A 72,089-nucleotide genomic window follows, 5' to 3' on the forward strand; every position below is an offset into this window, starting at 1 on the left:
AAAAGTGTTCAAGAAACATAGTGAGTTGTCCTGATTCTTACTCATTTTATGTTTATAGTAAATGTCAATTAAGATTAGTGTTGAAATAGTCAGCAAATGAGGCTTATACATACATGGTGTAGAACTCCTGACCAATTAGGTACACAGAGAAAAGGTTTGGGTCGTTGTTAGTACTACAAACAGTTAGAAGCAGGAATGATTCACATATGCTGGTGTTTAACTACTATAAAGGGTATTTGGAAATGTTGTGCTGAAAGAATTTATGGAAAAGAAGCAGATAAGCTGCAGAAATGGAAAGATGGCGGAAATACGTGAATTCTCTTTGTAGAGTGGTTAAGAACCTTATCACAAAAGGCTGGATGAAAAACATAATAGAGGAAATAACCTTGGAACCTGATGGAGGCTGCTGGTAGTACAAACTGACCACAGTTGAAAAATAAATTAAGAAGTAAATGACAGAAGAGATGGACTAAATATACAAGTTAATCTTTTCTTTAGTGGAATGGCCACACATATAAGTATGTGTGTGTTTGTTTGTGTGTGCACTTGTGCTTATGTGTGTGCATGCAAAACAAGTAAACATAAAACTAGAGTGGAAATATACTAGCTATGAGACTGATGGATTTTGACTCATATTACAGAGGATGGATATGTTTTTGGCAAAATATAATTATTTAATACAAAATGAGTGCTACATATACAATAAGTATTTTTTGCAGAGAGCAACCCCCCCCCCCGCAGTCCCCAAATTGGAGACTGTCTCCCCAGCATCCCTACATCTATATATGTGCTACCTCCCAGATCAGACAATAACAAAAAACCTCCCTTACCATATACCCTGTGCTATCACCTCTGTCTGTACTCTGCTTTATTAATTTACTGTTGATATGCATACTATTCAATTGTTCAATATGATTCAGCTAACATGCACTTGACTTGTTCAGTCACATATTGGGGTATAAAACGTTATATCAGAGCTTTTAAAAACTACTTAGAAACTTATAGAATGTACTCCATAAGTCTCAAAAGGGAAAGTTTTTGGAGCTTGATTCTGAGTATCAGAATTTACTTGCCTTTAGATGCATTAGAACATGAGCCATTAATTATCTATAAGTTAAGGTAAATCAGAGAACTTTAAGAGAGAGCTAAAGAAATAATCTTCAAATAGAGTAACAGATAAATGATAAGATTCAACTGATTGCTAATTTATTTTCAAAATTCTGTAAAATTTCAGAATACATAAATGACTAAATAATAATTATATAAAGAAGTAAAGCCTTGGTTCCCATTCCTGTAAATAATTCAATACATTTTTATTCTTTCTTGTTTAATTCCATAACTACATGTGTGAATTAAAGAACTATAAAACACTGAAATATCTTAATAAGACATTACCATTTAATGGTATCAGGATGTATGCAGTCAATGGTTATCCATCTGTAATCTTGCATATAACGTTAAAAATTAGGTAAATAGCATGGTGTCATGATAATTTATTAGGTTTTATTTTGTCAGAACCTGATGAAGTGTAAGGACACTGCTGAATTCCAAAAAACATTAAAATCTTCATCATTCAGATAACATAGATGGAATAGACAAGAAGGAGTAACATTGACTAACAAGGAATGGTCTAGAGTTTGGGAGGCTCCTGCTCAAAATATACATTCAAGTAGATGAAGCTACTTTTTGGATGGTATCTTACCCCAGATAGGCAGTTCCAGTCTGGCTCCAAATCTAATAATAAGTGTTGGAGATGTGCCACCCCTAATGCGGACAAGATTCATATGTTTTGGTAATGTCTCAGAGTCAGGATGTATTGGGAATATTTACAATTGTTGCTACAGGATGTACTTGAAATTCATATGCAGCAAGCTTGGAAATTTTATATTTCTGAACTAATAAACCATGGGCCACCACTACAGTCCCCTGCCCAAAAGTAGGTTGTTTTTTATCCAGCATTGTAAAACTGATTTTTGCTGAAGAATGGAAATCCAAGAAAGTGTTCCCTCAGGATAATGTTAACTACTTTATATAAAAGTATGCAAGCAATATCTTGTATTCCATTAAATATGCTGATCAGAATGCTAAACTGCCTTCATCTTGGAGTTACTTTTTCACTAGATACATATTTCATGATTATTAATCAGATATCTTAACTGGCATTAGTGAGCATGTTGGATGATTTCAAGAGAGGATGTAGAAGACAGCTGAGTCTGTAAATACTGTACACAGTTTATTGCTTCTGTTCTCTTTTGACAAACATTTCTTAATCATTTAAGACAGAATGTTGCTTATCAAATGTTGGTTTATATGTAATTATGCATACTTCTTATGCTTTTTTTCTATTACTTTTCTATCTGCTCATAACTGTTATCAACTTTTAACTTTATCTTTAATAAATAAAACACAGTTAAAAATTTTAACATTCAGACACTGAAATGTTCAACATAATTTTACAAATACAACAGTAAAAACAGGACTACTCACATGTGCATTTTTCTGAGATCTTAAACATGTCTTTGAAACTGTGGGCCACCAACTACCACTTCAACAGTTAGACAGAACTGGATTTGTTCAAGAAGGTCCGTGGTTCCAAAACTGCCTCTGCAAGAGGACCTTTGCAGTATAGCTTAACAATGCTATCTAAGAGACAGGCTTATAAGAAATGGAGTCCCATAGGGCTCATTGCTGGGACCTTTGCTAACCTCTTTCTATTTATTAAAAGTCAACCTTATGAGTTCCTGAATACCGAATGCACACTGTATGCAGATGAAATTTTGTTAACAAGAGGACAAAAGTCACTCAGTACATTAAATAGACAGTTATAACAGGATTCTCCTCGGATATGGAATTGGATGACTTCTAATAATCTAACTGTTAATCATAGGATCATAGAAGGTTACTAGAATATTGTCGCTAAGGCCTCTGCAAGCGTAGCCATGGAAGGATCTTGATTTGATTCATTCCAGCAAGGCTGAATGTGTGATTCATATAGGTGTTTATACAGGACATTTGTGTACACATCTGTATAGGGGTCATTGCTGTCAGTGCAGTCAGGGGGATCTGAAACTATTGATGCCATTGCTCAGGTGGCTTTAGTTTGCTTTGGAGAAAATTTTTAACCTTTTTACTTCTGAGGGTGGGTCAGGTACGACTATTACTTCAAACAAGACTGATTTATGATCGGACTTTACCAGGGAGGGACCCACAAATGGATGGTGCAGAGATCCCCCATGTTGGTGAGCACTCTGATGAGGATGTTAGATCCCCTGGTGGGGGTGCTGAGTTTCTTCTCCAGAGCATTTGTGTTAACAAAGTCCAAGATCCTCTGGGTGAGCACGTGTGCTCATATATGTTACCCAATCGATGGAAGGATAGTTAAAGTCACCCATGACCAGGGTATATGGCTGTACTGAAAGTGACTCAAGTAGGTTCAGGTTGGTTGTGTGGTTTTAGTGGTTCATGGTGGGGGACCTATAGCTACCAATGATGTGGAGCAGGGGTGTAGCTAGGATTTTCAAATTTGTACTCACAGCTTTCAAACTGCTACACCCCTCCCCAGCCAAGCTACAGCCATTCTCGTAATTCACGGTTCGCTCTTTTAGTGTTGATGAGGAGGCATTTGCTGTAATGCCTCTTCAGTAATATAATATAAATTCACTCAAACTCGGTTCCTTGAATTGAAAATTAACCTGAAATGTCAGTTCTTTGAAAAATGCAGCATGGTAGTTGGGGTAGAGAATTTATGCTTTTGTTTTCTGTAACTAAGGTACATGTTTTGAGCTTGAGTAAATTACTATCCACCTGCTACCCCTAACTAGGATGTTTCATTCACACACACACCCCTACCTACCTCTTAGTGCAAGAAATATGGACAAAGCCTAAAATAAACAGGGACAGATATTAAATAATGCTCTCGTGAACTTAGAAAGTTGCTAGAACAGGATTTGTGCTAGTATGAGAAAGTTGCTAGAATAACAAGATTTGTGCTAGTATGAATTTTTCTAAAGGACATGAAGTCTGAAACTCAAATGTCTGTCATTATTTAGTAACTTCAGCCTTCAATGATTTTCTAGAAAATCACAAAATTTATGAGGAACAGACAACAAATATGGGGCAAAAATCTGGACATTCTGCAAAATTTGGACAGTTGAGAGGTATGCTACCTACCTACCTAACACACACACACACACACACACACACACACACACACACACACACACACACACACACACACACACACACACACACACACACACACACACACACACACACACACACACACCTCTCAACCTCTTAGAGCAACAAACTCATAAATAAAACTGAGGCAAAGGCCCAAAAATAAGGACATTTTTTAAATATTGCTCTTATAAACTTAGAAAGATAATAGAATAGTAGTAGGTCTTGCATTAGTACGAATTTTCTGAAAGGTATGAAATCTGAAACTCAAATGTCTGCCATTATTTTCTAACTTCAGTCTTTAACAATTTGCCACTAATTTGCCAGAAAACCGCAATTTTATGAAAAACAGACCAAAAATGTGATGCAAAAATATAAAATTGCCAAACAATACAGCTGGGAACCTGTCAAAGAAGGGGCACCATTTTAATATGAGCACAGTTAACTTAGAGTAGCTGACAAAATTAGAGAATCTACATGCATTTCTGAAATAAAAGTAATGTATAACTCTGATCATTACAGTTATTTATAAAAGTAAACCCTCCACGTTTTCTTCCAAAATTGCTATTTTGCGGAGAGATTATTAGGGGGGGAGCAACATTTTGAGCCAAAATTGGGGACAGTTGAGAGGTTTGGATATTCCTAATTCTATAAAGCGATTTATTTGCACATACCTCTCAACCTTTTAATGCAGGAAATCTAGACAAGGCCAAATATATTGGGGGAACATACAAACAGTACTAAAAATTGACCTTGTATAAACTTAAGACAGTTGATAGAATATCAGGTCTTGCTTTAGCATGCATTTTTCTGAAGATTATGATGTCTGAAACTTAACGTCGGTCATTATTTAGTGACTTCATTCCTAAATGATTTGCCAGAAAAGTTTTATTTTGCATTTTACAGCACGAACACCAATAAATATCTGCTAAACAAAGCAATGCAGTCTCACAATGAAACTAGACTTAGCATTAAAACTTCTCTGCCCTTGAAACTCACATTCATTGAAACAGCATTGAAACCCACATTCAAAGAAAATACATTTTGCCAGTGGCAGATAAAGATTAACTTTGGGCTGTTTTCAAATCATAGGCCCCTTGCACATGAAGCATACATGTGCTCTTTGATACACCTTCCATCATAAAAGTCTACTCAAACTTCTACAGTCCACCAGGATCAGTAAATATGCACAATCTCTGAACTAGTAAAAGCCATCTACATAATTCCACATTAGAGAAATCTGTAACTAATGAAGAGGCTGCTGCTAGCAAACAACTTTATATTTCATGGTTTCATCTACAAATAATGTGCCTGTTGCCCTTGAGGAATAAATTGCCTATGTTGCATTAAAAACAATGATACGCTAGTAATATTGCAATAGGGAATGGATGGCAAACTGATAACAGGTTTATAGTTACTACTAGATATCTTCACCAAAATGGACTACAGTATCCACCCCCCTTTACAACACAGTACAGTATCAGCAATGCATCTACCTACTGTGGGAGAAGAACCCACAGCCTTCTGCATCAAAAGCAAGTACACTACCTGTTGTACTATTAATAGTACAAGCAGACTCAGCATAAGCAGCACTAAACTTAAGTTCCCCTACAGCTCTCAGCTCCTTGTAAAATGTCAACATTCAGCTGTATCTCGGAACTTTGCAGCACAAGAAATCTGGAAAAAGCCAACATTTATTGGGGGGGGGGGGACAAAAGCCCAAAAAACAGGGACACATTTTAAACATTGCTTGTATAATTTTGGAAAGTTGCTAGAATAAAATGCTGTGCTATCACCATGCATGTCTTGAACCCAGAACCATATGCACTATAGTCAGTGCAACATACCACTATGCTAAATCAGCAGTTTGAAAAGCAGGAGGACAAACTTAATGGCTATCATTTAGATAGCTCTCAACCTCTTAGCACAAAAAAAACTGGACAAACAAAGCCAATAATGAGGGAATACAAATTCAGTTCTCACTTCACACCTTAGCACAAAAAATCTGGACAAACAACAAAAACAATAATGGGAGAAATACAACTTCAGTTCTCACCATAGCTCACAACCATTAGAAAAGCAAATCTGAACAAAGTTCAGAAATGGTTGTGGTTAGGGAATTTAGGCTCTTCTTACCCTAAAGCAAAGGTACAGGGTTTGAGCCTGAACACCTCTAGCCAGCAGGTGTATTATGTGGTGGACATTCACACACACACACACACACACACACACACACATCTGTTCGTTCAAACCATTTGCGATTGTTACTACAATAATCACACACACACACAATAATCTGTTCGTTCAAACCATTTGTAATTGTTACTACAATAATCTGTTCATTCAAACTACATTGATTGCCTTCCAACTCAGTGATAATCCATTTGCGATTGTTTCCCGCTAGCCGGACACACACACAATTGCCTACAATAATCTGTTTGTTGCTTGCACACACTTACTTTAATCGTGGATTGATTGCCACACACCCCTCTTCCAACTACAATATCCATACAAGATTGCTTGCAGTGATAGTGATAATCCACACACTTACTTCAATTGTGGATTGATTGCCTTCCATTTGTGAACGCTCTTGCTTGCCTTCCAAACTACATTGATTGCCTTCCAACTCAATGATAATCCATTTGTGATTGTTTCCCACTCACAGCCAACCGGACATGATGTGAGCTCACTTCTGACTGGCTGGTATCCTCCTTAAAGGAGCCAACACCCTTTAAAAAGGAAGAAATATGTACGTACTTTTTTTTTTTTCAAAAAAGCTACCCCCCCTTCTAAAAAAGTTGTACTGAAATCAGTATAGTGCGTATGCCTCCCGACGTCCCTGATGTGGAGGGGGTCTTTCCTGCAGTTAGTTGGACTTGGAGTAACTCTAGGGAGTCGTGCTGTTTAAACAGTCTAGAGGTGTATATGTCTTCTGGCTGGGTACTCTCTAAGGCCTTGAACCATGTCTCTGTAACTGCACAAACATCATCATCTTCCAGGGTGAGAAATGCTTCAAGTGAGTGCCGTTTCTGATTCAGACTCCTAACATTAAGCAGCATAACCCTGAGTTTGTTTCTGCAGGACATTTTTATGTTGGGAATTTTGTTCTTATGACTGCCTAAAAATGGCACTATGGGAGAGGTAAGTACCTTTGCCAGCAACCTAAAGCCTAGAGGCAGCAGGAGAAGACCATCTCAGACTAAGCAGCATGTTTTTTTGACCATATCATCCCAGACTATCAGATACTGGATCCTCATGGACAGAAAGCAGAAGCTAAGCCAATTTTTGAAGTCAGTATTTTTTTGTTTGTATTGTGGCATCATCCTGGGGGAGGGAAGAATTCTGCTTAGGGCTAGGGACATACCTGCCTGGGACACATAATCTGAAAGCTCCATCATGTCTCTCTTCATATAGTCCAGTGAGGGGCATCTGAAGTCAGGCATTCCAACATGGACTATGACAGAGTCATAACAGTACTTGTTGTTGAGAGACTTCAGTGCATGCATGATTTGGTGGATCCTTGCACCAGACAGGCAGCTGAGCATGACCTTTTCCTTGTCCAGCCTAGTGAGGAGGACATCTATGTGTCTCACTATGGAGTCGCTTGTGCCCAAGACATTTGGTTTATATATGTTTTGCCTTAGGAGCTTATTGGGTAAGACACTGATGTGTGTGTCATTATGTGTAGTGGCTGCTGTTGGGAATGTATTGTGTAGAGGTCTGTGCTTAGGAGGTCTTTGCTCTTTTGGCATATTTCTGGTGAGTACCTCCATGTATGTGGGTTTATGCTTTGTGTGCTTGATATGTGTGGGAGGTGGAGTGTGGGTACTGGCAACCCTCTTGGTATTTGGATTGTTGTTTCTTGAGAGAGAGAGAGCATTGATTCCTGATTCATAGTATAGCTACATCTCTCACATATTGTATTTGCATGTTTCAGGAGTAGTAGGTTGCCTGTATGAATGAGGCAATTGCCACATTGTCTCAGGATGCCCATGTCAATCAGGCTGGCTGGAGAAATGGTGGGAAACTGACCTTCCATTATGCCAGGTGTATTCTGTAATAAGTGGTGGAAGGTGGACTAGATGGACTAGGCTCTGTTCTTGAAATAGTAAAATCAGGTAATCTACTTGAGGTTTAGGGGTAGAAACCTGTGCTGGCACCTCAAAAAGTGCAGCTGGGTTGCTCTGTGGGCAGCAGTGTGCAATTGCATTGTGCGCTGAGAAACAGGGAAGCTTAGGAGGGTTTCCTAGCAGTTATCTAGGGCAAATTTGATTTTTTAAGTGTTTGCATCTATACACAGCAGTGCTAACCACTGTTACGTGGTACATAGCTATGCACAAATGCTATTTTTAAATATCAGCTAAGTAAAACAGTTTTCAAACAATCCAACCAATAGGAAAGCCCAAGACTGAGCCTTGTTCCAACAATCCCCTACTCAGATGGGTCCTTGACTAAACTCTTCTGCCACGGGGTGCAGGAGGGCCCTCTTAATGTAAGATGGCTGGCTTTACTGCTCAGTAAATGCCAAACAGTCTAGCACCCAAAACTCTGTTGCCATACAGGGATAAAGCATTGATTGTGGCCCAGGCAATTTAACTAGCACCACGGGAGCTTGACAAACTGGCAGGGAGTACTGGTGTGCCCATCCTGGGTGAGAGGGTGTGAGCTGTGTAGGTCCCCTGAGCCTTGGTGAGACCAGGAAGATCACTGGAGTAAAATGAGTGATTGGAACAGGGAGGTAAGGTCACCCTAGGGTCTACAGCAAGCACATCCATGTCAGACACATCTTATGACTTGCCTTGCCCTAACTATGATAGCGATGTCAGCTCACAGGGGAAAGGGGTACAGGTTAATATAAAAAAACTAACACCAGCATATATAATGCTGCTGGCTACCAGCTTCATCTGCTATTTTCTGGGAAACTGGCAGCCTTAGCCAGAGAAGGTGCTAATACCATTGTTGACTGAATTTTTTCCATTCCCTTCCTCCCATCAGATGGTCAGGGAAAGGCAGAAGAGCCATGGGAAGGCAGCAGTGTGGCAACTGATGGCCAGGTGGGACGGGGACAAAAAAAAGTTTACTGTCATGATATTAAGAGCTCATAAGAGACTCAGACAACCTCAGCATCTAAAAATTAAGGATCAAAAAGAATGAAATATCCATATACTCAACTGAACTACAGTGGTATCTGGGGATTATATTAGATAAGTTACCCTAATGTAGAACAACAGGGTGACAACGTTCTAAAGCAGTAAATGGAACAAGAACAATGCAAACTTCCCAAAACACGAAGAATGAAGACAAAGAAGAATGCTGCCAAATAAATTTAAGTCCAGTTTTAATCACAATCCCATAATCCCCTTGAATTTATTTGGCTGCATTCTTCTTTGTCTTCATTCTTCGTGTTTTTGGAAAGTTCTAAAGCAACTAAACATAGCCTGCAGAATCTCCCACCTGTTTGCTACTGAAGCTTGAGAATCAGTGGCCAAAATGTCCTCATTCCACATTTTGAGTGTGGTCAACCACCAGTGTGTCTAAATTCTGAGTCAGATATTGTCCCCATTCAAACAGCTGGCAATAAAATACTCAGATTAATTCCTTTATCATATAAGAAGAACAATACTATTGTATCATACAGAAAAACCAAACCATTGCCTGTTGAGGCAAGAATACATTTTATTATTTAGTACTCTAGCATACAAGCTATTAAATGAAAGCAAATGCTTATCTTTAAAAGAACATGCTTCTAATGGGAGGTCCCATGTATTACCTAAGAAGTGACAGCACCCTACATCTACAAATACTCTCATATACTGTGGCAACATCAGAAAGATCCTTTCTACAAAACTAACATTGTAGCATAAAATATTCTACTAGATAAAATATAACAAGCTGGGAAACTAACTTGTTCAAAGGTCTTGAAAACTTACTTCACTAGCAAATACAAGTGCAATTGTTTTAGGGAACCAGGTTAGATCTACAGATGTGGTGCCTAAGCTGTCTAACTAAAAGCCACACTATATTCTGCAATATGCAGCAATAATGATACAGAGAGATAGATACCTATGCAACTAGCATTAATATTTAAATAAATAGTGCTAGTGTCTTTGTATATAATGTATTGATTTCTGCAAATATTCATGCAAGAACATAGCAATAGTAGTTCTTGAACTGCAAATGTTCATTATAAGAAAACCTGAAGGTAAATGCTGGTTTGAAAGCTAACTCGGAAGGTAATTTGATATGTAAATTCTTGGAAACATTGTTAATCTGTTTGGCCTGGGCTGTGGATGAAAACAGTATTTGGACCCATTCACTTACCGAGTTGATGTAGTTAAATTAATTAATTGATTAATTAGAAAAATATTTATATGTGCATGTGTAGGGGGTGCTCAAAGACCAGACATCCTTTGAGTAGAAATAATTGTTTATTCATACAGCTGTGACATCCCTGCTGTGGGCCAGTGATCAAGGAGACCAGTGAGGGGCATTCACTTGGAACAAAGATAGATACACCCAGCATTTCCAGATGCAGCTGTCTGCACAAAGCTCAATTTCCCATAAGACAACACAGTGAATGCACTCAGTCTTGGGACTGGGTTTCCCTCTCTCTATCTCTAGGACTCAAATAAGACTCTCTGTCGACACAGCTGTAGAGATGAGTCTTCAGCCAAGTGTTCCAAGCCCAGTCCTCCACCACCCTCTCTGTGAAACCAGTGCTCTTGGCTTTCACATACACACACACACACACACACACACACACACACACACACACACACACACACACACACACACACACTACTAGGAAGGGCTGGCACAGATTTACCAGCTATGACCCCTCTGCCCAGACTGTAAGGTAGATGCTGCCACCAGAACATTCCAAAGCCAACTACTCTAAGGATCTTACAAGGGTACCCAATTACACTGATTAAAATCAATACTAATACAAATGGTAGTGTTTAACCAATGCAGCAAGGCTTTCAGATATGGCCACATTGTCACCAAATAAATGTAAGTATTCTTGAAGGCTTAAATATTCTCCAAAAGACCAGCCACAATGAAAAGTCTAAATATATTTAATAATAAATAATAAAATAACATTAAAGCACGAAATATCTATTTACAATAAACACCAGGGTTTCATTCACAGGAAATATCAAAAATAACACAGATGGAAAGGTTCACACAGATACAGAAAAACAATACTTAACTAATTTTGCTATATTTTCCTGACTGATCTAAAGAATGCTGTTCCCTAGTTCATTTAATAGAGCAAGGCAAGATGATATGGGTGTGTGGTCCTTCTTTGTCTGTTTTCACAAACAGACTGCCCTGAGACTTTTGTCTCATGTAGGATTAAAACATCATTTCAGTGCTGGATTACAGAATGACATCATATACATCTGGTCATCTGACTCCAGTTCCCACACTACCCCCTTTACTAGAAACTAAACCAGAATCTAGCACATATGTGTCATTAATACTCACACACAGAGCTTTGCTAAGATGTGTTATAGCATCTGGAAGCTATAAGGCCATTTGAAAAACTTCCACCCTTCGAGGGTAACAATTAGTTCACCCCAAGTACAATACAGTATCATTCCAAGTCCTGGTTTTCACAGGCATTTTGTCTCTGGCTGCAATCAGAACTGTAAGATGCAGTCTTTATGGCCTAAACCAGGTAATTTAATTTCAGACTATTTTTTAAAGTTAGCTGGACTGAGATTAACCTGTTCACTTCCAGTATCTTCTGTTTTTTATATATATATATATATATATATATATATATATATATTGATTTCAACCGTTTCAATACAATCTGACATACAGATGTATTTCTTTTCTGTCCAACAGGATCCACTGTTGGTACATTTTTAACACAAGCAGCTTTACAAATACATATTCAACACAAGCACCTGTACAAATCAGTTTGATATACAAATTACATATAATTCTTTACAAAACTCCAGCTAGCTATGCTGGAATATGTTATATATGCAATGCCCTACTCTCTCTGGCATAGTTGGCCCTACCTCACATCATCACAATAGTAATTTACACTTTCCCTTTGTGCTTAGTTGCCTGACCTTAGACTCAGTATGTGCACATAAACATTGTGAGATTGCCAAAGTAATTGATAATACTATTCCTCAACAGTCTGTCTGTGTTTTCAAACAGCATCAATTCACCAAGTATTAACAAAATGAGAACAGATGAAGTATTATATAATTAATCAGAACTTTCTGGAGCTATAGCAATTATACCTTACAAGAACTGCTTCTTCTACAACACATAAAACATACATGGATCTACTATTTGCTTTTCTGGATTTAGACCAAGACAGCCTAAAATACACTTAATAAGCTTAATTTTATGTCCTCTCAAAAAACAATTGAAGGTACTTTCTATTATTCATCTTCCCTTGTAGCAGCAATGTAAACATTCTTAATATTGATTGAAAAGTGAAAAGGTTCAGAACTCAGAGTAACCTTTAAAGTGAATGTCATTTTTTTGTAATTAATAGTTAAAAGAAATGTCAGTGAGAACAGGATACATGAACTGCTGATGCTTTTGGTGTATCTGAATAGCTTGGTTTTGTACAGAAACAAATTCATACATAACTTAGAATAATATTTAATATGAACAGTCAGACTAATGTATAATGCTACTTAATGTAAATTTGATGATTTTTGTATAAATTTGTATTTTTGTAAATCGATATAAATTAGAAACCATAGAAAACAAACAAACATAAAGCCATTGTGTGAGACCACTGTTGTTTGATCACACAATTCTGGTACCTCGGCTACTCACCTTCTAAGAAGAAAGTGAGTAGCCGAGGTACCAGATTTGTGTGATCAAACAAAAGTGGTATCACAGCATGTCTTCAGTTTTATTTTTTCAATTTGTATTTTTCTCTCGACACTTCAAATCTCTTTTTCTATCCTTTAAGCATAGCTATGTTTTATTATGTTACCAACATTCTTCATTTTAATCTATGACTGGATGTTGTTTAATGTTCATCAGATTAAAATGTTATGCAACTAATAAAGATTTTTGCAAAAAATATAATTCGCTTCAGCTCTGTTTCAGATCTGTTTAATTTATAACACTTCTTTATACATTTTTAAGTCTGTATGAATGATGCAAAACCTGGTAACTGGTGTTAATGATATGCATCAGACTTTTTTATAAAACACCATTATTGGATCTATATACTAGAGTGGAACTAATAAATGACATTACCAGACCTAATAAAAATAACCCCCCAGGGTCCATCCTGGACTGGATCTTAGTCTCCCACCCTAATAAGATCTCTGACTCTGGTATACTACCACACACAATGAGTGACCATATCCCAGCCTTCATTCACCGAGCTGCCCAATATGCCCCTCACCAACACCAATATGCCCACACTCACAACTTCACAAACTTTAACCCTTCTATATTTTCCGAAACCCTTAAACTAACAAATTGGGATATCCTAAAAACACTTCCACTAGATGAAGCCATAGACATCTTCAGTACTACCTTCCTAGGAATCCTAAACACCCAAGCCCCACCTCGAACAAAACAAATAAAATACAACTCTGCTCCTTGGCTATCAAAGGACACTAAATCACTTATGCTACAAAGAGTCAAGACATGGAAACTCTCCAACAAAAATCAACACCAGCTACCCTCCTTCAATATAAGCAACTCTGCAATCTAACCAAAAAGCTTATCACAAATGATAAAAAAATCTTACTACACCAAACTACAGTCTACCCACTCCAAAAATCCCAAACAATTCTGGGACTCCATCAACTCTCTTTTGCACCCTGGTACTAAATCCAATCTCTGTCCCGACAACAATAAAACTGACACAGAAATAGCAACCCTTTTTAACTCCTTCTTTACCAACTCTACAGCTGAACTTACTAAGACCTTCCCCAACTGCACCTCCTCCCCTACCCCTAATTCCACTTCCCCCTCCTCTCCCCAATCCTGCACTCCTAATCCTCCTCCCACTTTTTATCTAAAACCTGTCTCAACCTACTGTATCAAAAAGTTTCTTTCTAAACTTAAGCCATGCTCCAATGCCCCCGACAATATTCCCTCACTCTTTTTCAAGCTCGCTGCAAATGGTATCGCCATCCCCATCAGCATTCTCATCAATAGATACATCCAGGAACTTTACATTCCCAAATTATGGTGAGCCACCTACATCTTGCCCCTTCATAAAGGAGGCAAAAATAATGGCATCTCTAACTTTCACCGAATAGCCATTCTTTCCCCAATTTCAAAAGTCCTTGAAAAATGTATCCACCTACAACTCATGCCCCACCTCCTCAATAACCAACTCCTCACCCCTACTCAACACGGCTTCCATCCTGGCCACAGTACTAAAACTGCTCTCCTCTCTTTCTTAGACATTGTTAACCATGCCCGTGACTCTGGAGAAATTGTCTCCACTGTTCTTCTCGACCTATCCAAGGCATTTGACACTGTATCGCATACAGACCTTCTTAATCACCTTTCTAACCTCAATCTCTCCCTAGATTCCCTTTCATAGTTCAGAAGTTATCTCTCTGACAGATCCCAAGCTGTGAAATGGCAAACTGGTACCTCAACCTTCCTACCTACCTCTACCGGAGTGCCCCAGCGTTCTATACTCGGACCAATGCTCTTTAATGTATTCATCAATGATTTTCACTCTGCAATTCCAAACACTCAAATAGTGCAATATGCAGATGACTCCACTTTAGTCTGCTCTGCCCTTAGCCTTCCCGAGCTCCAGACCAAAACCAAATTGGCCTTCACAACTACAGAGAACTGGATGCTTCAAAACCATCTCTCCCTTAATGCCAATAAATTCAGAATCATTCTTTTCTCCCCCACAAAAGCCCTCCCTCTTGACAAGCAATCTTTCAAGATCACCAGCCATACCCACTCCTCTATAGAAGTTGTTACTTTTGCCAAACATCTTGGGGTTACCATTGATGAACACCTGAAATTCAATACACATGTTCAACTAAATATTAAAAAAAAACATCAGAAGCTCAGTATGCTATATAAAAACGTTCACTTTCTCTCTACAGCTACAAGACAAACCCTCACCTCCACTTATTTACTACCATCTCTATTGTATGGTGCTCCACTTCTAACCAACCTCTCAGCTTCCATCTCCTCTAAACTAGAAATTTGCTACAACAAAATCGCCAAATTTGCTACTAAATCTACTCACCCACCATTGCACCTCTCTCTGCAGTCTTAAGTAGCTAGAACTTCCTAATCATCTTGACTACCTTCAGCTTACTACAGCCCACAAACTAATCTTTAAACCCACTGCATGCCCTGCTCTAACTAATATCTTGACTTTCTACACACCGCTCAGACCCCTAAGATCAGCCCATCAAAATCTACTTTCAGTACACAAACCTAAATGACCCCCTGGCCAGTTTTTCCTACCTTATTTGATAGCAAAAAAGTGGAACTTTCTCCCTCCCCTGCTAAGAATCACTACAAACTCTGAACACTTCAAATCCCTACTCCATTCCCACCATCCCAAAACTGGAAATGTAATTGTATTCTTCCTACCTAAATTCCATTAATGTCACCTAGACATGATCTCCTTCAAGCACCTCTACATCCTGCTGTTGCCCCAGCTCCCCACCCTCAGCTTCTATCATATACTGAATTTCTCCCCTGTATATGTTCTATGTAAATACTGTATATACATTCACATCCCTACTCTCTGTAAACGGCTCTACATGCAAATGGCTCTTTGACCTTGAACGTAAAATTAATCTTCCTCTAGTTCTTCTTTTCCTCTACCTGTCTTTTTTATTCTTTGCACCTCCTCATTCCACTACTTCTCATTTGATTATTATTTTATGTATTTCATATGTATGTATTTTTTTTTGCATTATTCTATGCAAATTTTACAAATGTATAGTTTTAATTGTTTAATTGTGCAATTGTTTTCAATATGGAGCTTTTCTCCCCGGGCCTCCACTGAAAATGGGCTCTTTGGGCCCAGTGGACCTCCCTGGTTATCAAACTGGAAATAAATAAATAAATATAACAGTGAACGCTTAAAATAGCAAATGCTGTATAATCAACCCTAAAATGTCAAAACGGCAAAATGCCGAACACATGGAACGGCGATTTTTAAATCACTGCTCCATAAAAAAAAAAACACAAAATGAATCGGGGGCTTTGCCCCCACATCCCACGATGTGGAGGGCTGTGCCTCCCACACACCCCCTACTTAAATATATCAACTCCAAGATCACACCATAGTGGAGGAAATGGCAAAGTCCTGTAAAAGGCCCAGTGATTTTTTTTTTTTTCTCTGGGAAAAAATCGTTGTTCCGTGCTTTCAGGATTTTGACATTTTGATTAAAAAGGGTCGATTAAACAGCGTTCGCTATTTTAAGCATTCACTAATTTAATAGGAACCCCCATTATTGAATTATCACTTGTGACACTGGCAAGCATACATTTATGTAAAAGCAATCAAACCATATTAACAAGTTCACATCTATGAAAATTATACATCACATATACTGTTTTATACTATATAATCAAAGCAACATTACATAAATTGTTCGATTCTTGCCTTCTTTTAAATCTCATTTCTCCTTCAAAGCATTTTTCTGCAAGTTTTGTTCCCACAAATTCAATTTTTCTATGTAATTTGCTCTTACCCTTTTCTAAAGATCCTACTTCCTGTTCTTTTACCTCTGTTACAATATTTGCTACTTCAAATACAGTTGGTTTAGCCTTTGATTTCAATTTTCTAGTAATTGCTTGACAATTTCAGATCCCATGTCCCAGCTCAAAAAATAATTTCTTTAGTTATACTCATTTGCTTGCCACTACTCCTGACAGAGTACTTTGTAGAGAATTTTCAAAATCTTGATACAACCAAAATGCTCAGGGAACAATCAACACAGTACTCTACCACACAAGCAAATCAATAATAAAATTATAAACAGACTTTATCAGAAGGATGAAGTTTACACTAAGATAAATCATTTACAGCCATTTCAAAATTCATTGGTGCATCATCCCTCCAATACACTATGCCTGCATTGTGGAGCTTACAATGGCTTTTTACTGAATACTATCTTGTTTTTCAGATCTTTGGTGCTGGTGTATTGGTTCCTTCACGACTTGGAATCCTCTTTCCTGAAGGGGCATATTGTGTCATATTTGCCCCACTTGAGTGTGGTGCTCAGCCTCCCAGGTGCTGCTGATAACTCAACAGGTTCATTTGGAAACATCATTCATTTGTTTCTTTGCCTCTGGAAACTACTGCCTTGGTGGCTTCAGAGGAGTTCTGATATGACCTGATTTAGGAGTTATGCTCAAGTATTACCTGTCTTCAATGAAAAATTTTCCAGACCAGATCCTTGCTCAACTTTAATAGTTTCTGCTTATGAATTGTATGTAATGATTTTGTTGTCTGAAGCTTGTATCTTTGTATTGTTTAGTTTTATGTTCTAGATTTTTTTTTGTATTTTTAATTGTTTTGTCATTTATTTTTGCTCCATTCAGGTATGTTAAAACACTTACAGTTGAAGATAAACTGAATGTTGTATTTTAAACTGGCAGTTTGCCTGACTAGTTTACTTAATAACATGGCTCATTCAATTGCCTTGCAAATAACACATAATACTACCTCAATGTGTCTGGATAAAATGCTCCCATCTTTTCCTAATAAGGACATCATCACCTTTTGAACTTCTTGTGTTTCTTTCTTTTTTTACCATTTTCCTTCACTCGTGTATAATGCTTTCCCTTTCCTCCTTCCAATCTGCTGATAATATAACTTAAAAAAAATCCTTTACTGGCCATTCACTGCATTACAATATACATTGCTTACATTATTTAGGAAGCCACTCATAAACTCAAATACATCAGAAAGTGTATCAAGTTATAATTAATATGCCTATATTCCATGCATCAAATAATCTAACTTGGGCCATATATATCCATCCTTGGCTGCGTTTATAACATCTGTAGCAATTACAGATCTAGTATCTCTGCTCTTATCTCCCTTTACACCCCCACTCAATCTCTAAGAAGCTCTGATCAACACCATCTAGAAATCTACAAATCTAAAAAATCAATTGGACAGTATCTTTTTAGCTCTTATATTGCCTTCCAATGGAACAAACTTCCATTACACCTGAGAGTTATCTCGAATGTTTACGAATTTAAGAAAGCACTTAAATTACACCTAAATAGTTCCTGCTCTTGTCTCTGTAATCATCCAACCTGAACCCCTCCCCTTAACTAGGTCTTCTTCTTCTTTCTGCTACACTCCAGTCAATTATCTGTTCCTTCTTCCATATCTGTTCCCCTATCATCCTTTCTTCAAGTATTATTCTTACTCTTACTTCTTTTTACATTGTAAAATTCTTCATCTTACCTTGTTTTTTTATTGTAAACTTTTGTCATGAGCTGTAACATTTTATCCTTACTGGTGCTATATTGTAACATTCTTGTAATTTTTTTTATGTATTTTTACTGTTACATCTTTTGCTTATGATTTAACTGGAGGTTTTCTCTCCGGACCTCAGCTGAAAAAGGGCTATGCATGGTTGGACCACTTTGGTAAACAAATGTCAAATAAAAATAATAAATAAATAAATTATGGGAAATACAAACACTTTATTTTTAGAGCAATATTATAAACATATGAATGTGAAATTAAAATATTACTCTTAAAGAAAGATAGTTATGGATGGTGTAACAGACTAGATGAACAGCTGTCTAAGTCATTACATTGTGCCTTGTAAGATATGTTTGTGATTTTAATAGTGTCTAAAGATAAACTAAATTTCTTTCTTATTTCAACTGACCACCAATGCAGTATCAGCATTTATTTATGAAGGTGTGATATCCTGGTGGGTTCTTAAACCAGTACCAGTGCCAGTACTGCACTCCTGTATCATTGGCAAGTGCTGATTACATCACCTAACAGCTTGTAGCTGAGGCAGTCACCCTCTTTGCCCTTCCCTAGTTACAACTCTGCCCAAGAACCCAATATTCAGCTCAATAATTACTTCTATTCTGAACTCACAACATTCTCGGTCATTGTTTTCCTACCAAAGGTTTGATTCCTATATGTGGCCTGTCCTACAATTCTGGCAAGTCATCTTCCTCCCCTCTACACCCTTCTTTTTCTCCACCTGTATCCTACCCACCACATCTCATTTCTGTCCTCTGACCCTCTAATTAACTTGTTCAATCACTCTGAATTTTTCTGTCCTTTCTCAACTGCCACCCCGGTGGCCTTCCCCTTTGTGACAATCTCACATTTCATACACTTCAACATTAACATCATCCCAGTCCTCCCTAGTTGACCTGTCTCCCTCTATATCCCCTCCCAGGACACTCAGTCACAAATTGGCCTTGTATCTTTTTCTGCAAATTTTCTCCCAAATTTAAAATTCCTCTTACTGCAGTACCATTATGTATGCAAATCAGCCACCTCTTCCTCTCCACATCTCTAACAGATATCCTTGTCAATAAATCCCTCTCTCTTTCATTTAAACCATTAGCACTTCAGCCTCTTCTATACCACCTGTCCATCAGTCTCTCCTGCATAACTATCCAGGTCTATTGCATGATGGAATAAAGCCCTGACTACAACACATCCAACCCGAGTTTGATTACTGACCTGGGAGCTGCAGATGCTGTCAGGAGAACAGAGAGGAATAATGAGGCAATGCCTGCTCATCTGCTTCTGGGTCAGAATTAGGGGTGTATACCCAGAGGTCCATTCTCCAGAGTAAATCCCTAGTAGAATTTAAGGATTGTTAGAGGTACCTTACCTTCAAAAAAGGCAGGGTGTGCTGAATGACTCTTGCACAAGTGGGATACATGACCATAAAACAAGCTCCAAGTTAATCCTAAGAAATCAGTAATTATGTTATTTTACAAATCCCAAAGACTAAAAGAAACAACCCAATTACTATTCAAGGATCCCCTACATAATTGCGTCACCTATACAGAACTACAAGGATACTTAGGAACCTAGGACTTCTCACTTAAGTCACACTGTCTTGTTAACAGACAAGGCTTTAAGAAAGACTTTATCCCAGCTTAGACTTTGTTGTATGTAATCTATCATACTTGTCTCCAGTTCTCTTTATGGGTCCAGTTAAAAATACATTGCTTCTCAAGTCAAGTAGGAATATAAGATCCTTAGTGTGCAATTTTTATCCAGCAGCAACTCCCACCATCTACCAAGCGCAGTTAACAAAAGTTGTCAGTTTGTCCTTTTGCTAGACTCCCATACCTATCCTTGTGAACTATTAAAAATGTTACATTGGCTTCCTGTAATTGGTAAAGCCATGCACCGTTTTAAATAGCCTGATACTTAACATTATCAAGCTACTGTGCTGCTCACCATTGCAGGCAAAGCTTTATACCAAATTTCCTACTTATTCTCTGAGAAGCAACAACATTGATGTCCTTTCAATGAATAGACACCTTTTGGGATTAATGATGGTGGAAAGAGAGCTTTCTCTAAAACTGGGCCAGTTACATTTGGATATCTATAGTAAACAAATATCAGAAGAGGCCAAAACTGGAACAATGGAGTACCTATTTCTAAAGAATTAATTCTAATGTTTTACAGATGATGGATAAGTGTTACTACATTATTTTCCTGGTTTTAAACCTCATCAGTTTGTAATTTTTACTATGTGCATTGTAACTTTTACTGTATAATTTATCATTTTACTGTGTTGAGGCCAATGCACTGCAAATTATTTGCTGCTAGGTATGTAGCCTTTTTTGTCATTTGCTCTGCATAAAACTCAATTTGGGGCTGATAACTGTCAAATCGACAGCCCACCTCTTCATTTAACAAATAGATAAGTAAATGAAATACATAAAAAAACACTCTTTCAAGAAAAATAATGCCTGAAACTTTCTTCCTCCTCACTGATCTCTTTCTGAGATGCCCCAGTCTGACTGGGTGTTGCAATCAACAATTACATTTTTGGCCTGATAGCGGCTATTCCTCCATTCTGTTGAACACTGTTTAGCTGATCAATATGCTTTCATTTAGTACAGATGGTTATACCAGCTATGCTAGAATCCATTATTTTCCCAAAATCACACAGTATTAACTATAAGGTCACCCTCAAAGAATAACCCTGCTCACATAAGATGCACTATCGTTGGATCTGTAACACCTTGGTACAGTTTAATTTAGTTTAATAACTCTCTGTTCACTTTGGTTGAATAATAGTTGCTTGGAAAAGTTGACTGCATAGTTTCCCTACTTCCTATGCTGTTCACTGTGGGCATCTAAGGCTAGGAGGTTGCCTGAAAGTCTCCATTTTTTTCTATAAATCTACTCAGCCTGCTCTTTATGTGCCCTTTCTTAGGCCATTTAGTCAGATGTTGGGTCTCCCAGTCTCTATTTTTAGAATATTCCATTCAGTCTTGCACCATTTTAATTTCTTCTCATGTACTAAAAAAGCCTCTATTTTTGACCCTGAATCCATGCTTTTTGCTTGTCTACAAAGCATTAACATTTGCACCAAAGCGGCACCTGTTTTCACTAAAGCCTGTGATCAGATCACCACTAACAGTACCTCTAACTTAGCACAAGATCAGTCTTTTCCTAGATCTTCTATCTAGTATTTTGTCCCCCCCCAAAAAAATCACTAAAACAATTGTTTTATTTTTTTCACTTATCTATCCACATGGATATTATTTAACACATTAATCTCATTCAGGTGATTTAAATATACTTTATCGGACCCTTCTGATACAGCTGCAAATTCATGGAACTTCAAGTATTTGTTCTGCATAGGCCTCACTGAGCCCAAAGTTCCTCTCATGCTTCTTGGTGTCTTCATCTCAGTAAATAATTATACCAACATCTGAACAAAGTTCCTTTGTGGTGTTGTTTGCTGCAATGTTATTAACAACACAACATACTAACTGAAATGTCACTTGTATGTGTTATCAACAACACAAAGCATTAACTGAAACGCCGCTTGTGTACTGAAGTTTCAGATATAAGCACTGATGGGAACATTTGTTATGGCTCCTGGAGTGGCCTCCCTGACTGACATTTTTCTTCAGTGAATAAATATTCCCTTTTAAATAGTCATCAATGCCACATTGTTTCTGAGTTTTTTTATTCATTTGTTTATCTAAAGGAATTAGTACCTGTGGGGATACTGAAACCAAATCTGAGTCATTCTATCTTGCTAAATGGTTCCCCAAATATTTAGAAATTACACTTGATATTAATTTCTTTACCTAAACATTATATATGATAAAGGATTCACACATTATGTTTTGTACTTTACATCTACTCATTCTCCCTTGTATGGTGTGATATATACAGTAGATATATACAGGTGTGTGTGTGTGTGTGTGTGTGTGTGTGTGTGTGTGTGTGTGTGTGTGTGTGTGTGTGTGTGTGTGCATGTGCGTGTGCGTGTATGCATGTGCGTGTGTGCGTGTGTGTAATGTTTGACTGAAAATGAGTAAAGCTATAAGACCATTTTTGCCCTTTATGTGCCAGTGGAAACTGAGTATCATTTATAAAACAACATTTTAAGGAAATTATCAAGGCCTATTTGGATACTTCAGTGATTTATGGGTATTACTAAAGTGGTGAGCTTCCATTTTGTATCCACTTCTGAACAGAATTTTTAACTTAAGGTGGAGTTATATTTAAGAGCTCTGTAAAAAGTAAATCAGATTTCAAGAGAATCATTTCTTATTAAGAAAGATCTCTTCCAAATTTGGAGGCAATTTAATCATACTCTTTAATGAAGTTAGATTTGGCTTATAGCTTGCACTTAGTCTGAAGAGAAGACTCTACAGTTAATAATCTTTGGTCAGTTTGATTCATTGTTCTTTTTTCCTCCTGAATCATCATCATCATCATCATCATCAATACCCTTTATCCTATATTCCGCAGGGGGATCAGGGTGCTGTGTCAGCTGTCACCATCTCTCTCAGTTCAGTGACACTCTCCTACTTTCTCTCTCATAATCTGTCCATCTCTTTGCTGGATGCACTCCTTTCCTCTTGCCTTCTTCCTGTCTCTCACAAGTCTTCTTCACCAAATTGTCTTTTGCTTTCCTGTGCATGTGCCTAAACCCAAGTAATATGTTCTCTTTGCTCTTCTTCACAACTGGAGGTACAGTACTTGGCTTCTACTCTGATATCACATTTCTTCTTCTTCATCTAAGGCACTTCTAGCATCTTCAGCTGCTCTATCTTCACTGACAGGTTTCTGTACCATACAGAAGTACTAACTTCACCATAAATTTCTACTTCTTTGCCATTCTTCTGTCACATACTACCCCTGACACTCAGTGCCAGTTAGCTGCAGCCACTTTGCTTCTAGTTTTGATCTCCTCATTCAGACTTCTTTTCTTCTCAACAACCACTCCCAGATACATGATACCTTTAACCTGTTCCACTGTTTCCAATCTACTACGATGACAACTGTCTTGTTTGTATACAGCTTAATCCCATGGGTCTTTAATTTTCCATTCCATTACCATATCATGTGCTGAAGTTCCTGTTCAGAGTCTTCTGTAATGCTGCCACATCATCTGCATACAGCAGCTTTGTTGATTTGTCCCCACTGACTTGTTTGCCAGTGTAGTCCATTAACAGTATGAGCACAGTGGGCTCAGAGCAGAGCCACTAATCCCCCTTTGAACCTGTCTGTGAGTCAAACACTGCTCATACATGTGTTATTGGGTCCTCGTACATAGTCTGTACTAACCCTAAAATGTTTCCTGGAGCTTGAACCATATGCTTTTCTCCAAATGTAGGAATGTCCAGTTAGACTCTTTCCTTATCTCCATCTTCTTCTGCCATGTTATCTCACAGCAAACAGATTGAATCTTTATGGTAATTTTCATTATTTGCCTAAGTGAAGGGATAAATGTGTTTGCTTTGTTGACTAACAAGCCTAATAAAAAATATAAAGTTTTTCAAGTGATACCAGAATTGGATAATAGGTACATTAATTTATAGCTAACTTTAATGAAACTCTTACATGGGTTGTAATTTATTTTTATGGTTCACTTATAATTGCTAAGATATATATTTGTAATGAGAATTAGAATGATTGCATAATTTAGCCAGCACTTTGAATTACACGTGTGTGTGTGTGTATATATATATATATGGATCTAGGACTCTCCATCGAACACGTTTCATCGAAATGTAAATGGATGAGCTCAAATTCGTGAAAGTGGATTTTATCGAAAATGCACTTTCGCCAGAAGGTTGGTAAGCAAACAGTTGTTTGCATGTAGGTTTAGTTGTACATGAACATGTGGTGTAGATTGTACAACTAAACAAACTGTTGCTTAGATCGCGGTACAGTGGGGATAAGCGATATTCCCTTTTCCCCACTGTAGTGCGATCTTGGAGTGAGAATATTAAAGTGAGGGGGTGTGGGGGGCACAGCCCCCCATATCATGGGGTGCAGGGGGATTTACCCCCCCCCCCCGCATAAATGTGAGTAGTCTTTCATTTTTTTTATATTTTCGGGGAGTTTTTTTTTTTTTTTTTTTTGTGAAGGTGCATTTTTGATAAATGCACTTTCGCGAAAGTGTGTTCGGTGGTTTACGTTTTGGTGAAATGTATATTCGAGGGATAGTTGTAGATCCAGATATATATATATATATATATATATATATATATATATATATATATATATATATATATATATATATATATATATATATCTATATCTATATATATATATATATATATATATATATATATATATATTTTTTTTTTAAATATATACATACACATACACACACACACACACACACACACACACACACACACACACACACACATTATACTCACCTGTAGTCATGGAATGAGCAGCAAGTACTCCTGTAGAAGTGAATGGATAAACACCATTTTGAAGGTGTTCATTTTTTTCTAATTAAATTAAACATTCAGAGAATCCCTCTGCCAGATTAATTTAGAGCCAATGCCATTTCTGGGGGAAAGCACATGGCTAATTACCATTTGCTTCTCCCCTGGACTGCAGCATTGGATGTGACTTCACCAACAAGATTGCTGTCCATGCTATGGCCACCAGCTTCATGATTTTCACATCTGGCACATGTCTGATCTATATCAAAGGTTCCTGAGAGGGAATTTCTAGCAGTGTCTTCTGGATGCCAACACACAGATTAAATGGAGAGATATTTACAGAGAGGTACCACACAATGAGTAGGGCATGCATAATATATTGTTTGCTGCGTGTTATAGGTGATGCTAGATATGCCCTAGAGCTTTGGTTAATGATCCCCATCCACAATCCCAAGACTATGCAGGAAATTGTCTTTAATGCAGCATGTGTTGAAACACAGAATATAACAGAGTGGGTGTTTACCCTACTCACAGGTAGTTCTGTTGCCTAGTTATGTCCGGAAGGGTGCTGTAATATGGTCTTGAAATCTACATTATTTATGTTGTGTATGCAGTGCTACACATTATGGCGTTTCACACAAAGTATAAGTTAACTTCTTGGCAGGACCTTCCACAACAGTTATTCTACCAGTGCTAGGGGACTGTAGAAATTCAAGTAAGGAAGACACAGCAGAATCAGTATCAGAGATGGGGCAGAGACAGCTGCAATACATTACAGCACTAGCAAAGAGGTGACATCTGGTCCACAACTATTGGCCATTATACAAACAACAAAGAATAAAATGATGCATGTATTATCACTTCCAGGCTATGTGAGGCAATGTGTAGACTAACCACACAGTAAATCAGGCATCACCATACCCACGTAGGTTAAGGGGTGGGTAAGGCACAGTCATCAGTTGCTCCGGTGGTTAAAGGGGGCACAGTAATAGGTGAGGGGAACACTATGAGATGAGTAGGGTCATGGAAAATAAAGACAGAGGCCATGTAACTTAGGAGTTTGTATGTACTGAAAGATCACATCCTCATGTGATGGGATCAAGCTGCCACAATGGTACATTTGACATTGTCCATTGTGTTTTATGCAGTCCATGGTAGAGAAGGAGTACCGCTATAGTACATGAGCATTCACCTTGACAGGGCATACCATATCCTGACCATAATGAGCACTGTTGCCCATTAAGTGGTTGTTGACCACAAGCAGGGATAGAAGGTTATGTGGCTACATGCAAAAGTAAATGGATAGAAAAACTGGAATGTACACATGCACTCTGATGAGGCATCCCAGAAGTTAAGCCAGAAGGAGAGCCAGCAGCAGTGACCTAGGCGCAATCCACAACCATGTAACCATAGATTCAACAGACGCAGCAGTAGCAGTAGAACCACAGCTGAGGCAGATGAAGCTGCAATACATTGCCATCTAATACTCTGACCTTTTCACAGGTATAGAAAGCATGGCCTCTGCAGGTAAATTAGACAGTGATCGAACTGTATCTCACAAGGCATTTATGGAAGCAACTTCTCCCAAAAGTGATTGTAGCAGCATTGTTTGCTTTCTGTCCCTTTTACTCCATGTCATTGTGCAGTTGTTGCACTCTGTCCAGGAATCCAGACAGCACACTCGCCATCTCTGCCATGGTGTGGCTAGCAGACAGTTGTGCCAGAATCACTGACCTGCACATCTGCTGGTATATACTAAGTGTCACAGCTATATCAGGGATGGTCCAAAAGTCATGACAGCACCTCTTCTCTGTATGATGGGTATGTCGTCCTGATAAGTACTGCACAGGTAAGATGCTGTGTGCACAGGGAAACAGATAGATGCTGTAAGGGACTGTCAAGCAGAAGCTGTTAGTGATGTTCTAGTGAGGCTGTGTGCTCAGCCTATATCTCTACAAGGGCTTCTGTTATGGTCGATGTTGGATGACCCCCCCCCCCCAATACTGTTGCAGACAGTGCCACTGTGTCGTTGTCTGGACAATTACTATCAGTTTCTCCTGCCAGCCTGGTTGACATGGGTATACTGAGACAGTGTAGCAACTGCCTCATGTTCACTGACAACCCTCTTGTCCTAGCACATAATTATTCTACTTGCGAGAAATGCATCTATATCAGTAAAATGGAGTCCATGCTCTCTCACGTCTCAGTCAGTACCCCTGACAAAGAAGAGATTGCCACCACAAACACTACACCACCCACATCACATAGTCAAGCACAGCACACACACCCACATATACAGAGGTCCTCAATAAAAACTTACCTAAACAGCAGAGACCTCCAAAACACACTCACAGGCATTCCACACACAACACCAAACACATCACAGACAGCAGACAACACACCAGTGTCTCACAAACACAGCCCATAAGACATAGAAATATACTCATACAGCCCATAAGGCACAGCATTAAAACAAACATACTAGTCACTGGTGACTCAGTTGTGAGACACAACAATGTCCTCCTCATCAGGCTTGACAAGAAGAAGATCACAGTCAATTGTCTGTCAGGTGCCAGAATCCACCACATCACGCATGCACTTAAGTCTCTCCACAACTGGTACAAGTATGACTCTGTCATTGTTCATGTTGGTGTGAATGACTTGAGACGTACATCCATGGACTATATGAAAGAGACATGATTAAGCTGTCAGAGTATGTGTCCCAGGCAGGTATGACCCTAGCCCTAAGCAGCATCCTACCTTCACCAAGAATGATATCACAATACTAACAAAAAATAATTGACTTCAACAATTGGCTTAATTTCTGGTGTTATTCCAAGGGGATCCAATATCTGTCTGCCTGGGATGACATGGCTGACAGGCCTCAATGCTTTGTCAGAGAAGGCCTCCACTTGTCACCACTGGGATTGAGGATTCTGGCCAAGACTCTTGCCTCCCCCATTGTGCCTTTTTTTGGGCAATATCCCACAGACATATCTTCCAACATAAAAGATCTGTCAAAAAGCAAATTGAAGGTCATGCTGCTTAACGCTAGGAGCCTTAACCTGAAAATGCACTCACTGGAGGCTCTCCTAGCACTGGAAGAAGCTGACATCTGTGCAGTCACAGAAACTTGATTCAAGGCTGCAAAGAGCACCCCTGCCTTACCATGCTATACCTCATTCCACACATTCTGACCCCAAAATGAGGTTGGGAAGACTAAGGGTGGTGGAGTTTCTATTTTCATTAAAGACAAGCACACCTCTAGACTGGTTTGCCAGCATGATGCACTAGAACTTCTCCAGGTGCAATTGACAATTGGCAAGACACCCATCCAAGTTATAGGCAGCTCTAGACCCCTCTCCATGACTCAGGACACCCACTCCTCCTACTGGGACTTACTTGAGTCCATCAAAGTACCCCCTAACACCCTGATCCTTGGTGACTTCAACTACCCCACCATATACTGAGTGAACTATTTCTGCTGTAATGCACTCACCCAACGATTCCTTGACTTCATCAGTTCTAACGCACTAGACCAGCTTGTCTCATCACCCACAAGGGAGATAGCATTCTAGACTTGGTTCTCACCAAAATGGGTGACCGCTGTACCACCCCCATATTATGTTTTTCCCTGGTGAGATCAGACCATTGGTTTGTCTCTTTCGAAGTGTCTATCCCGTCCAACCCCCCCCCAGCCATATAAGCCTTATGTCATAATAGTGTGCTGAACCTTTGGAACCCATGATAGCAGAATACACTTGTCTTCCCTCAGATAAACATGACTCCGCATCTATGACAGATATTCAAAGTATCAAAACTTTGAATGCCTGTTACAATGGTAAAAGAGTTTGAATCACAAAGACTCAAATACACATACAGTAAAATTGAATCATACAGATTTGAAAAAAAAGACATCAATTTTTCTGTATGGGAGTAAGCCTTCCTGAACCCCCTCACCCCCTGCTAATTATATATACCAATTCTGAGAGTGCACTACATTGGGGAAATTGTATATTCCCAATCCCCACAGAAGCAAAGTTAGAAAAGTTAATTTTGGAACATTGCAGTCAATCACTTGAGAGCATGAGTGGAACCCATGCTGCCACATTCCCCTTCACATCCATGGTCTTTCACATTCAAATACAGGTATAGCATGTCTGACGAACATACCTTACCACATGGGCTGTACATAGAAAGACAGCTATGTATGTCGGCCCTTGTCAGTCCTTCCCTTTACCTGTATTTGCATGTACCACATTGTACTATAGTAGATTTCACTAACATTACATGTCCCCAACTGACACATAGGTACTTGTTGCCAGGCCAGTTCCCACATCAAAGCTACCCATAACTATGAAGAGTTCCCTTTGGCCAGTGACATTAAAAACTCTTCAGCCTCAGTGAAGTGCTTCTGTGTGTGCAGTCCATCCAGTGTAGTGGACTTGTCTGTTACTATGCCCCATGCATTGCCTTTTGCACAGAGTAACATATTAGTAACCCTGTGTGGTAATAGGGCTGTAATATGGCTACCCACACCATTTATATTCTGCACTACTCCCTACCAAATATGATCCCAGTACTGCTTGTTTAAAACAACTTTGCCCAGGAAGTACATGCCATGTGCCAAATTTGCACCAGAATTATCATGTACATCCCTGCTAGATTTGGGAAGTTAGTATTATTAAGTGCTAATATACAGTGCCAAGTCTGTCAGTTTAAAGTTGTATATGGCCTGGCATCTTATGGTCCCTGACGTAATTTCCCTACTATTGCTCTGATTTTCCTATGTTTCTGTGTATGGACAGCCTGCAGTACTACTTAATTCTCCTAGGTAGTGAACTTTTACAGGGGATGTCCATGCCAGTACATGTACACCTGTAGGCAAAACATGTCACTTAGTGCGTATGTATGCATGTATGTATGTATGTATGTGTGCTATGGGATGAAACTTATAAAATGAAAAAAACAGGCAGGAAAAAGGTGGAAGCCAGTAACACTCAAAGCTTTCAAATATTTCACACACTTGTGGTTTTTGTGGTGTTTTAATTCATCATTTTGTGGTGTTTTCTACAATATTAGGAGATTAGTCCCTTTCTGGAGTTGGTTGCCATGTTGTGAGGTGGAATTTTGGTACTTTTATTTTATTTATTTATTTATTTTATTTTACATTTGTTGACCGGGCTAGTCCAGCTGGATATATGTCCATTTTCAGTAGAGGCCCAGAGAGAAAAGCTTCAGTAAACAGAGGTATACAATACAATATTAAGTGGAGAGGTAGTTAGTACAGGAAATAAACATTATAATCAGAGCAAAAGGAGTACAGTAAAATCAGAGCATTAACTAAAAGTAACGTAGAGAGATGTTCAGAATAACATTTTTTTTTTTTCAGTATGTAACAGATAAGCTATTTCTCAGAGGATCCTATAATAGGGCAATCATATCATAGGTATAAGGAGCATAAGCAGATAGAGAGGAGGACACAGAGTTAGTCAGGTTTATTGCAGGAGCAAAGCCAGTATTTATTTAAGTGAAGTTTCAGTTGTCTTTTAAAAAGTGGGAGAGAAGACAGTGCTAGGATATCAGAGGGAAGTTTGTTCCACTTCTTTCCAACAGAGTTGGAAAAGAGACAGTCGCCTGAAGAGTTATTGGGTTTGGTAATTTTTATAAGTAATTTATTGGAAGAACGTAGTTGTTTCAAATTATTATATGGTGAGATGAGGTTGGAGAGTATAGGTGTTTTAGTTGGATGATATAGGATCTTATGAGTTATTAAGAATTGTTGAAGTAGAAGTTGGTTAGGAAGTTCTAGCCAGCCTAGTTGTTTTAGGTTCAGGCAGTGGTGAGTTCTAAATGGGGAACCTGTAGCAAATCTAGCAATGTTGTGGTAGGATGTTGAGAGTTTCTTAAGGTTGTTTTTTGAAAGATTTGTGTATATGGGGCAAGCATATAGAAGAGAAGAGATAAGGTGAGATCTGGCTAGTGTGGTTCTTGTTTCAGGTGTAAGGAAGGGTTTGATTCTATAAAGGGATCCTATTTTTTTATTCACTAGTTTTATTGTCGTATTGATGTGAGAGTCAAAGCTAAGATTGTTGTCAAAAGTAATTCCTAGAAGTTTTGTAGTGGAATCTGGAGAAATAAGAGTATTATCATTGGAAGTAAGAGTGAAGTCTAGTGGGGTTGATTTACGGGAAGGTGAGAACAAGAGCAATTTGGTTTTCTTGGGGTTAAGGAGTAGGCAGCGGTCAGAGAACCATTGCTCGACAGTGGTAAAGGCTTGTTGTGTGAGTACTTGGAGTTCAGTTTGAGATTTAGCCGAGCAGATTATAGTAGAATCGTCTGCATATTGTATGCAGGTAGTATTTGGGATAGCTAATTGGAGGTCGTCAATAAAGATAGAAAATAGAAGGGGGCCTAGGATAGAACCTTGAGGTATACCTAAAGAGATAGGAAGGATATTAGATAATGAATTTTTCCAAAGAACTGCTTGTTGACGATTTTCAAGGTAAGATGTGAACCAGGTTAGGGAAAGATGATCAAGTGAGAGAGATTTAAGTATATGTAGCAGAAGTTTGTGGTTAACCATGTTGAAGGCTTTAGATAAGTCAATAAAGACTGAAGATGAAAGGTTATTGTTGTTGCGGTTATAGTTGATGGAGTTGGTAAAGGAGAGAAGTGCTGAGATAGTACTGTGGGAGGGTCTGAATCAGTGTTGGCAGTTAGCAAGTAGGTTGTTTTGCAGAAGGTGGTTAAGAAGTTGCTTATGGATACATTTTTCCATGATTTTAGCTATAGGAGATAGAAGTGCTATGGGGCAAAAGTTAGAATAGTCATTAGATTTACCCCCTTTGTGTAGTGGGATGATGTGAGATATTTTCCAAGTTGAGGGGAAAATTCCTTAATTTATGGATCTATTTATCAGAATGGAAATAGGATAGGCAATTGCTTTGGCTCCAATTTGCAGGAATTCTGCAGGAAGTTTATCTGCAGAGGGGGTGCTAGGTCTTAGTTTTTGGATCAGTGATAGGATAAAGGAGGTAGATACTGGTTGTAAGTGAAAGGAAGATGGATTTAAAGTAGGTAAGTGTAGCTTAGAGGTGTCAGGAGCTAGGTGGCTAGCAAGAGTTTGGATAGTATTAGTAAAAAATGTATTAAAGTCGTTGGCTATTTGTGTGTGATTCTCAGGGTTAGAGTCTTGAGGGTTAGGTGTGATAGACTGGCCTGGGGATAAAAGGTTTTTAATGCTGGCCCAGAAGTTTTTAGGTTCCTTTTTGTAGGTTTGTTGTGTTTGTAGGTAATATTTTTTTTTTGTCAGCAAGGATGGCTATTTTTGTTTTGTTTCTAAGCTCTCTGAAGTTTTGGCGGTCAGTTAAGTTTTTAGTGGTTCGCCATTTAGCCCAAGATTTGTTTCTGAGGATAATTATTTGTCTAGTATTGTTGGTCAGCCACGGTGCGGCTTTGGTTTTAATTCTGATAGTATGACTAGGGGCGTGGTGATCCAGGATGGCTAAGAATGTGGAATTAAAGTGTTCAACTGCTTCATTAAGTGGGAGATTTTTTAGTGGGGACCAATTGCATTGTGTTAAGTCAGTTAGAAAAAGGTCAGAGTTAAAATTCTTTTTTGAATGTAGTGTTCTAAAAGTGGTTGGTAAAGTTAGTTTAGTTTTATGTCTAATTACGTAAGTAGGTGAGTGATCACTTAGATCATCTGGTAGGGTACCTGTTTGGTAGGATTGTTCAGGGGTATTAGTGAGAATCCAGTCTAAGGTGGTCTCATTGTTGCTGGTTTTGCTAGTTCTAGTGGGACAATTAATGAGTTGTGTGAAGCCATGTATGTTTATATGGGTGGTAGGATTTGTGTTATTACAGGAGTACCAATCAATACTGAAATCACCTAAGACTATTGTTTCTTGAGGGAGATAGGTGGAGAGTGAACTAAGGATGCATTCGAGTGTGCTGATGTTGTTTCCAGGGGGAAGATAAACGCATATGATGTTTATGGCTTTACTGTTATTGACTTGAAGTTCGGAGCTAATTATTTCTGCATGATTATCTAGGCAGAGAGTTTGATTTATTTTATTTGTATTCTATGAGATGACCATACTTTTGGCCACGTTCTCCCCTATTATGCTCCTGTTCTGTCATTATCGATGCTTTTCACTGCATGCCCACATTCCATACTGTATGGATCTGTATGGATAGTCCCAGACTCCCACAGCAATATGTATACCTGTATATCAGCCATGAAAAGTGCTATGCATAGGCTTTCCCCCCAGTCACTTCAGACTAGACATTCCTCAGCATGTGGCCCTGGAATCCCAAACCTCATGTGTCACATCTTTCATAGTATTTGCATTCTGTTTGGTGGCCCCAAAAGACACAGAGTGACAGAGTAGTACCATGTCAGTGTCCTACGTTCCCACTGTACATCACAATGCCTTCCACTGTGTGACTGACATCTAACATTGGGTATAATATTCTTCCTGATGTTTTTTGCCAGGTGGTAATCCACCATAGACTCTGTAACACCTTCTTTAATTCATTCATTCCAATGTAGGTCAGGAGGTTTGCACTGTAACTTCCAATGGGTGCAGCCTAAGCCTTTTCACAGAATCAAATTATGTACTCACATGTCAAACAAATGTTCGTATTTCTGGAACCATAGGGGTTATGACTGCAAGGTCTTCAGCAAAAACTATTTTTATAATGGTAGTATTCTTTGGGTTCTAGGTCATAAACTGAATTTTATAAGTCACAGTAAACACAGTAACTATTACATTTGTAATATTTTGTAAACAACTTACAATGTCAGCAACCACTCAGCTGAGAGCTTCATATGAGGTTAAGGAGTTCTGTCTGTTACTTGGTTGTTGAGATATTTAGAAAAATATGAAAATTATATACACACACACACACACACACACACACACACACACACACACACACACACACACACACACACACACACACACACACACACAAACACACACACACACACACATTAATAACATAAAAACAATGGTTAATATCTATTTACCTGCCCTAGACAGAGATCAAGCATTGATGCAGTTGAGTTTGCCATTGTATAAGCTTTAAAATGAAATATTTTAAAACCTTGTACATAGCATGGTTTTTGAATTATTGTTGCAAATATGAACAAGAAATATTTGACACCTAGAGGCGTCAGTAAAAGTTAACTCCAGATACACCTAGAGGCATCACTCGGATGTAATGAGTTTGTAAAATACAAGTTTATGGAATCTGCATTGAAATTCCTCTACTTCATAATTATAGAGTACTGACAAAATTTGCACAAGATGGTGCTTGTGCTTTATGTCTCACGAAAAGGGACCTGTTATCATGGTAATTTGGCTAATAAGGCTAATTAAGGCCATTGGTTTTGAACAGCTACCATATAGCATTGCTCTGTGCAGACATGCTGACAGTGGCTCTGCCTGATACAATGACCATAGGGCATGTGACTAATATGTTGGTTAATATGGTATCAGTAAGCCCACAGCATGACAGCATTGTGATATGGTGATATTGCCATGCTATGGTGCAGCACTGTGGAGATAACAGTGCCTATTTGCAGCACTGCAATGTGTAATACATAATCTAAAACATGTTATGTGTGTTCAGGGCTACCATTTTGCTTCTCAATCTAGCCAAACTGAGTGGCCATGGTTACTTCAGGCAATGTGGAATACAGAACTCCAGTATGGTGTGTCAAGAAGAGCAACATTTTCTTGTTCTTCCTGCACAGAGTCTTCCAGGAGCACCTGCTAAGGCAGCATGATGAGGCAGTAAGGAAGACAGATGCCTGGTATGAGCTTTCCAAGATGGTGAATGATGCAACTGGCTCCACCTATTCTTATGAGTAGTGCAGGCATTGCTATAGTGACCTGAGGCAACATCAGGCTGATCTGCTTCAAGTGTAAGAAGCAAAGGTTAGAGAGAAACAGCTAAGGATGTATTGTTATCATTTTGTTTATTTCTTCAAGTACTAGTTTATTCTGCTATGTGATGTTTTACATGCCTACTTAGCAGTACATTTTGTTTTGCAGTGGCAGAGGTGCAGGAATTAAATATGGTTAGAGGTCTTAGGAGGGGGGAATCAACTCTCCTTGCAGCAGAATGCATGCACCACCTATGGCTGTCTACTGTACATTTGCCATTGAAATACTTCCATGAATGCATAATAATTTCCCCAATGGGTCATCCTTTTGTAGGTGCAGTTATAGTGGTGGAGGAGAAGGTTTGGCGATGCTTACCTTTGGTCTGCACTAGCCATAACATCTGGTACTGGCTCATCAATGGCCAGTTAGACTGCCGTTCAGCAGGGAGGCAATGGTTTCCTAACAGGATGTGATCTGGAGGGGGTCACTGGTACTCTTCATGGCATCATCTCATGGAGAGATGAAGGCTTCTGTTCTGAGAGTGGCCCAGAAGAGTGTGCTCCAGTCTACCATTGTCGGATATGGAGGCTGGTGGTGGCTGAGCTGTGGTAACTTTATGCCGTGCCTGATGACTAGGTAATATCTTCTGATATAGCTCATGGAGTCCCACAGCCAGCAAGCCCTGAATGTTGGGTCACCATTGCAACAACTCTTCCCTAATATTGATATGCAGGTGAGCGATACCTGGTTTTCTTAGCCTATGGACCAGTGTAGCAGTCAGCTGTGCCAGGATCCTGCCCTAGCCCCATCCAGGTGTTTTCCATCCTTTATGTGTCATTCTTAATTGCTTTTTCATTGTCCAACCCTCCCATTCAAAATTTGGAATGTTTGTGTCTATCCATTGTCTTCCTCACCTTTTGTGTGTTGACAACTCCTGTTTGCCCAACTTTGCGCTTTTCTGGCTGCTGTGTTGCCCTTTTTGTGAAAGATTAGTGTGGTATGCATCTTTGTTCACTACACTGCACACATGGGCATATGTTTGCACTACACTGCAGACATGGGCATATTTTCTCTCTGCCTTTCCTGCCTGACTTCATTGTAACAACTGTTATGTAGGTTACACACCCAGCAGTAACAGTCAGCTATGAAGCATCCTAGTTAGCACTACACTCATTCATTATGTTGCTTTTTGCTCTGTCTGCAAACACTATTCAAACCCTAACACACATCTGATTAGCTATACACCTCCAACAGCACTGTGTAGGCATGCAGCACTTTTATGAATTTCACCCTTAGTCTTTCTTTGCACTTAATGTCTGTTGCATTTGTGAATTTTTTCAGTTGAAATCAATTAATGAATAAGGAGAATTAGTGAGATATGTACCTTTTATCTAGAAGGCTTTCCTAGATGACAGGTAAGAAAACCATTCTGTTTCCAAATAACATGATCAAATGCTCAAGGATGATTCATAATCCCGCTAAGACTTTCCTTTGTTACACACTGCAGCTGACCTTGTCTTTATTCCTTCAGATGTTTTTGGCAGAAATGTTCTATACAAGCGTATTTTGAAAATAATCTCCATTGTGTGCCTTTTAACTGTATTATTTCAATGTATGCATACTCCCAAAATATATGTAATTTATATTTGCTAAATGTTCATGTTTTGTTGCAAATTCAGCTTGCATTTTTGTTCCGACTGTTTTTGTTTTACCGCAAAGTTAGCTTATTTGCTTTGTTATAATTACTTTTGTTGACTCTGTCTTCTTGGCCAAGTAGTGGCTGAAAAGGTTTACAGATAAATGATTTATCTATCTATAAGATATGCATGGTGAAGCATGGACAAATCTATTCCATCTTCCTTTCTATTAATCTCTATAGGTTGCACTAGTGCTAAAGGATGAGTCCAGCAACTGTGCTTTACCTTCAATAAAAGGGTCCAGAAAAGAATAAAAGTAAAACAGAGTGTGCAGCCTTTTTTTGAGGACAGCTTATATTTTTCCAGATATATACCATAACACTCAGGAATTCGGACTGCATGAATATTAGATTTCATGGAATTTGGTTTACTATGAAATGTCAAGTTCATTTAAGCCGACAAGCCAAAAAAAGATTAATTGAATGATGAATGCGTGAGATAAATGTTTTATATATATATATATATATATATATATATATATATATATATATATATATATATATATGGTATCTGTACAGATCCCCGACAGCACTTTCTGCCGAAGCAGAAATTACCAAACATACATAACAGAAAGTGCTGTTCACCGAAGAAGCACTTTCAGTTATGTATGCTGGTTGTGCCGGTCACACTATGGTGCAGTTAAGGGAAAATTCCCATTTCCCCACTGTAGTGCGACCTCGGAGTGAGAATATAAAAGTAGGGGGTGTGGGGGCACAGCCCCCCACATGGGGGTGCAGGGGGGCTTGCCCCCCTGCATAAAAGAAGATTTAGTGGGTTTTTTTTTTTTTTTTTGAACGGACTTTAATAAAAGCGCTTTTTCGGTGAAAGTGCTTTCGTTAAAGTGGTATTGTGGATTCGGACTATTGAACTTTTGTTCAATAGTCCTAGATCCATATATATATATATATATAGATATATACATATATATATATATATATATATATATATATATATATATATATATATATATTTATATATATATATATATATATATATATATATATATATATATATATATATATATATATATATATATATATATATATATATATACATACAGACCAAATTCATGCTTGCACAAACTCGGAGATGTGAGAAGTCTTCCCAAAATAAGTGAATAATGGCCAGTGCACACTTACAAATTGCACTGGCAATGATTTCCTATGGGAAACAGGATTCAGTGTAATGCCTTTCAACTTTTTTTTTTCTACATGCTACTGATGCTCAAGCAATTTCACCTTAAGCAACTGCATCAAAGCCATGAAATGTGGTATTATAGGCCAGAACTCACATTCTCCACAACCTGTATTCCTTATTTTATTTCCCACTTACCAAACTGGTAATATTCATTGTTCTGTACTTAACTGTGCATATATACAGATGCACTAAAATTACAAAAAAGTCATGTTTATTACCAGGGCATAAATTAATAATCTTTACTATAATTACCAGAATTTCATCTTCATGATTGTTTTAATTAGCATAAATTCATGTACCTTCCATTTCTCTATTCAAGTTAAACTTATGAAGTGACCATTGTGAAGTAGGCTGAAGGCGTTCTTAAATGAAAAAAACAAATGGGAAATGATATTCACATATTAGGAGGCTCATCAGTTTAACTTATTTCACTTCAGTGACTGGATCCCCATCAAAGATGGCTAGTGGAAGAGCTCTCATATTCAATCTCTTATGCGTGATACCTAAAAGGTTTGAGGTTGGGGCCCACATGGTCATGATCATAACCAGCTTGTCATTTGTTAGAAGTCAGAAGGTGGCAGTTAGGTGAGCACTATGAGTATGCGGCTAGTAACAAGTGAGGTATCAAAGAGCATGTGGCCTATTCAAGCCAGTTCATGTCAGATACCACAATGACGATGTAGAACAAGGCCTGCCTGGTTGTGGTTGCTGATGATACTAAGAGTGAATTCAAGGCAATCAACTGCAAACTGGAGGGAGGGAGAATATGTAACAATGGGGGCTTAATTACAAAATATATATCTTTTTGCATTTTGTTGAGAGGAATTGAGGGAAAATCCTATTGTTGTGAGAATTTCATGCAGAGTACAATAAAGAAAAAGAAAAAATGGATGCATTACTTTCTCTCCCTCTAAATCCACATACATTGCACAACTAGAACTAAATTTTGGGGTAAATTGTAAGAAGTGTGGGCTTCACATACTTCTTCAGGAGTATTTTATTTTGTCCTAAAAGCGATATCAGGAGAAGGAACTTGGGCAAGATATGAGTAAATGAATGAACAAAACAAGACAAGGTAAACAAAACAAGCCCTGTATAAGACATTATGATACAACAATGTATAGCATAATTAAAATAAGATTTTGTTGGAACATATCAGTCCATCAAAGTCACAAGTTCATCATATAACAACATCTATAAATATTGCAGTTTAGTTACAGAGGTTTGGCAATATGTTAAGGAAGAAAGGAAGGCATGGAGTATTTATAAAGACATGTTGAAGGAAACAAAACAGGTCATGGCAAGGATGTACCAAGTCTTCAAGAACAGCAAGTACCAGGCAATGGCAAAGATGAAGGATTTTGGTTATTGCAGGGTGGAGATTTCAAAACACCCTCAGGTCATACCTCTTACCTGTTCTGTTCAGAAAATGCCCAGATCTGTGCTTCATATTTTGTGTCCATTCATAATAACTTTTGTGGTTTTCTGGTAAATCACTGAAGATTGAAGTCACTAAATAATGAGTTACATCTGAGTTTCTGACTTCATATCCTTCAGAAAAATGCATCCTAAAATAAATCATGTTGTTCTACCAACTTTTTAAGTTTATAATAGGAATATTTTAAATCTGTCCCTATTTTTAGGTATTTGTCCACCTATTGTTTAGGCTTTGTCCAGATTTTTTTGCCCTAACAGGTTGAGAGATATGGCCTCAGGGAGCATTATTTCTGAGACAAAGACAAAGACAAAGGGCCAGATTCAGGAAGGCTTACACGGAGTTCAAGAGTAGTGTAAGCCTCCGTGTAAGCCTCCTGATTCAGCAACAGCCCAAATCTCCGTGTAAGAGACAGCTAACACGTCTCTTACACGGAGTGGGCGTGGAAATGCTCAATACCTCATTTGCAGCTCCAAGATATGCAAATGAGGTATGTGAGCGATCCACAAGCAAACCAGTCCGTGTAACGGACGTGTTGCAGAAATGTACTCAGCTGACAACTGAGTACATTTCTGCAATTAAAACGGAGCTATGTCAGCTCCAAATAAAGGGTGCATTTGTTATATTAAGCATGCCAATGGCCAAATATGTGGCCATTGGCATGAAATGTTGCAAAAAAAGTTATATAACTTTTTTTTTTTCACGGATTTATGTGTTTAACTGTAGCGAACACCAGCAAACTGGGTGCGCTACCTAAAACTGAAAACCGAAGCTTATAAGCCCACAATTGTGGGATTTATGTATTACATGAAAGTCAATGGAGGGACTTGCAGAGCAAAAACAATATGGCCTCCGTTTAGTGGTTGTCAAGGGGGGGAAGCTCCGTGTAAGATATGTAACTAAGCATTACTAGGCAATCCTATGTAAATGAGGCTTACAATACTGAATCACACTGCCACATAAGTAATGAGCACTTTCTGAGTCGTGTAAGAGTTAGAGAAGGGGAGGAACAGAGTAAGAGGTAGGTGACATCATGGGGAAGGATAGAAAGAAATGTACCAGATTGGAGGGCAATGTAAGGTAAGAGATGACAGACAGACATCAGGGAGGGAGGTGTGTCCCAACAGAACACTGGGAATGTCAAGAAATTGAGGGCATACGCTATCCCTACACTCTAAGTTTCTTGAAATACGTGCATGCTTGGCGTGTCTTGTAGCGTGTAAGGCAGGTTCAACATGTGGGAGCGTGTTGCAAACTGTTTACAACGGTTTGCGCTGGCGCACGTGTAAGGCGGTAAAAGCGCGTTTTAGCATGAATCAGCCTAGCTAACACCGTGTAAGGATGTGTCTTGGCGTGTAACACCGTGTAGGGATGTGTACAGCGTTTAAGTTACTGTGAGCGTGTTTAAGCCGGTGTGCACATTGCTCCCCTCAGGAAACAGAGAGGAAATAGGAAACAACCAAAATACAGGGAAACTGCCAGAAGATACTACTAAAGTTAATTGGTGGAAACAATTAGAAGCAGGCAATTACACAGGCAGACTAGAAGCCCAACCCAGCACTTAAAACACAACAAAGAGCAGTGCAGGCTGTTTCTCACAAGAGATACTGCCAGAAACTAAGCTATCAGAGTTGAAACCTGAAAAAAGCAGAACTCAGAGCAGAAATGCTAGGGGCTGCCATAGCTGTTATAATCAGACATAGGCGAATTGCCGAGGGTGGTGATAATGCAGATGCTGACAGACAACCCAGAGTGAGGAGAAGGAGAAGAGTATACAGGCCTAGGGTCACCTACCATGGGTTACATGAGCTGGAGATAGTAGAGCGCTATAGAGTGGACAGAGAGCTCCTGCAGCAGATTGTTGAGCTGTGCAGGCCACGCCTCACACACAGAACCAACAGAGGGGAACCCATCCCAGTGGAAACCAAGGTATGTGCTGGCCTAAGAATACTAGCAACAGGTACCTTTCAGAGACCAACTGGCGATATGATGGGGATATCACAGGCATCAGCCTCCAGGGTACTGCACCAGTTCCTGGATGCCATGTCACCACATGTCAGTGATCATATATATGTCCCTAGTGACCGTGAGGTTGTGGCCAGCAATATCCGTCTCTTCCAGCAAATAGCGGGATACCCTGAGGTGCTGGGTGCAATAGACTGCACGCACATACGCATCAAGGCACCAGCCGGTGAGCGGGGTAGAGTCTACATTAACCGCAAGGGATACCCCTCCATCAACTGCCAGGTCGTGTGTGATGCCCAGGGCATAATAATGAATGTGTGTGCTGGCTGCCCTGGTAGCTACCACGATTCCCACATCTGGCATCTGACGCAGCTGTACCAATCATTTGCCAATGGGGACTTCCCACACGGACACCTAGTGGGGGATGCTGGTTATGCACTTGAGCCGTGGCTGATGACACCCATCAGAAATGCACACACACCCGAACAGGAACGCCATAATGAGGCACACGCACAAACACGTAATATCATAGAGCATGTGTTTGGGCTGCTCAAGTCACGGTTCCGGTGTCTGGACACGTCTGGTGGAGCTTTGCAGTACACACCAACTACATGTACCCAAATGATCATGATATGTGCTATGCTACATAATATGATCCTGCGGAAACAGCTGCAGCAGGACCAGCACAGGGCTGGGCCAAACATCCCCCCACCATTGCCAAGGCCACCACAGGCAGGGGGTGACTTGGTGGAGGAACAACTGACCTTGTCCCAGTAGGCAGAAGGAGGCGTGCCCAGTATGCCCTGGCCTTGGCAAAGAGGCAACGCATAGCACATATGCTTGGTCAGTAGGAACACTGGGACTGATACCCACTCTGACTCACTCATACAGTAACAGGGATGCCTAACATGACACAACCTGCTTCCAAATGTACAGGGAGTGTAGTATGTGCATCCGACAGAGGCAGCCCTGCAGCACCACCCGAGGCATGAATGCCATGTGTTAAGTAATGTAATACCATGTATCATATGCACACCTGAGGACCATGACTAACATCCACCCTCACCAATCATAAACCACAAAAACACAAACCCACCTCATAGCTATCACAAGGGATAGGAACCTAGATGTAATGCTACCCAATGGCAAAGGTATAAACAGCAAGATGTGTGCAGTGTAAATGCACACAGTATAGGGAATGCACATATCAGTGCTGTAATAGAAAACAGGGTCAAAGCGCACATCAGCACCCTGACACTACCAGGGTCACACCTCATACAGTGATGTACATGTGCAAAACATGGAACAAGATACAAAATGAGGGTGACTACCAATAAATGGCATGGATAACCACACACCCTGTTGTTACCACAACAAGAAGCAACATGCATTAGCCATGGTCAAACACCAATGGCTAAAACTGACTACTACTATATAGCTTGCTGCAGACCACTGTCCTAATAGCAGCAACTGCCCCAGGCCTATGTTCACAGGTTCACAGGTACATACTAGGCTATCTGCCCTAGGGCATTTATAAGCCTAGACCAGAGTTCCGTGGAGTCTGCCGCACCTTCACTCTGACGGATAATTTGCCCATTATATTGCTGTGCCTCTGACAAGCAGTGATACTGAGGTTATCCCTGGGGCATACCTGCAATCTCCCATCCATTGATTAAGATCTCACTTGAACAAAGCCAGTGAGGTACTCAGCCTCACATGTACCAGGATGTTGTTCCACAGCATAGGGACTCTCTGGTTGAAGAATCTGTCCCTCCAGCACATCCTATTAATATCTGTGTTGAGGTTTAAATCTCCTGCCACTGTAGTTCTGATGGATGTAGAGGTCTTGAGGTGAAGCGTGTACATTAACTCAGGTTTGGACATGGCCTTGGATGTCAGGCACAGGTCACCTCTGAGCAGACGGTAAGTCACGGAATCAAGCTGGAATTCCTCCAGTCGGGCAGCATAAGAAATATGTTTGAGACCCTTTCTCCTCCTGTCGAGGAATTTGTGGGCCCATCCAATTGCCATAGGTGTCGGGTCATATACGTGCTGAATGGGGCATTGCACTCAATCAATGGTCCGATGAGTGAAGAGTACAGGGAACAATGACCTCCCTGGATCTAGATGTGAATCCCTGCATGATGAGGTGGGCAATGTAGAAGTTCTACCTAACTACCCTGGCAACGTGAGTGTCAAACAAAGGTTACTCTCAACCTGGGTGCCCAGGTCCCTGATAACCTCCTGTGTGCTTAGAGGATTGCCACCTACATGGGAACTAGTGGTAACCTTGTTCTTCCCAAAGGGTATGGCTATGCATTGTTTAGTGTGTAATGTAAGGCCATGGCTCTGGCACAAGTTATCCGTGACTATGACACCCTTCTGAAGGATGTCTGTGTCAGATGGGTGTCCAACTATGGTTCCCAGTCCACAGTCATCTTCAAACTTTGTCAGCCATAATCCTGCTGTGTTTGCTTGTACTTCTGAAAAGTAGATGCTGAGCAATAGTGGGCCCAGGACTGAGCCCTGTGGGACACCACTTGTGACAGTTGTGGAGTGTGACATGGCACCAGCAAGTCTGAACCTGTCTGTTCTGTCACGTAGCGGTTTGCAACCCATCCTGTGATGTATGGGTTCACATTTAAGCTGGTGATGTTTTCAATGATACCCAAGTGGGGTATTGTGTTGAAAGCCTTTGCCAGGTCAAGGTAGGCTGTGTGGAGTGCCTTGCCCTTGTCAATGGCCTTGGTGTCTGTTATGAAACAGTCAACCAAGTTTAAAAGGCATGATCTGCCCTCAACAAAGCCTAACTGGGTTGGATCTAATGTCTGCAAGTCCCCTATGTCCTCATCTATGACTTCCATTATGATCTTCTCCATAGCTTAGCAGACCCTGCTTGTCAAGCTGATGGGATGGTAGTTTCGTGGTCGGTGGAGGCACCCCCATGTGAAGTGGGTCCACCATTGACATATGCCACTCCTTGGGAACATATCCTGAGTTGAGGCTAAGATCATACAGCTGCCCTGACTGCGGGTTTAATTCTTGAGTGAGTTCATGGAGCACAAAACCAGGGACACCATCTGGTCCCATGGATGCTGCGTCCTTTCCCTTGGATAGAGCAGTTCCCACCTGAGCATTTGAGATGTTTGGGGGGCTACAATCCTCTTTCATACATATCTCTCCAGTTGTGGTGGAGGGTGGGTGGAGAAATCTGCACTGAACCTGTCAGCCAGCATGTTGGCAATGTCTGTAGGTTCAGTGATATTTACAGCATTCTGAGCCTATTCTGAGCATATCTGGGAGTTTCCTCCCAGGTGTGTAACGATCTATAAAAGGCCTCATTGTTGTCCCGTGAGCCCTTAGTGGGTTTACTCCCAATATTCGCCTTGGATGATTTCATGGGGAACTCAGTGTTTCACCTATATTGAGCAGGGGTGTCTACCCTTCCACGGATATCGCTCTATCTTGTAGTACCTCCTTCCTTGTGTTGTAGTGCTTGTTTATGGCTGAGGTCCACCACACTGGACGCTTGCCTCTGGTACAACGAGTCTGTGTTTTGTTTGGGATTGCCTCATCCATGCAGTCTTGAAGGTGCTGGTAGAAGGCAGTTGTAAGTGATACAGTGGCTTGGGTAATGGTGTCTGCTGGCTTGGGGCTTTGAAAGAGACCACAACAGTCATTAGAAGTGTGTAGTCGGCTTCTGAGAGGTTCTGCACTGTGGTCTTTTCTATCTGGGGTGGAGGTGGGATGTGGACTTCCACTGAGAGTAGGTCATGATCTGATCTCACCAATGATGGGTATACCTCTGGTGTTGAACATTGTGAGCCCATGTTTGTGATGATGAGATCTACTATGTTGTCTCCTCTTGTGGGCATGGTGACTAGTTCTTCCATGGCATGTGAGTGTATGAACTCTAGGAACCTGTGGGCTAGAGTGTTGTGGCTGTAGTACTGATCCCAGTCTATATTTGGATATTTGGGATCACCCAGTGTGATGGTGTTTGCAGGTACATGTATCCCCGCCACTGTTTTCATGAAAGCTCTGTGAGGTACCTGAGTTTCAGAGGATGGCCTGTAACATGCTACAAACTTCAGAGCAGTCTTGCCTATGGTTAATTGCACCGGATGGTGTACAATGCATCGTGTGTTGCCACCAACCATGAGGTGAGGGTGTCCCTGATGAATATTGCTATTGCCACCCCTCATAGTGGTAATATGTGTACTGCATAGATACGAAATATTGTGCCTCTGACTTAGTAGTGACACATTATGACCACCTTACATAATTGAATAATGTGACTATGCCTCTGTCCAGTCTGTGCCCCTGTCCACATGCAGCTGTCCAGATGTCTCATGAAGAGAGTCAGTGAGGTACTCTGTCTAACATGAACTGGGATACTCTGCTAGAGTGTGAGATGCCTCTGAGTTATGACTCTGTCCCTTCAGCATGTCCTATACATGTATGTGCTGAGGTTCAAATCTTTAGCTCCCATGTTTCTGGTGGATGTGGATGGTTGCCCAGGTCCCTGATAACCTCCTGTGTGCTTAGAGGATTGCCACCTACATGGGAACTAGTGGTAACCTTGTTCTTCCCAAAGGGTATGGCTATGCATTGTTTAGTGTGTAATGTAAGGCCATGGCTCTGGCACAAGTTATCCGTGACTATGACACCCTTCTGAAGGATGTCTGTGTCAGATGGGTGTCCAACTATGGTTCCCAGTCCACAGTCATCTTCAAACTTTGTCAGCCATAATCCTGCTGTGTTTGCTTGTACTTCTGAAAAGTAGATGCTGAGCAATAGTGGGCCCAGGACTGAGCCCTGTGGGACACCACTTGTGACAGTTGTGGAGTGTGACATGGCACCAGCAAGTCTGAACCTGTCTGTTCTGTCATTAGCGGTTTGCAACCCATCCTGTGATGTATGGGTTCACATTTAAGCTGGTGATGTTTTCAATGATACCCAAGTGGGGTATTGTGTTGAAAGCCTTTGCCAGGTCAAGGTAGGCTGTGTGGAGTGCCTTGCCCTTGTCAATGGCCTTGGTGTCTGTTATGAAACAGTCAACCAAGTTTAAAAGGCATGATCTGCCCTCAACAAAGCCTAACTGGGTTGGATCTAATGTCTGCAAGTCCCCTATGTCCTCATCTATGACTTCCATTATGATCTTCTCCATAGCTTAGCAGACCCTGCTTGTCAAGCTGATGGGATGGTAGTTTCCGTGGTCGGTGGAGGCACCCCATGTGAAGTGGGTCCACCATTGACATATGCCACTCCTTGGGAACATATCCTGAGTTGAGGCTAAGATCATACAGCTGCCCTGACTGCGGGTTTAATTCTTGAGTGAGTTCATGGAGCACAAAACCAGGGACACCATCTGGTCCCATGGATGCTGCGTCCTTTCCCTTGGATAGAGCAGTTCCCACCTGAGCATTTGAGATGTTTGGGGGGCTACAATCCTCTTTCATACATATCTCTCCAGTTGTGGTGGAGGGGTGGGTGGAGAAATCTGCACTGAACCTGTCAGCCAGCATGTTGGCAATGTCTGTAGGTTCAGTGATATTTACAGCATTCTGAGCCTATTCTGAGCATATCTGGGAGTTTCCTCCCAGGTGTGTAACGTATCTATAAAAGGCCTCATTGTTGTCCCGTGAGCCCTTAGTGGGTTTACTCCCAATATTCGCCTTGGATGATTTCATGGGGGAACTCAGTGTTTCACCTATATTGAGCAGGGGTGTCTACCCTTCCACGGATATCGCTCTATCTTGTAGTACCTCCTTCCTTGTGTTGTAGTGCTTGTTTATGGCTGAGGTCCACCACACTGGACGCTTGCCTCTGGTACAACGAGTCTGTGTTTTGTTTGGGATTGCCTCATCCATGCAGTCTTGAAGGTGCTGGTAGAAGGCAGTTGTAAGTGATACAGTGGCTTGGGTAATGGTGTCTGCTGGCTTGGGGGCTTTGAAAGAGACCACAACAGTCATTAGAAGTGTGTAGTCGGCTTCTGAGAGGTTCTGCACTGTGGTCTTTTCTATCTGGGGTGGAGGTGGGATGTGGACTTCCACTGAGAGTAGGTCATGATCTGATCTCACCAATGATGGGTATACCTCTGGTGTTGAACATTGTGAGCCCATGTTTGTGATGATGAGATCTACTATGTTGTCTCCTCTTGTGGGCATGGTGACTAGTTCTTCCATGGCATGTGAGTGTATGAACTCTAGGAACCTGTGGGCTAGAGTGTTGTGGCTGTAGTACTGATCCCAGTCTATATTTGGATATTTGGGATCACCCAGTGTGATGGTGTTTGCAGGTACATGTATCCCCGCCACTGTTTTCATGAAAGCTCTGTGAGGTACCTGAGTTTCAGAGGATGGCCTGTAACATGCTACAAACTTCAGAGCAGTCTTGCCTATGGTTAATTGCACGAGGATGGTGTACAATGCATCGTGTGTTGCCACCAACCATGAGGTGAGGGTGTCCCTGATGAATATTGCTATTGCCACCCCTCATAGTGGTAATATGTGTACTGCATAGATACGAAATATTGTGCCTCTGACTTAGTAGTGACACATTATGACCACCTTACATAATTGAATAATGTGACTATGCCTCTGTCCAGTCTGTGCCCCTGTCCACATGCAGCTGTCCAGATGTCTCATGAAGAGAGTCAGTGAGGTACTCTGTCTAACATGAACTGGGATACTCTGCTAGAGTGTGAGATGCCTCTGAGTTATGACTCTGTCCCTTCAGCATGTCCTATACATGTATGTGCTGAGGTTCAAATCTTTAGCTCCCATGTTTCTGGTGGATGTGGATTGCTTGCAGTGGAGCATGTCTACCAAATCCTGATCGGACATGGTCTTGTATGTCAGGCATAGGTCACCTGTAATGCATGTGGTATGACACTGAAAAAGCTTGTTTTTAGTTATTCTGGAAGTATATGACGTGTTGTAGATCCCTGATCATCATGGTAAGGTACTTGTGGGGTCTCTCCAGCTGCTGCAAGTGCTGGTTGAGGTACATACCAAATGGGGCGTTGTATTCAAGCATGGGCCTGATAAGGGAGAAGTATAGTGGTACAATGACCTCCTATGGTCTGGATGGAATACCCTCCATGATAAGGTGGCCAAGATAGAAAGTCTGTCAAACAACTTTGGCAACATGGGTGTCAAATGAGATGTCACTATCTACATGTGTCCCCAGCTGTCTGATTTGTTTCCTGTACTCATTGGGTTGCTGTCTATGTACAGATCTGTGGGTACTGTGTTCCTCCCAAAGGGGATGGCTACACATCAGTCGCAGTCAGTTTTAGGCCATGAGTCCAGCACCAGCTATCTGTCAGTGTGACGGCAGTCTGTAGGATGTGTGTGCTGGCTGATGTATTCACTATGGTGCCCAGGTTGCAGTCATCTGTAAACTTTGTCGGCCACAACCCTCCTATGTTTGCTTTCACATCTGAAAAGTAAATACCAAATAAGAGAGGTCCCAGGACACAACCTTGTGGGACACCACTTGTGACTGGCTTCGAACCTGACAAGGCACCTGCAATGTTGACATTATGGGTTCTGTTTCTGAGCCATTTTGCAACCTATGCTGTGACATATGTTGTTATATCTCAGCTGTTGAGCTTGTCTATGATGCCTGAGTGGGGTATTGTGTCAAAGGCCTTAGCCAAGCGCAGGTAGGTTGTGTGGACTGTGTAGCCCTCATCAACGGCTCTACTGACAGTTTCAAAGTAGTCAACTTGTTGCAAAACGCAGGATCTGCACTGTACAAAGCTGAATTGGGTGTGATCAAGGGTCTGTAGGACACCAATGTCTCTGTGTGGAAGCTCCATAATGACCCTTCACAAAGCTTTGCAGACAAGGCTGTTTAAGCTTGTGTGGTGGTAGCTGCCAGGGTCTGTGGAGGCATCTCCTTTGTGGAGTGGGACCACTGTTGCCGTGCGCCAGTGTTCAGGTACAGATCCTGTAGCAAGGCTAAGGTTAAATAGGATCTGCATATACAGGTTTATCTCCATCTGTAGTTCACATAGCATGCAACTGGGGATACCATCAGGTCCCATTGATGCTGTGTACTGCCTTTGCTGACTGCGGCTCTCACATGGACATCCAGGATGACAGTGAGGTTACATACAGCTGTGATAACTATCATGTCTTGGGGGTGAGGGAGGGGTACATTGCACTGAACTGGTCTGCCAGGGTGTCAGTAATATCTGTCAGGTCCCTGGGATATAAGTTGTTGTGTACCAAATCTGAGCATATATGAGGGTTCCCACCCAGGCGTCAGACATAACTGAAGAAAGCAGTGTGGTTACCTTCATCGTCTGTGGTGATTTATGTCCCCAAGTTGAACTTGGGTGTCTTTATGTGAGAATGTAGCTTTCTACTACTGCTGATCACAGCTGCCTTACATTCTGGAGATGTAGCTCTGTCTTGCATTAGTATCCTTCATCTGTTATACAGTTTGTTTATGGCTGGGGTCCACCAGACAGGCCACTTTCCTTGGTGGTGAAGGTGTCATTCTCATTTGTGATTGCATGGTCCATGCTTACTCGGAGATGTCCGTAGAAAGTGTCTGTGCAGGAGTCACCATTGTGTGTTGTGGTTTCCACTGGCCCAGTGGGCTTAATGGATACCATCTCAGTCCGAAGAAGTGTGAAGTCAGCTTCTGAGCTGTTTGTCACTATACCCCTGGTATCATACTAGCACTGACACAGGTGTAAACAATTCCCAGAATCCATCAAACAAAATGGACATGCAGGCTTACAGATGCCCTAGGGGTAGCCTAGTATGAACCCATTATGATACAGATTGTACAGGACACTACAGATAACCCCAAGGCTGTTGCAAATGATGGTAGTAAGCATGTTGTTGATTCCTGGATATGCTCCGGATCACACCGATATTACAAACAACATACCAGACACACACAGGTATGGCCAACATACATCCTGACATGTGCAGTGCAAACCCCCATAATGCCAAATACCTTCCCAGCAGACTGCCGCCTCCCTGACATTATGTCACCCTTACCACAGGGTGCACTCCAAAGAGCAGTGTACAACAACAGTGGGTGTTCTCAACAAAGGTGTCTCCTGAATGGATAGGAAAACAACCACCACAGAATCATGAGAGGTTTGGTCTGCACAGCTATGGAAAGGACCAGCATGTACCACAGACATAATGATATTGTGGATCTATTGACACCCGACCCTACCCAGTGTGGGTTTACAAAGTGCAGACCCCACCCCTAAACATGTGTGACTCAGTTGAAACAGTACTTGAAGTCAGTGATGAGGGCAATGTGGTCCACACAGTGTAGCCGGACCTTGCAAAGCCTTCTGTACAATACCCTATGTGTTCCGTATAGATTTGCTCACCAGCTGATATATACACCCCAATGTCATGGGAGGGTTGCAAACCAGACCAACGACAGAACTGACATGGTCAGACATGCAGCAGCCATGTCAGACTACAAACCACATATAACAGGCATCCCACAAAGCTTGGTCCTGGGACCTTCACCATCTGGTATATATGACCCATAGGTACAGGCCAACAAGTAAGGACTGTGCTGGAACATGTTTGTAGAGGACAACAAGCCGCCTGACATATCTGATACACCAGCTGACACAAGCATCCCATAAAAGGGCCACATAGAAACAGACAGCTGGTGCCATAGCCATGTCAGCATGTTAAATGGTGAAAACAGTATAGTCAGCCTCTGTGGATAATCCAGTAAGTGACCACCAATTCCCACATAGGTGTCGACCCATGACATTCCTAACATGTAATGCCAGAATGGGGGACACAAGGTGATAGATATCCTGCATTGGACAAAAATGTGGCTGTAGGGTTAACAGCAACAATCCATATACCAACCTAATCATGAGGGTTATGACATCTAGCTAAGGGGAGGTCATTGTGGTTTTGCAGTTATATTTCAGCAGCATTACAAATGACCAGAACAGCGCCTGTGTGGTGTACCTCAGCAGATAGATTCAGCAACTGTAAAGTCCACAACAGTACCTCACCAGGAGTATCAAAGAGCTGGAACACATGTAATGTGTCGCCTGATTAAACAGAATGCAGTTACACACACTGCCATGCTGGCCACCCAGACACAAGCTGTGCCTGATGTAGAAAGCCATGTCCAAGCTGTCAGAAATGCACATGCCGTACCTTGTACAATGTGAATGGCAGGGAGATATGCACATGAGGGACCTGAACCCCAGCACTGACATATATAGGACAGGCTGTACTGCATTATCCAAAACACAGAAGCCACCCCCACACATGAGTAAACTAACACTACAGGTTGTCCATAAAGACACTGGTTGAGTCCCCTCAACAGGAATCCTAATGAGTGGATGGGAGATGGGAGGTTTACCCTGGGTATCAATGTTATGTCACAGGTAGACAGAGGCACAGTATACTAAACAAGACATATGACATGTCAAACTACGCTTACAATGTGTTGATGGACAAACACATTCTCCGACTAGCATTAGGTCAAGATACCTCTTGAACACAGCCAGCAAGGTGCTCTGCCTCAAATGGACCAGGATTGTATTCCACAGCATAGGGAGTCTCCGGTGATAACTCCATCCCTACAACATGTCCAACATACATCCCTGCTAAGGTGTCAGTCACCTGCACTAGTGGTTCAGGTGGATCTTCTGAGTCTGAGGTGGAGCATGTCCATTAATCTCTGTTTGGACATGGCCTCGCATGTCAGGCACATGTCACCTCTAAGCAGACGGTATGTGAGTGAATAGAGTGTGAGTGTCTTCAATCTGGCAGCATATGACAGCTGTTGTGGTTCCTTGATCCTTTAGGTGGGGGACAGTCAGGGTGTCTCCAATTGCTGCAGATGTTGGGTGAGATACAGCCAGAATAGGGCATATGACGTGATCACCGGTCTGATAACTGAAGAGTACAGGGGAACAATGACCCACTAGATCTGGATGTGAATCCCATCCTTATCAGGTGGGCAATGTAGAAGGTCTTCCTAGCCACTTTAGCAATGTGAGTCTGAGAAGAATGGCGACTGTCAACCTGGGTCCCCAGGTCCGTGATAACCTCCTCTGTGCTTAGAGGATTGCCACCAATATGGTAGCTTGGGGTCACGTTGCTTTTCCTGAAGGGTATGTCTACACATGTTGTGCACTCTGACTTCAGGCCATGGCCCTGGCACCAGCTATCAGTTACTGTGAGTCCCTTCTGAAGGATATCTGTGTGTGATGCACTGTCCACTATGGTGCCCAGTGTGCACTCATCTGCTAACATTGTCATCCAAAGTCCTCCCATGTTGGCCTGTTCTCATGGGAAGTACATGACAAACAATGGTGGCCAAGGACTGAGCCCTGTGTGACACCACCTGTGACCAGCCTGGAGTCTAACATAGTGCCAGCAACTCTAACCCTGTGGGTCCCGTCCTTAAGACAGTTTGCAACCCATCTTGTGACATATGGGTTTACATTTCAGTTGTGAGGTCTTTCCACAATACCTGAGTGGGGTATTGTGTTGAAAGTGTTAGCAAGGCCAAGGTAGGTTGTATGGACTGCCTTTCCCCAACAATGGCCTAAGTGACCAATTTGAAGATGTCAACCCAGTACAAAAGGCATGATCTGCCCCTGACCAAGGCAAAATGGGATGGGTACAATGTCTGCATGTCCCCTATATCTTTGTTTATGAGCTCAATTATGATCCTCTCCATAGATTTGCAGACTACACTTGTTAAGCTTATGGGGCAGCAATTAACAGGGTCTGTAGAGGCACTGCCTTTGTGCAGATGTGCACAACTGGACCTTAACCAGCCTGTTGTGCACACTATGGAAATGTAAATCAGTGATAGGACTGAAGCCCAGGATACTGACCACCACAGTGAAAGTACTGAAACACTACACTAGACAGTGCTACAGTGTTAGGTCAGTATGAACGGATGTTGACAATTGTGTGCAAAGTATCCCATGCAAAACCTGCAGGCACAGTATACTCCCAGTTTTGTTCACACAAAAAGCATTTGGACAGTAACTACACAACATGGCACAGAACACACAACCATAAACTGGAGGTATTTGTTGAAGGTCACACTCATCCACAAATGTGATGGGCTGCAGAGTTCAACATATGTAAAGCCCACACTGGGCATGCTCACACACTTAGATAAATGAGACATCTTTCACACAACATGCCACAGGAAGGCTGAACTGGGCATGCTCACACACTTGGTCCAAATGTTACCCCTAGCAAATGTGAAAACACACCAGAGGATGGTCGTCCCCCTTTCTAGACACTGATCATGTAAGCACCCTATAAGTATATTGGAGAAAAGGATTCTCTCAGTAATCCGAATAGCACGCCGTGCTAAGGCGTCTGTCTCTAGTGTCATAACATAGTTAGGTAGGGGTCTGAATCCAGCAGGTGGCAAGTGTGTGTGAAGGGGGGTAAGTGTGTGTGTAAGTGTGTATGAAAGAAACATCCCTTTTGGCAACTGGGAAAACACACCACAGGATGATCATTCCACTTTCTAGACTCTGATGATGTCAGCACCCTATAAGTATATTGGAGCAAAGGATTCTCCCAGTAATCCGAATAGCGCGCCGTGCTAATGCGTCCATCTCTAGTGTCATAACATAGTTAGGTAGGGGTTTGAATCCAGCAGGTGGCAAGTGTGTGTGAAGGGGGGTAAGTGTGTGTGTAAGTGTGTATGAAAGAAACATCCCTTTTGGCAACTGGGAAAACACACCACAGGATGATCATTCCACTTTCTAAACTCTGATGATGTCAGCACCCTATAAGTATATCAGGGGAAAGGACTTTCCCCAGTAATGCGAATAGCGCGCTGTGCTAATGCGTCCGTCTCTAGTGTCTTAACATAGTTAGGTAGGGGTTTGAATCCGGCAGATGACAAGTGTGTGTGAAGGGGGTAAGTGTGTGGGTATGAAAGAAACATCCCTTTTGGCAACTGGGAAAACACACCACAGGATGATCAGTCCACTTTCTAGACTCTGATGATGTCAGCACCCTATAAGTATATTGGAGCAAAGGATTCTCCCAGTAATCCGAATAGCGCGCCGTGCTAATGCGTCCATCTTTAGTGTCATAACATAGTTAGGTAGGGGTTTGAATCCAGCAGGTGGCAAGTGTGTGTGAAGGGGGTAAGTGTGTATGAAAGAAACATCCCTTTTGGCAACTGGGAAAACACACCACAGGATGATCATTCCACTTTCTAGACTCTGATGATGTCAGCACCCTATAAGTATATTGGAGCAAAGGATTCTCCCAGTAATCCGAATAGCGCGCCGTGCTAATGCGTCCATCTCTAGTGTCATAACATAGTTAGGTAGGGGTTTGAATCCAGCAGGTGGCAAGTGTGTGTGAAGGGGGGTAAGTGTGTGTGTAAGTGTGTATGAAAGAAACATCCCTTTTGGCAACTGGGAAAACACACCACAGGATGATCATTCCACTTTCTAGACTCTGATGATGTCAGCACCCTATAAGTATATTGGAGCAAAGGATTCTCCCAGTAATCCGAATAGCGCGTGCTAATCGTCCATCTCTAGTGTCATAACATAGTTAGGTAGGGGTTTGAATCCAGCAGGTGGCAAGTGTGTGTGAAGGGGGTAAGTGTGTAAGTGTGTATGAAAGAAACATCCCTTTTGGCAACTGGGAAAACACACCACAGGATGATCATTCCACTTTCTAGACTCTGATGATGTCAGCACCCTATAAGTATATTGGAGCAAAGGATTCTCCCAGTAATCCGAATAGCGCGCCGTGCTAATGCGTCCATCTCTAGTGTCATAACATAGTTAGGTAGGGGTTTGAATCCAGCAGGTGGCAAGAGTGTGTGAAGGGGGGTAAGTGTGTGTGTAAGTGTGTATGAAAGAAACATCCTTTTGGCAACTGGGAAAACACACCACAGGATGATCATTCCACTTTCTAAACTCTGATGATGTCAGCACCCTATAAGTATATCAGGGGAAAGGACTTTCCCCAGTAATGCGAATAGCGCGCTGTGCTAATGCGTCCGTCTCTAGTGTCTTAACATAGTTAGGTAGGGGTTTGAATCCGGCAGATGACAAGTGTGTGTGAAGGGGTAAGTGTGTGGGTATGAAAGAGACATTCCCTTTGGCAACTGGGAAAACACACCACAGGATGATCATTCCACTTTCTAAACTCTGATGATGTCAGCACCCTATAAGTATATCAGGGGAAAGGACTTTCCCCAGTAATGCGAATAGCGCTGTGCTAATCGTCCGTCTCTAGTGTCTTAACATAGTTAGGTAGGGGTTTGAATCCGGCAGATGACAAGTGTGTGTGAAGGGGTAAGTGTGTGGGTATGAAAGAAACATCCCTTTTGGCAACTGGGAAAACACACCACAGGATGATCAGTCCACTTTCTAAACTCTGATGATGTCAGCACCCTATAAGTATATCAGGGGAAAGGACATTCCCCAGTAATGCGAATAGTGCGCTGCGCTAATGCGTCGGTCTCTAGTGTCTTAACATAGTTAGGTAGGGGTTTGAATCCGGCACATGACAAGTGTGTGTGTAGAGGGGTAAGTGTGTATGATTGATATATCCCTTTTGGCAACTGGGAAAACACACTACAGGATGCACATACCCATTTCTAAACGATATCACAATTATGTATGGCTTTTGATTACAGACATGCCATGTGTGTTGTGCACACACAGAATGCCCATGTATGTGGGTTGTCCCTCACAATAATGCATGACATTGATTACACCGGTTATGGCAATGAACACATGATGTATGTGTGTGCCAAATACACATATGTACCTGTGACTTTCAATAGTTACCATGTGTGATGCCTGCCACATGTGAATACATGGTATTTGCACAGGGTAACATTATGACCGTGGCCTTCTGTGCAGATGCTGCATGTGGGATGTGTATATACAGTGTGAGATGTAGATGCTATCAGCCTAGTAGTGAGGGATGCACACCTGGTCTGGGGCATAAGGTCTACATGTTGTTAATGTACAGGAGCTGCATGTTTTCACCTGTTGTGGGAGTGGTAAGACAGTATTCCATAGCAATGCAGTGACTGCATGCTAAGAACCATTCAGCTAGGGTGTTGTAGATACACTTATTCATTAGCATTCAGTAATTTGTCGGAATCCCTGGTGAGGGTCTGATGCCAACCAAGGTCAGGGGTCTACCAGCCTGTGTCACTTGCTCAGTGATCCCTTCCATGTTCCCTATCACGTATCCCAGTGAGCGACATCCCACATCAGCTGTGGTGGCATGGACAATGACTGAGTCATATGTGTCCATGCATCTGACTGACTTGTATGTTGTTGTTACAGTTTGGCCATGTGTTTCCATCTCATACATGTGATGTACATCAATGGGTAGGGATAGGGTTGACTGTGTACATGTGGCAGCTGTGACATTACTACATGACACACATATTCCACAACTGTACCATAGAGGTGACTGACAACTGACCTTTGCACATGCTACCAGAGTATTGAGATTACATTGGTGATTGACAGCACATAGGGCCAATGGTGAAAAAGAGACATAGGTCCATAGGTTCGTACAGGGATATCTGCCCAGGGCATGTATCCACCTAGCCAGAATGTGCGTGCCTTTCAACATGCATTGTGAATCTGTCTTGCTATGCCCTTTTCCAAGGTTAGTATACTGTGCCTCTTTCTCACAGTGACACATAAGTGATACCCAGGGTAACCCTACAATGTCACATCCAGTCATTAATATCGCTCTTGAGGATAGTCACTGAGTCAGTCCGCCTAACCTCTATTGGGATAATAATCAGGAATGAAGGGTGCCTCTGAGTTGTGAATGTGCCCCTCCACCATGTCCTATGTATATCACTCCTGAAGTTCATGTATTTCCAGCGTGTATCCTGGTGGGATCTGGATATTCTGAGATGCAGCATGGCCATTACGTGAGGGTATGACCTGGCCTTCTATGTAAGGCACAGATTGCCTATGAAGAGGCAGTATGTCACTGAGTAGAGCTGCTGCTACTTTAACCAGTCAGTATGTGGCATCTGTTTGAGCACTTTGATCACCTTGTCGAGGTACATATGTGGTAGCCCCAGTTGCTGCAGGTGTCTGGTAAGGTGCATGCCGACAGGTTCATCATAGTCAATTATGGGCATGATGAGGGATGAGTAAAGGGGCACAATGTCCTCCCTGGCCTACATGTGGATCCCATGATGATGTGGCCCATATCACATGCTTACCTACCCACTTTGTCCATGTTGTTGTCAAATGGTAGGATGCTATCAACCTCGCACCCCAAGGTCCATAATTCCTAGGTCTGCACTTACTGGATTAACACATATGTGGTACATTGTGGTCATTTACTGTTTCACAAAGGGATGACTATACTCTTTCTGTCATTCATGTTGAGGCCATGGCTGTGGCACAAGTCGTGTGTTTGCAAGAGTCCCTTTTGGAGGATGCGTGTGTTAGCTGTTGAGTTGATTATGGTGTTCGGTCTGCAGTCACCTGTGGCGTGCTGAGCCACAGTACTTCCATGTTGGCCTGTACCTATGACAAATATAAAATGAACATGACACGCCCTAGGGCTTTGCCTTGTGGGACACCACTTGTACCAGGTTGGAGGCTGACATGGCTCCAGCAATTCTACCATGTGTGTTCTGCCCTTGAGCCACTGTGCAATACCCATAGTGACATAGGGGTTAATATGTACACTGGTGAGCTTCCTAGAATGCACAAGTGGGGTATTGTATCCAAGGCTTATGCAAGGTCCAGGTAGGCTGTGTGGACCTCCTACCCCTTGACAGTGGCCTTGGTGACTGTTTCAAACAAAGCAAACAGGTTTGATAGGCAGGATTTGCCATTGACAAAGCCAAACTGTGTATGGTGACATGTCTGTAGGTCCACAATATCTAGATATGTGAGGTTCTTGATGATTCTTGCCATAGCTTTGCAGACAAAGCTAGTCAGACATATGGGGCAGTAGTGTCCAGGATCCGTGATGGCACCACCTGCATGTTGAGGGACCACTGTTGCTGTATGCCACTCTCTGGTCACATATCATGTATTAAGGCTGGGATTGAACAGTGGTGTTATGTCTGGGTGTAGCTCTTCTTGTGGTTCATGTAGGACACAGCCTGGGACACTGTCTGGTCCCATTGATGCAGTGTTTACTGCTTTGGGAAGGGCATCTCTTACCTGAGCATCTGTGATGTCAGGGGGGGAAGCACTGTGATGCGAGACATATGTTCCCTTTTGGTGTGGTGGGAGAGAAGGCAGCATTGAACCTGTCCACTAGGATGATGGCAATGTCTGTGTGTTTTATATTTTGTGTGACATATTGTATTACCTCTGAGCATATCTGGGTAGTACCACCCAGGTTACTAACATAACTACAGGCAGCCTTGTGATTATCCTCAGTGGCTTGTGGAATCCTCTCTCAAAGATGGCCTTAGACAATCATATGGGTGCCTGTAGTTGTCTTCCAATACTCATCAGTGGTGCCTTCACATTTTGGGAGGTTGTTGTATCATGTAGTGGCGCCATCCTTCTATTGTATAGTGTGTTTATGGCTGGTGTCCGTGCCCAGGACATCTGTCTTTGGAGAATTGGGTCATGCTTTCATATGTGGCTTCATGATCCATGCATTCCTGAATGTGTCCACAGAATGCCTCTATACAGGTATCTGCAGTCTGGTCCATATTTTCAACAGGCCTTGGGCCTTTGAAGGCTTCCACATCATTTATGAGGGGTGTGCACTTGCACTAGACGTAGTTGGGGACCTGGGGAAGAAACATGGTAGCAGTCTGTCATTTGTCTACCACATGGGCAACGTGGATTGACAGACATGTTATGTAGCCCAGCTAATCATGACTGATTCACATGTATGGCAGGGGAGGTCATTGTGCCTCTGTACTCATCCATCATCAGGCCTATAATTGCATACAATGCACCTTTTGGGATGTACCTAACCAGACACCTACAGCAACTGGTACAGGACAACAGTACATCATCAAGGGGATGCAATGGCTCACACAGATGTCATATGCTGCCCAGGTAAAGTGAATCCAGCTGGACTCAGTGGCATACTGCCTGTTCAGGGGCAATCTGTGCATGCCATATACAGCCATGTCCTACCTAGCAGTAATGGACGTGATGTACCTCAGGCAATCAGAGTCCCATACAGCCACATGCTCAGGAGAGCTGGACCTCAGCACTGACATACATGGACATGCTGGAGGGGCATATTCCTAACCGAGAGGCTCCCTTCACTCTGTAATGAGCTCACACTACTGGTTAGGCAGAGTCCCTCATTGACTCTCTTCCATAGGAATCTGGATGAGTGGATGGAGATCATAGTTGTACCCCAGGTATCACTTCTATGTCACTGTTAGACAGAGGCATAGTATACTAAAGTCGGACAAGGGCATAGCAGCATAACTTGTGATTGGGTGGCAAAAGACAAACACATTCTACTAGGCTTACCAATGCCCTAGGGCAAATAGCCTAGTATGAACCTATGAACTGTTCATTCTCAACTGTTCGAGCTCATTACAGAGTAAAGGGAGCCTCTCAGTTAGGAATTTGCCCTCCAGCATGTCCATGTATGTTGTAGTCAGTAAACACCGCTTGCTCAGAGGTGACCTTTGCCCAACATACAAGGCCATGTCAGACCCAGATTTGATGAATATGCTTCACCTAAAAATCTAGATCCATCAGAGCCACAAGGCCAGGAGACTTAAACCTCGACACGGCTATTAATAGGACATGCTGGAGGGATAGATTCATCAACCAAAGACTCCTATGCTGTGGAACAAAATCACGGTATATGTGAGGCAGAGCACCTCGATGGCCTTGTTCTAGGAAATCTTGACCAATGGATGGGAGATCGCAGATATACCCCAGGGATTACCTCAGTGTCACTGCTCGACAGAGGCACAGCAAAATAATGGGTATGGTTCCCCATACTAAAGGGGTGGCGTAAGCCACAGAACTATGGGCTAGTCTTGTAAATGCCCTCGGGCAGATAGCCTAGTATGAACCTATGAACATGTGTGTACTGCTATAGTACTTCTGCCATATGTTGCATGTGTGTGTGTTGTGGGGATGCACAGGTAATGGCCAGATCGTCTGCACAGGTGACACGTGTGACACATTCTGGGTGTTCATCCATACATACTGGATGTGTGCTGCCATCCAACCCTGTGATGTGGACACAAATTACTCAGCCTGGATATACATATCTGAACAACACCACAAGCACAATACACTACCTTGCTATGTATGCATGTAATTACACAGTTATTCAGTAGTTATGACAGTGATGCTATCCATGCAGCCCACTGGGCCAGTGGAAGCCACAACACACACCGCCAGCACATTTGCATATGCTTACCACAGACATCCCACATACTGCATGTACTGTGCACACAGTTATCTAACCCAGAACAACTGCACACCACTTATTAATCCTGTCCAGTGGACTACAGATACAGGCATATTGTATAACAATAGTAGGAGGCTACTGCAGCACAGGGCAGATTCACATGATGGGAAGGCATCTGTTGTCTGCAGTGTTAAGATGCTTCACATTCACCAAATGCACAGATATTGCCAACAATTTTGCAGACAGTTTAGGTGCAGGTACCCCATTGTCCTACACACGTGTTATTAGTTATCCCAGATGACTGTAACCTCCCTATCCTCTCACATGTCCAGGTGAGAGCCACCCTCATCATTGCAGAACACATATCATCACTGTTACGGAATGGTATCCCTGGATGTGTGCTACATTCACCCCTGGAGGACATAGCACCACATGACAGACTGATATTAATCCATGGCCATACTACAGGATATGTACCTGAACAGTGCCATACATACACAGTGGTCCCACACCAATGAGGAGGAACCTCTACTGACCCTGGGAAGTACTGCATCATATGCACAACTGGCCTTGTGTTCTAAGCTATGGAAGTGTTAGTTATGGCCCACATGTACAACAATTTTACATATGTTTATATTTCATGACTATCTACACACAACCTATCTCATGGACATACCTATTGATAGTGAACTATGATACATTTGGAGGTGTCACAGTATACACAGGATTAACCTGCTACTTTGCATTACCTGTGTTTGTGGCAGCTTTTGGTGAGTCAGTCGTGCTGCTTGTATTTTGCTGCTGTTGCTGCTGCTGCTGCTGCTGTTTTGCTGCTTGCTGTCAGTATATTTTTTTTTCTCTCTCTGTCTGTCTCTCTCTCTCTCTCTTTCTCATTCGGTTAGTGCAATGACTGTATTGCATGAGTGGAGTGTGGGTACTGAATACTTTTGTAGGTATCTGCATGGATCCATGTGATGGCCTCTGCACCAATTGTAAGGCAGCATTTGCTAATTGCAAGCAGCTGGGTGTGTACTAATTGCATGTCTCACTGTGATTTCAGGACACTGCTATAAAAGGGTATGTGAGATAGGCGTTGCCCTTTCAGATTGTAGGGCGTGGACCATGCTGGTATGCTGTTGACAGTGTTCTGTGAGTGTGAAGGTTAGTACATCTCCCATGCTTCATGCTGTGTTGTAGATTCAGGTTGCTGCATTTATCTTGCCTGTTCCCTGTAGTGAGTGTGTATGCATACTGACACCTACAACTATATGTCATATGTATTGCTATATGAATATATATATATATATATCTGTGTACATATACATACTTTCATATATGTACATTAGCTGACATTATTGGGTGCGAGCTAACAATTAGCAGGGCTGTTTCCATTAACACTACTCTAGTATGGGAATCCAGTAATTGGGACTATAAAAGTCTGCCTGACATGCTTTGGGTAGTAGACATACTATATTGCCTTTATCTTCATTCCTACTATTACATGTTCCACTTATTTAGCACTATATTCCTGTATGAGAGTCATGGCTTAGTGGTAGGTCATACAGACTAGTGTTACAATGGTCTTGTGGTAGGGCCTACTAGTATGCTCATATTCTGCTTTTGGGTTGAGTATAGGGCCTATCAATCACAGTGCTAGAGGCACCTTTAAGCAGTTAAAGGGCTTAGTAGGTCTCACAGGAGCCAGGCTGTGTTGCAGATTCTGGTTGCTGCATATATCTTCACTGTTTCCTGTAGTGAGTGTGTATGGCTACTGAGACCTACGATTATATTTCATATGTATTAATATATATTTATATATATGTATGTGTTGATATACATACCTTCACATATGTACATTACCTTACATTATTATGTACAAGCTAACAGGTAGCAGGGCTGTTTCTGCTCACACTGAACTAGTATGGGAATCCAGTAATTTGGCCATTAAAACTCTACCAAACATGCTTTGGATAGTACATCTCCTATATTGCCTTTATACTGATTCCTACTATTACATGTTATATTTATTTTAGCAGTGTGCTCTTCCACAGCAGGCATGGCTTAGTGGTAGGTCAAACAGACTAATGTTACCTAGGTCCTGGTTTCAAGACTGACAGTGGGAATTTTTTACTTTGCAAACTTTCAAACTGAGTACAGGACCTGTCAATCAAAGTGTTGAGGCCACCTGTAAGCAGTTAGAAGGGTAAGTAGGTCACACAGGGGTCAGGCTGTGTTGCAGATTCAGGTTGCAGCAATTATGTTAACTTTTTCCTGTAGTGAGTGTGTATGGCTACTGAGACCTACGATTATATTTCATATGTATTAATATATATTTATATATATGTATGTGTAGATATACACACCTTCACATATGTACATTACCTTACATTATTATGTACAAGCTAACAGGTAGCAGTGCTGTTTCTGCTCACACTGAACTAGTATGGGAATCCAGTAATTTGGCCATTAAAACTCTACCAAACATGCTTTGGATAGTACATCTCCTATATTACCTTTATACTGATTCCTACTATTACATGTTATATTTATTTTAGCAGTTTGTTCTTGTAAAGCAGGCATGGCTTAGTGGTAGGTCATGCGGACTAATGTTACCAAGGTCCTGGGTTCGAGACTGACAGTGGGAATTTATTTTTCTTAGCAAACTTTGGAACTGAGTACAGGACCTGTCAATCAAAGTGCCATAAAGGCACTTTTAAGCACTTTAAACCAGGTCTGCGCTGTTTGCGGAGCTCACGCATGCACTGGCGGTGAGCTCCGCTAACACAAGACACCAGCTATTTTCTTTGAAAGAAAAGAAAAAGGGGTGACAGGAAAGTGGTGAAAAGGGGTCACAAAGAGGGTAAGACAGTAGGGAAAGAAGCGTGGGATTTGCAGGAAGGGTGTAGGTAAGGCCCATAGATGCCCATGTCTTTTGCAGCAACAGCTGTATATTTCTATGTATTTTGGTGAGACATTTGAAACCTTCCACCTCTGAGAGAGGTGTCAGGACAACATTAATATTTGTTGTACAGCCAATTGTAATTAACAGTTTAGATGTCCAGCGGACATGTCTGCGACATGGACAGCTATGTATGGGGCGTAATTTTTTTGTGGGACAGAGTGCCCTTTTTTTTTTTTTTTTTACAGGTGAGAGTGGTATGACAGGTGAAGGAAGTCGGTAAAGCTGGGAGGTAGGTTGGGTAGGTTAACAGACAAGACAGACAAGACGCATACAGGGACGGTGTATGACACACGTGGGGGCTTACACAATTGACGGGGACGGAGGTTGGGATATCTGAGATGCACGAGCCCACAGATGGCAACAGTGGAACTGATATCCCCACCCATAGGCAGTTGCCACTGTTCCTTCACAGCCCAGGACGGGCTGTGCTGGGGGCTGTGTAGGCGGGGCAATGGCCGGGCCGTTAGCTGTGCCACACGAGCCTCGAGCTGGCGTAGGGGTCCAAGAACAGTGTCTTGGATCTCCCTCGCACCACAGACCGGACACCGGAGGGTGAGTGGACGAACCCCTCCGGCCACACTTGCAGAGGGGGGACGGGCCCCATCCCCTGCAGCGCTTCCACCCGAAGGTGGCACAGGGCCACCGGAGGGGGGTCCGGCCTGGGCACTAGTGCCAGGTGCAGTCACCAGCTGAGGTGGGAGAGGTGGGTCCGCTGGGACCTGCCTTCCCAAGCGTTCTAGGTTTGTGAGTAGTTATGTTAGTTTGGGTTAGTGGCATTTTATTCCATTCAGATTAGTTGTAACAGCATGCATTGGTATTCCCATCAAACAAACACCCAGATATGGACACCATTGAACAAGGGGCATATCAATATCACATGCATTATTTGAACAGCAACACACAGTCAAACGACATGCAGGGTTGATTAATGGCAACAGGCCATCGTATTTGCAGGTATGAACAGGGCACATGCACGAACAGACATGCATATATGTTTGGAACGGACAAATGTCCATGATTAATGAAATGTTCACATACCATTATTTAGTGGATGTTGTTATATGGAATTACAGGGTTGGGTGGGGATAGAAAGTGATGACACATTCATATGTTAAACATTAATTCACATTTATCATAGATACACAATTAAGTTGAGGCTGATGTTTCAAAATAATCTTTATTTGACTGTCATGCTACACCTGTTACGCATACATCACTATCCTACTTATTTTGAATTTGATCAGATACATCATCCTGCTACACTTTGATGACAGGACAGGGGACAACTATGGCTGTTTAGTCTGTCAGATAATCATTCATTCTATCTGCAAATTGTTTACTGTTATCACCATATACAGATTTTGAGCTAGACATTCAGATTCAGACACACTGAAATCAGTTTGGGATGTTAATTTGTACTTCCCACATGCATTTAGTTCTGTAAAACACACTGAGGCTTATATATTCATGGGTTATTACTACTTTATTTACTCATACATGAGCATTTCTGTCACTCTCATACATTCTGCAACTTCACAGTTCAGGTTGGTACTTCTAGGCTTTGTTCACATATTAGACCTGTGGTGATTCAAACACTTTCCAACAGCCTCACTTCTGTCATGATTCAGCATTTCAACAGGGGATATATCTGACATGTGACTACCTCAGATTCTGAAGCTGTACTCTTGAGACTATACTGCAGGTTACAGTATATTTAATTAATGATGGGACATCTGTATTACAGCACTGTTTAATCCTATCAATTATATTTCCAGTTACACTTGCATACTGATGAACTTGTTGCAGCCATACCTGCAGTCGTTCAATTCCTGCTTGCACATTATATTACTTTTAATCAATACACTGCACTGTTCTGATACATGGTACATAATAATATTTATTTACAAGTACTGGGTGGGGTTACTAACCTGCATGGTGGCGCAGCCGCACCAGCCTTCTGGCGTGCATCTCGACATTCGCAGAGCGGACACCTGCAGCTGTAATACAAAGGGAATAATATTGGACTACACATCTCCATGGTATCAGCTGGTTGAAATCCTTACATACATGGGTAAAATGTGACTTACTCAGTGGTGGGGCGTTGGGCATTTGCGGGCCTCCTGGATCCAACGGTTCAATTGGTCCTGCTTGCGTCTCTTCAGGTCCGCATGGTGGTGACGGACCTGCTCACCAGTGCGTGGAATGCCAGTAGCACTGGTCAGCTCACGAGCCAACTGGTCCCACGCCTCAGCCCTATATACTCCCCATGAGACCTGGCCCTGCATGAGTTGGGCCTCGTGATTATGGACAAGGAGCCAGACCATGTATCTGGACTCCTCAACGCTAACGCTGTGCTCGAAAGCAACGTCCCTCACCTACTCCACTCATGCTGACTGCAAGTCTGTTCTACAATCAGTTATGCTGTGTATTCCGCCTATGGGGCTTATATATGCCGCTTTTCCGCACATTTCTCTGATTGGCCGTTTTGGAATTGTATCTACTTCACTGAAAATGCTTTCTCATGCTCCATTCTGGGTTTTATCCCATATATATGCTATTTCTGCTTTTCTAGGTATTGCTGTCATGGCTTGGTGGTTTAGTTCCTTGACTCTAGTGCATGGTATCCTGTGTTCGAATCTAGCAATTGCTTTTGCTTTTCCTGACAGAAATGAGTTGAAGACCTGTCAATCAAACATGCCAAAAGCACTTTTAAGCACTTTAAACCTGTTCTGCGTTCGTTTGCGCGGAGGTTACGCATGCGCACTGGCAGTTAGCTTGTGGGAGCGGCGCGCAAACGGTGTGCGCTGGGATAAATCTGAATTGGCTAGTGACACACATGTTCAGCTAATTGCACACAGTTTCAGCCTGTTTATCCGCTGCTTGGCAACGGGCACGCAGTTTGCAGCTTTTTAAACACTACTCGCCTACGGGCACTCTGTCTCACGGCAGCTTAGCTATCAGTACATTTCTGACTTTTTATTCTTATGTTACTTCAAAATATATGCTCTGTTTCATTCCATTTTACAAAAGGGAATACATTTACATTTGTACAATACTGTCTGGGGGCTTTTTAGTGCTTATTTACAAAAATAAAAAAAAGGTTGTTGTAGGGGCTCGAACCCTGCCTGCCTACTCATAGGGCGGGTACTCTACCACTAAGCTATTATTTCTTGGCTTACTTTGCATATTTAGTTCTTATATCCTTTTCCCCTGACTGCTAACTGTGATTGCGCTAGTAGCACACCCGCGCACACAGTAGCAAACATTTACGGGGTTTAACAAAAAAAAAAAAAGGTTTTCATTTACTTTTATGACATCTCTTCACTTTATACACTGATGGCCAGTCGGGGCATGTGTTGTATAGTGTGTTTATGCACATTTTCATGGCCTTTCTCGTGGCTGTTTACTTTCAGCCATTCTAGTTTTCCGGGGGCGTGTCCACTTGCAGAGCTTAGCCTACAGACACGCCCCCTACTCTCTTACACGGACCGTGTAAGAGTTACTGGTGTGATTCAGCATGCCTCATGCACCTCATGCATATGCATGACATGCTGACATCACACAGTTTAACTGCAGCCTCCGTGTAAGAGTTATAACTCTTACACGGAGGCTTCCTGAATCTGGCCCAAAGAGATAGACAGAGATAGAGAGCAGTTCCCTGGAGTTACTTGTTCTTTGTACTGTAAAAGTTTAAATTCCATCTTTTTCCCATCTTGTTTTCTAGAATATTTTAAAAATAATGATGATGGTTGTTTACTTTTATTAATGTATTCACACAGATATGATTATATGGCTTCTCATATTTTTAACATATTTACTATATTTAAGACCTCTTTAATATATATTTTACATATTTAAGACCTCTTATATTTTATCTCTTATGCATGATAACTAAAAGGTTTCAGGTTGAGACCCACATGGTCATGTTCATAGCCAACTTGTTATTTGATAGAAGTCAGACACAGGCAGTTAGCAGAGTCATTTGAAAACAGAATCATAGTCACATTGCACAAAATGTTACATTTCTTTCAGGTATGATTAAATTAATCACACAGATAAGCATAATGAACAAGAATCATATAAATTATTCACTTACAAATAAAAATGCCATTTAATCTGTTCTTTAGTCCAACTAAGCACATGATGTATGGAGACACACATAACTGTTATGACTTGTCCTCCATCATGAGCTCTAACTACTGAAATAATATTCATGAAGGACATCTCATATTTGTAGATTCCCTTCCCCCGCATCATCATTAGATACTCACAAATTATGCTGATATTAAGATATAATCCCTTGCCTTCAAAACATAGATTTGCTTATTTGATTATCAAATGGGCACTGCAATAAGCAGTGGTTCACATAATAAATTACTCGTGATAAAGGAAGTCATTCTTTTGTGTGATACACAAATACGTGACTCAGACAGCATACTATTTTGTAAAGTATTGTTTGCTTCCCCAAATTTAGCAAAGAAGGAGAAAGGCAGCTATTTAATTTTTGTGTGAAAAAACAAGAATTTATTTTTTCTCTGTGTAATGTAAGCATTGAAGCAAGTATAATAAAAAGCAGGAATTGTGGAGTGCTCCTCACATCAGGGTTGTAGGGTGTGCCCCTTACTTTATGTATTAATCTCAGACAAGTGTCCATTTATAATCTTCTAATCAGAAATCTGCATTTTTGCAGAGTGTTTGTTATTTTCTGCAGACTCTGTTTAATATTATAGATAACCCAAATCACAGAATTACTGTTGAGCACTGATTACAAATCTGATTAAAGTGGAAACTCACCAAGTACTGCAGAAATTATTCAATTCTGATTTACCAATATACAGCCAGCTCTATACTAGTGGCAATTATTTAATAACACTGCATTTCAGTTTCCCTGTAGCTTTTCCTCCAGGCATTGGTCACATATTACTATTTAGAAGGCAGCATACATTATATTCACAGATGAATTTTACATGAAATTCCTGATCTGACTAATACAGCTAGATGAGTACTAAAATTGCCTCTAGTAATACATATTTAAGTCTTCACAAGACTAATACAAACTTTTGATGGCATTTAAAGCAGTTTACTTACTGTCTGACACCACACCCCTGGATGGATAGACAGAAGGAAGATGTTAAGTGTGAACCTAGAAACCGTCCTGACATCAGGTCTGTGTCAACTGTAGATGAAAAGAACACTAGGATAATACAATAATAGAAAATATATGATAACATGAATAAAATTAAGTGCAAGAAAAATGTAGCTAAAAATGGGGAAAGCAAACACTTGTCAAAAACATCTTATATATTGCAATACGTAGAAATCCTAATTGAAATAGCAACGCAGAAGGCAGAAAGTACCATATTGTACATTCCAAACTTTAAAATAATAACTCAGAACATGACAGTTTAAAGAACGACCACCAAAGAACTTCTTGTTTATTATGTTTTGCTATTTATTATGTAGTGGGTCACTTTTATTTTTGAACAACTAGAATGCTCATAGGGTCCCTTATGAATACCCCTAAAGGCTTTACACCCCCAGACATGCCACATAATGAACTTATGCATACACACATGCGCTCGCCCTCACGTGCACATACACACACACACACACACACACACACACACACACACACACACACACACACACACACACATATACACACACACACACACACGCACACACACATTTACACTCTCTTTCTCTTTCTCTCTCTTAGTGAGTTTTTAGTATTGCAAATATATTTTAATGAGCTTTCTCCTTTTCTTTTTTTGTTTATCTTTGCATGTGGACCACCAGGCTGTTTTGCATTTACCCTTCCCATTTTGTTTAGTTTTAGTAGGGACTGACAGATTTATACAGTTTTCTAAGTGAGAGTAGCATTTATTTGCAAAACTACTAGCCATGTCAACATTTTGGGGGTTGCAGTCATATTTAAACTTTTGAGACTTCATCACAGAATTGTTGAAAGTTTGTACGTTTGAAGTATTTTAATACTGTGATATTTGCATCTGCTGGTTTATGGAGTTTGAAAGATACCAATTTCTTATTGGATTTGACTGGAGAATGGTAGACCAGTGGGGTAGTGAATATAGAGACTATTTTTGTAAGGACCAGGTCAAAAACATTTTGCCCTATGTTGGTCTGTTTGGCTATTTGATCCATAGAATTCATGTTTATAAAATTAATGGATTTTTAGGCATAGTCTAAATTTGAGGTTTAGGTTACCCAGTTTTTTGACTGGTAGTTAAAGCACCCATAATGATGAAGTTATTGTGTATTTGAAGTTCATCAAGTGTATCTAAGAAAGAAAGCAATGAATGCCTGTTAAAAGATTTAATTCATTTTGAACTTTTATTCAGAACTTTACCATATAACGTAGGAAAACCTTTTTCCTCATCTCAATATGTTTTTTTTTTTTTTATTAGGAAAAGTTACGTTTCATATGGGGATTTAAAATGGTCATTATGTTTGATTGTAATGTATCCTGTTAAAAGACTAAAACACATTATGTGTTTGTGTAAAGCTAAAAATAGAAGGAAATTTTAAAACCTGCTGCATTTACTAAAGGCTTTATTGCTTTTTTGGATTACCTTCATAGACTTTCATGTAGTATCTCATTCTCAACCACACAAATGAAATTAAATATTGTCTAAAATGTATGCAGAATTGCTTTATGAAATCCAGTTAATATGATTACATTTATGTCAGTTTATCTTGGTTATATGGTACACACAGACTGACCAAATAGAAATTAAGCCCACATTTTTTATTAACAAGGTAATGAAACAATGTTAAAAAAAATCCCACATCCTGTCTTAATGTTATTATCCTATATTTGTTCCATGTTTTGACATTTTTGTATCTGCTTCATGTAAAACCTGGTATTCTAAACAGGCTTTTTAAATTGTGGCATGCTGTCATTCGGGGGGGGGGGGGTATCTTTATCTGTAACATTATATAGTAATATTGGATGTTCCGATATTCACATCTGGATTTCAAATAATGCTGCTATAGGCTGTGACCCTACATTTTCAGCACAACAACTTTTACCTTAACATATGTATGTTTATGATGTTATGTATGTTGCTTAAATTCTCTTTTAGATAAGATTTTGTTAATGAACTGGTTATATGCTTTAGGAAAATAACTCTGTAGATCATGTAAGGTCTAACTAAAAGCAAAATATGAACATGTTTTGCATAGTAATAGTGTTGCTTTATATCTGCTTTCTTTACCCTTGGTTTTCTTTGTGGTTTAGTTTTACTGACATGATTATGTTTTCATCCTCTTTGGTGTTCTTTGTTTTTCCCACTTTTGGGAATGGTAAGTGTCTTAATTAAATTCTCCAATAAATCTAGTTATTATTTATTTTCTGCAGTCATGCCATAATGCTTTTTTTAAACTGTATTCATGAACAGCACCTGCTATGTTCATATGCTATAGCAGATGTTTGCATCTCAGGAGGCATTTCCATGTAAACCTTTTAAGTACATAACTGCGGAAGATAAAAGGAAAACATATTTACAAAGGTGCACTGTTCTCAAATAATCAGCTGTTATCTCAACACCATCTTGTAACAAAATATTAATTTTAAGAAGCATATTATTCACATTTTTAATGAAAAAAACATGCTTTCACAGAAATTTAAACTCATTTTTCCAGGAGACTTATGATGTTTTTAAATTACTTAATTATTGCTTGCATCTATTTTCATCACAGAAGGTTGACGGCAGAGCTGTGCACATTTGTTGTGGATCTAAAGACAACCAAAGGTTTTTTGTCTAGAAACAATGGCATTTTATGCACAAAGAGAAACAAAGCATAGCAGCTCCTTTTCTTTGTTTACACCTATCTTGTTAATGTTTCAGTAAGGATTAATTTGTTGGTGTAAGCATACAGGCCCATTAACAGCTAAAGTCATGGAGTCCACAACTCAGGCTGCTGACTGTCAACAAATAAATTGGAGGAGGTGCCAAAACAATGGGCAAGCTAGAGAAAACAGTTTGTCATCAGATGCTGCTGGGTTTGCTTACTGAAGATTTCCCACCCACTATTACTTTTGCTTTGTGCATGTACTCCCCCTACTCACTGTAGGTGTGATATTTGTCTTTCCACCCATAAGCCATTCTAACAGTTGAGTCTGATTCCATTTTAAGTAAGCTGTGACAACTGAAGTTATCTGATCAGATTTACTAGTTTTCTTGTTTTCGTTTTCATTCATAGGGAGTAGAAACAAGAAATGTTTATCTTTTTAGAATCAGTGTAGAAATCCCAAATATAGGCTCCCGTGTGGTGTTTGAAATTATATCTAAAGAAAGATAGCAACTGCAGTTTCCTCTGAGCATGTGTCACTAATGTGGTGAAAAACACATACACGTTTGAACTATCGCTGAACAAGAAGTTGACTTATATACATATGTAAACATCATATTATGTGCATTACAGAACAGTCATGATGTATGAATGCTCTCACATCTG

Source organism: Protopterus annectens, chromosome 6.part0 (assembly GCF_019279795.1).
Source record: "Protopterus annectens isolate FY-2018-M chromosome 6.part0, PAN1.0, whole genome shotgun sequence".
Lineage (NCBI taxonomy): Eukaryota > Metazoa > Chordata > Ceratodontiformes > Protopteridae > Protopterus > Protopterus annectens.